The 71,705-nt window shown below is 43.5% G+C and overlaps 1 protein-coding gene across 3 annotated transcripts; it reads left to right on the forward strand.

Annotated features, from left to right (window-relative positions):
* The first annotated feature begins 18,767 nt into the window (after positions 1-18,767).
* Positions 18,768-59,695, forward strand: ELOVL5 (ELOVL fatty acid elongase 5). 3 transcript variants are annotated; one of them, XM_080616671.1, is made up of 8 exons: positions 18,768-18,839; positions 41,199-41,264; positions 43,156-43,343; positions 51,753-51,830; positions 52,444-52,615; positions 54,125-54,249; positions 56,189-56,323; positions 57,787-59,695. In XM_080616671.1, exons 2-8 carry the CDS (start codon positions 41,207-41,209, stop codon positions 57,916-57,918), a joined length of 888 nt encoding a protein of 295 aa, XP_080472797.1. In that variant the 5' UTR covers positions 18,768-18,839; positions 41,199-41,206; the 3' UTR covers positions 57,919-59,695. The 3 variants fall into 3 exon arrangements, with proteins under 3 accessions (XP_080472797.1, XP_080472798.1, XP_080472799.1); XM_080616672.1 differs by lacking the exon at positions 18,768-18,839 and adding an exon at positions 35,398-35,485; XM_080616673.1 differs by lacking the exon at positions 18,768-18,839 and adding an exon at positions 41,366-41,474 and having other exon boundaries at positions 41,219-41,264.
* Positions 59,696-71,705: the final 12,010 nt, after the last annotated feature.

The raw sequence follows: 71,705 nt of genomic DNA on the forward strand, positions 1-71,705 counted from the left end.
TGAAGACAGGCTGAGAAAGTTGGGGCTGTTCAGCCTGGAGAAGAGAAGGCTGCGTGGAGACCTCAGAGCAGCCTTCCAGTATCTGAAGGGGGCCTACAAGGATGCTGGGGAGGGACTCTTCATTAGGGACTGCAGTGACAGGACAAGGGGTAACGGGTTCAAACTTAAACAGGGGAAGTTTAGATTGGATATAAGGAAGAAATTCTTTACTGAGAGGGTGGTGAGGCACTGGAATGGGTTGCCCACGGAGGCTGTGAGTGCTCCATCCTTGGCAGTGTTCAAGGCCAGGCTGGATGAGGCCTTGGGTGGCATGGTTTAGTGTGGGGTGTCCCTGCCCATGGCAGGGGGGTTGGAACTAGATGATCTCAAGGTCCTTTCCAACCCTAACTATTCTATGATTCTATGTTTCCGGGGCCTTTCCCTGTGTCAGGTTACATTGGTAGTCACATCAGCAACTTGGTTTTAGCTGACGCAGAGCAGAGCATACGTATCTCCTTCTATGCCCACTTTGCGATGAGTGATACCCTCATATCCTTCCTCCTACTGATGCTTGCTTCCAACTTCCAGCTTGATGCCCTTTTCCTAGACCATTTGCAGTACTTGGAGAAGCCCTCCTGGTCTTCTAAGTATAAACCCATGTCTCTTCCTTCTCACAGATTTCCAGTGCAAGGCATGTTTCCAATACTACTGACTTCATGGTTCACTCCTCAACTTCTCCCGGTCATATGGCATTTGTCTAAAAATGATTGCACCTCGAAGCAGAGATGTGTTACCTGTGAAGACTGCACAGGCAGTACAAACCATTGCCTGATGTAACACATGTCCAGAGCACTTTATATCAAAATGAGGCAGGCATTCTGGTTCTCTCACCTGTGTTGCTGTAGATGTGGAGTTACAGCACTGAGGTTACTTCAGCGTTACACCAACAATAAGTGACAGGTTAAAGTCATCCAGCAGGACGGTTTTGCAATTGGAATGGGTAAACAGATTATCTTTTGTTGTTCTTATCCATTCACTGGTAATGTTATATAATCTACATCAGCACTCAGGGTTTGTTTAACTGTATGAAGACAATATCCTTAAAGTCCTTTGCAAATACACTGAGTATATAGAAAAAAAATCTGATTAACAGTATCATAAGAGGAAGGCAGACTAGGAGCACAGTACACTTGCTTGCTGCCCAGTCCTTTCCACTGCAGCAGATATTACCATCAAACAGCTAGAGAGAGAAAGTTGATTCTGAGGAGCATTTCCCCCCTTTGAATGTTGCATTTGAATTGCACATTTTACAGGAACAGCAAAATAGCGAAAGCTTAATTTTGACAAAAGATTCATCCTTTATGAAATCTAGAGGGAATGGTAGGTGACTGCTGCATTTAGAACTTTGCTTAATTGTCCCTTTTCCAGGAGGTATGAAAGAATGGCATATAATTTCAAATTACTGCAACAGAAGACCATGGTTATTTGCACTGACATGTGTACTCACATACATCTTTCTGGCAATATAAAAGAACCTGCATGGTACCCACATTTTAAAGCCTTTTCCCACTGCCAGAGGACACAAAAGCATAATTAGGTTGCAAGTGGTTTCTCTTAAATTATTCTCATCTTTTGCTAGTTACGATTAGTGAATATTTTAAGATTTTATGGCGTATCATAGAATCGTACCTCAAGTTGGAAGGGATTCATAAGGATCATTGAGTCCAACTCCTCACTCCTCTCAGGGCTACCTAAAGCTAAATCATATGACTAGGAGCATTGTCCAGGCAATTAATTTGTGCTGTTTTCATAGCAAAGCCAAAATCATCTCTTGCTGGAAGCTGCATTTCTTGTGGATTGTGGAAGAACAATTAAGAAATCAAGCAAAGGCATGTGCATACATTAGACCTTATTCTTGTACTTTCAGTAAAAAGCCCTCCACAAGCCATGAAAATACATCTGTAGTTATCATGCTATGTTTGGTTTCTGCAGTTGCTGCCTGGTGAGAAACACTGCACTAGCATATCTTTGGTGGCACTGTCAAAACTCACAGGATCAGCTTAGGAATATTTCAGTGTTAATAAGCATTGTGCTTGTCGAACAGGCTTATTCAGTGACCTCGGAGCAAACACTGAACTCAACAGCTGGGAAGGGACAGAGGGAAGAATGGCTTTCAGGATAAGTACAAGCACACCCTGGCCATGCATGGGAGGGGCCTGGCTGCTCGCTGGGGTTGAGGAATGGTTTGCTGACAAAGATGGCAAGTGCTGATGCCGTCCTCCCCCAGCAAGGCATTAAAACTGTTTCTCCTTGCCACCAATGCCACTGTTTTCAAACATGAATTGAAAACAAAGGACATTTGTCCTTATGGGTTTAAAAACATACAGTTTGCTTTATATATAGCAGGAATAAATCTATTTCATTTTTTCTTGTTTGTCAGACATGGTTCTCTTTGGGTTTATGGCCATTCATGTTCAAACACCAATTGTTTTCCCTTATGTTTCCAGAGGTGCTTTTTTATTCTTTTTACAGCAGTTTTTCCTCTCTAACTGGACGACAGCAGAAGTAAATCAGCTTCCACGTGTTTAGATACAAAGGAACAATGAAACATTCAGCCAAGCTTGCCTCGACAGATCTTTTTTTATACTTTCAGGGCAATTTACAACAGGAAAACTGCCCAAGAGCTTAGAGGATTTGGGAGGGGGAGCTCCAAGCAGCAACTGTGACTCCCTAGGGAGATTAGGGGCCAGATCCTCCCCTCCCATAAGTTTCTCTGAGTTGTGCAACTGCCGAAACAGAGCTGGGAGAAGAATTGGATCCATTTTCTTGCTGAGGGTAAATTGTGGCAATTAATGAGTTGCTGTTTGCCAACTGAAGAGCCGTAACTGGGTGCTTGGCAGCTGGCTCCAGGTCTCTCAGCAGCGTAAGCAAAATCCAGGTGTGTAGCCACTCTGCTTACAGTCCTGGAAAGAGGTGGAAGAACAAGGTGGCACGAGTATGGACAGATGCAGGGATTTTGGGAGTGAGTGCAGCTGAGACAGGCAACCCACTGCTCCCCTGGCTTGCTCCTGCTGGCCTGCCCTGTTCGTAGCATAGTGAGTCCTGCCTTGTCTTCTCAGCCTGTGGCAGCTCTGGCAGAAGACTTGTTCTTTAAATCCCTGTGTAACAGGTCACCCTGTGAGCTGACAGCAAACAGGTAATGGAGGCCAGCTGTCACCAGGGAAGCTGTCAAGGTGTTGATGTCCGATTGCCTACACATATGCTTCCTTAGATACTAGGTGGCACTTACATGGGGTTCCCCTTCCGACTGGAAGCACACAGCCCCTAGTAAGGCTGAGGCCATATTTTGGACCTTGAGAGCAATTTCCAGTTGTGTGATTTGAAACCACTGCAAAATTATTAACCCCCTTGCTCTAAGACATGAAAGCAATGGCAGGGGCGGAGGGAGGAGGTCATCACCTGCACCTTGTCAGCCAGGAGCTGCAGTCGAGACATGGCCCAAACATGTCCCCCTAGCACTCACAGCACCTAGGACCTGCAGAAAGGTACCAGATTCGGCTCACACTACCGAAGGTGATTTCAGCAGGCAGTGTGCAGTCCCATGGGCTGGAAAACAGCCAAGGCGCCGACTAGCACCCTTAGGAAAAAGTCACCAAGGATGAGTAATTATGAGGGATATTTGATTAGCTGCTGCTGGGCTCCAAGTGCAGGGTGCTGTGTTTCCTGCCACACTCAGTGTCTTTCCCACTATTTGCCCTTTGCACCATGGCCAGCTGGAGGGCTGAGCAGAAACAGTGACAGTCACCAGCGTTTTTTCCTTCTGGTCTTTCGCCTTTCTTTGGGAGGAGGAGGATTCTGGTGCATGGTAAAACTGAGGAGGCCATTTGCCTTCAGCTGGTTGGGCTGCTGGCACTAGCAAATGTTTCCAACAAAGCTGAGCTTACAGCTTCTATTGCTGTTTTAAAATAAGATATTTATGGTTCTGGGCTTTGCTACTCATATTGTGAAAAGAGAATGTTAAAATATATTTGATACAAATGGCTGTATTCCTTACAGTTTTACAGTTTAGTTAGCCTGTTCAAAATGTCACCTTCTTTTCCAGGCAGCATATCCCTGTGACCATCTCTTCAAACATTATCTGATTTCTTCCTGCTCCTCAGTTTTGCCCTTAAGATAGCTTTGCTTTGTTTTCTTTCCAGTGTTCTGCATCATCTCCATCAGCTTTTAGTTTTACTTTCTGAGTTTCTTTTCTGATTCTTTTTCTCAGCTAACAAAAATAAAAAGCCAAAACGTAAATATTTGTGATTTTAGTGATACGATGTAATGTAAAAAGGAAGGAGCCACAGGAAGGAAGTACATATTTTTAGAAGAAAAAGAGGGCATACCTGCAGAGAGAGGCCAGAAATGCTGATAATGATGTAAAATCGCATATGCAGTGAGAGAATGCTTTTATGATCTGGATTTATCTGAGGGATGAATCGTGGCCTGGTGGAGGAACTTTGGTCTTGACCGCAGGGATCAGTCTGTTCTTAATTTAAGATGACAACATGACTACACAAATGTAGTGAAGAAAGAGACTTCTGTGATCCTCTGGTGAACGAGGCCCAGGCACACCCACGCTGGGCTGCAAGGTTGAACTCAACAGCCACGGCTGGAAGAGCACAGACTGAAACTTGGAAGAGACATTAGTCGGTGGGAGCAGAAATCCCAAGTAGAGGTTCATGCTGCTAACACAAAACTACCCTGCAAACAGTTGAGATAAACATTAGGTACTAGACAAGGACAGAGCCAGTTTGGGTCCCAAACTTCTGTTTAGCTCCTGTCCGTTCAGGCCCAGCCCACTACCCTTCCCAACAGGTAAGAGCAAGTCTCTGTAATGATGCAGGCTGCGATGTTGTGCCACGTGTGGCATCAGGACAGTCACATCCAGCACTGGCTGCTAGACTGAAAATAATTAAATTTAACTTTTCATAAAAACCTGGACCATTTAAATACAAGAAGAGGCTTGCAGCTCTCTCACCAACCAAAGCCTCTGCTAAATACTGTGCTCAGCAGAAGCAGCAGCTCTGAATAATGCCAATTTATTTCCTTCCTTAAGGTCCATGGCTTGCAGCAGAAGTCTCGTAAGACGCCTCCTTCCCAGTCCTCATTTTAATTTACAAAAACATGCTCAGCACTTCACCCTTCCCGTTCACTCTGTGAACCACATGCTGCCCTCCCACCTCTGCCATGTTCGCCAGAGAGATGCCTGCTGAGGCCTCTACTTGCCCCAAGGCAGGGCTGGGCATGGTTGCTAAGGCTCAAGCAATGTAAAGGGCAGGGCACAAGTAATTAGTCCCTACAGATCTGCTGTAACCTCCATTCGGGATGTTATCAACAGCTCAAACTGCCCCTGGGCACGTCCCTGAGCACCTCCCCAGGCGCTCCCAGGAGAGGAGAGAGCTCTAACCAAGCCAAGCCCAGCTTGTGCTGGGATTTAACCAAACCCTCTTGGCCTCCTGGCAAAAAAACATGCCTTGAAGTACCTCGAGGAGTGGCCCTCAACAGCACATCCTGAGGCAGGAGGCCAAGAGGCAGCGCTGACGAAAGCCATGGAAAACAAAACACAAGCTTCCCGGCAAGGGCTGTGCCAAAGGCCTGCACCTGAGACACCATGGCCACGCTCCGAGCAGGCAGACACCACGATGGGAGCGCCATTCCTGGTGTCAGGATTCAGCCAGTGAGCACTGACCTGCACAGGCAGGGCAGCCCTGCTCCCCACCCATCATTTCTGGTGTCTGTAGTTACACTGCTCTGCTTATGGTTTTTGCAGAATGCAGAAGTGTTGCCCATCAGATAAAACTGAACTGAATGCAGAATTCGGTTTGTTCCCTTCACAAGAGATGGTTTTTTTCAGATGAAGTGGCATTTAAACGGGGAACATGATAAATACAGGGGGTTTACAGCTTTTACCCTAAGTGATGTAATTAGTCATGCTCCAAGAACGGTTTGCCAGATGAAATCCAATATTTAGTTGTTGTCTAAATCAATGTGAGGCTCATGCCTTCTGCTATTAAAATCAATGGCAATTTAAGTTCAAAAAGAAGCTGGGCCCTGGTTCTGTGAGAATGTAAACCAGATCTTACCCTCTTGGCCCTGCTTTTTCTTTTAAAAAGGAACCATTAAACCTACACCATCTTAAGTTTCCGTCTCTTGTAAATACATGTTTCTAAAGAGGTTTAAAAAATATTTCACTCTTTTTACTGTTTCCTTGATATCCTATTCCCCATAAAGCTGGGTGTTTCAGCAACTGTATCTGAATTTCTCAAAGTGCAAAGGACCAGACAACTTCTGTGTAGGGGCTGGTTTTTCACAGCTGTGTGACTTTGGGGGCTCTTACACTGCATATCCTAACAAGCCTCAGGGACATTCTTGAGACACTGGGAAGCAGACCCCTCCCTCCCACTACCTGTGGACATGCTGCAGTTTGCGGGGGCCAGTCACAGCACTAGTTTGCTCTAAGGCTTCACTAACAAATAGAAAGAACGATTGACCTGAGAGAGGGCTGGTCAATACATGCTATTGCAGAGCTGCTTTCTTCCAGTTCTAGTTGTATGAGATCTGTAGGCATGGTTTTCATCTTCCTTGCAAATTCACCCAAAGAAAGAAGGCCTAATACAGGGAAATAAGCCTTTAGAGAAAAAAAAAAATACAAAAGAATAAAATCAGAAAATGTAGTAAGGGTCTATTTTTGAGAGATTGCAAGCAATTAAAGCAAAAATAGTAAGTCCATATTTTCAAAAGTCTGCTTAAAATAAGAGGTGGAAATGAGAGGGCTAATCCTGGGTACCTTCTAGAAAAGAAGACCACCAGCAGAAGCAAATTGCAGTAAGCACACACCTGTACTGGCAGTGATAACTGACACTAGTTCCATGATCCCTTAATCCAGTGCAAGCACTCATTCAAGCAGGAAGTGATGGTCCTGCCTTCCCCCTGCTCCCATTCCCATCCCCTTCCTTGCACCCACACCAATGCTCATGCAGTCTGACAGAACCTAGTACTCACTGAACAGGTTGTTTCTGATATCCCATACAAGCAGGGTTTAATGTTTTAATACTAAATTACTTATTTGAAGATATTTGACATCACACAGGACTTTGATTTAGCAGACCTATACAGCAATATACTGAAACACAACGTAAGCATTATAAGCAATTCATAGAATCATAGAATAGTTAGGGTTGGAAAGGACCTTAAGATCATCTAGTTCCAACCCCCCTGCCATGGGCAGGGACACCCCACACTAAACCATGTCACCCAAGGCCTCATCCAACCTGACCTTGAACACCGCCAAGGATGGAGCATTCACAACCTCCGTGGGCAACCCATTCCAGTGCCTCACCACCCTCACAGTAAAGAATTTCTTCCTTATAGCCAATCTAAACTTCCCCTGTTTAAGTCTGAACCCGTTACCCCTTGTCCTGTCACTGCAGTCCCTAATGAAGAGTCCCTCCCCAGCATCCTTGTAGGCCCCCTTCAGATACTGGAAGGCTGCTCTGAGGTCTCCATGCAGCCTTCTCTTCTCCAGGCTGAACAGCCCCAACTTTCTCAGCCTGTCTCCATAGGGGAGGTGCTCCACTCCCCTGATCATCCTCGTGGCCCTCCTCGGCACTTGTTCCAACAGTTCCATGACCTTTTGATGTTGAGGACACCAGAACTGCACACAATACTCCAAGTGAGGTCTCAGGAGAGCAGAGTAGAGGGGCAGGATCACCTCCTTCGACCTGCTGGTCACGCTCCTTTTGATGCAGCCCAGGATACGGTTGGCTTTCTGGGCTGCGAGCGCACACTGAAGCCAGCTCATGTTCATTTTTTCATCGACCAACACCCCCAAGTCCTTCTTGCAATACACAGTTGAATCACAATACAAACATGCATTGCATTATCATTCCCTGTATGTGCTGGGGAAACAGTTGGACTTGATGATCTTAAAGGTCTTTTCCAACCTAGCTGATTCTATGATGCTATGATATGTTCACTGTCACAATTCTGGACATTTCCAGTCACCAGGAAGAAATAGGTTCATTGAAGCCAGCTGAAGGCCATTGTCCCCTTCCCAGTTAATTTTACTGGTTCTTCAATTTTTATATTCCATGTTGGGCTGGGACATATATACACTTCCCCCATGCTGGTCTGGCCTGCTACGGAAGATCATTTCTCCTGATAATTTTAGGGCATGCCAATTACACAACCAGTTAATGCACTCAACTGATACAGTAGTCTATCTGCAACAAAGGTCACCTTCTGGTCCCCTTGGTGTTGAAATTAGTTTAGCTTCCTTTATGACAGTTGTTGCCACTTCCTGTGTTCTTTGATGAGCTTCATGACCACACCACCCTCACCTACCTCCTCTGAGCCTTTTTCCACAACGGGGGTTTGTTGACTGGTCACACAACCATATGGACCACACCTATTCATTTAAGTAAGCATGCCAGGAAATGTGGCCAGGCACTGGAACTCAGGCATCCATGTTTGAAGGAGAAAAGTAATGCCTTCTGGCCATCTCCCAGCCAAGTTCCCAAGTTCTGGGGTATGATCCAGTGGTTAGCACAAGGAGGCATAACTCTCAACCAAGAGGCTATGTGTGGACATCCTGCTGAAGGTGGTCACTGTAGGAGTATGGCAGTGTGGCCACAGGCATCCTCAGTGCCAGAGAACAGCCTGGGACAAGTTTGATTCCCTCATGCTGGTGTAGCCTTCTGCAAATCTTCCTTGCTTGTGCTGGGTTAGATTCCAGCCACAGTTCAAACCCAAGATCAGGTGCATGGCAACAAAGGACACTTGGAACAAGTAGTTGCAGAAAGTCAAGGGTGAAGTAGTGGACCAGGCCTTTGACAGCAGTCAGACTAAGCTGACCATGCCACTATAGCCTGAAAAAAGGTGTCACAGGCACAATGTGGGCAATAAGCGCAAGGCTTTCCAAAGAACACCCCATCTTCTCCATGAGAAAGGGCTCAGTGGAAAGCAAAAGAGAGATCAGACAGACCAAAATATTGCAAGGAGCAAATCCACAGCTATAAATCTATAGTCCCTCATTAATCTTTCAGATACCAGGACATCCATCTTAGTTGCTAGTTTTCAAGGGAAAGGGACTCATCTACTGATCTATGATCTGGTCAGTGCATTCTGGGGTTTACCAGGAATGAAAATTGTACACATACAGTCCATCAGGTGAAAACTCAGTTTAAATAGCTAAGCTTCATTTTCCCAGAAGCTTCTACCCCCTGCTCAAGCTAAAACAGGATCTCGACAACAGATGAAGGTCTTCACTGTGTCCTACACAAACAGGTTGCTGGCACAGTTCTGTATGTGAGCTATTAGGTGATCATGAATTGGGGATGCATATTTTATAAAGCTAATCTTATGCAAATATTTCATTTAGGGAGCATAAGCTTCCCCTGCTAATCCATGACAAAATACATGCTATGCATTGTAGAGTACAATGGTGCAGTAAGGAGCACTGATTAAGGTACATATTAAATAGATGAACTAGTCCGTGGTGCTAAAATACACAGAGCAGAGTTCAAAGCTCTTCAGTGCCTGTGTGGCCTGGCCCGTCACTCCTGAGGACAATCATCCTTTAAAGTCTGGGCACTGGGAATGCTAAGCCTTCTCATCAAAGCAATGCTTCAGATGAAATCAGTTTTTGAGTTGTCTGGCAGAGGATAGGGTTGAGGAAAGGGCAGGGGAAAGGCAAATGCTACATCTTGAAATAAAATGTAAGATCCAAGCATAACACAGCTATCTGTTGGAAGCACAAGGGCAGTTAATAATCCTGCCCCCAAGTCACAGCACTCAGGAACTCCTCACGATAGGGCAGGACCTCACTGCAGCAGGCATAGTGCACACACAGCTGAGGAAGAGATGTGCCTTACTATTCAGGCACTTCCAGGGGCAACATGCATAACTGCTTCAACGTCAGAAACCAGACAGCTATTATTAACTGAAACCCACTTTCCCACTTTCCTTTAAAGAAGACAACTCTCCACTATCAAAAGAGGGAGTTAGGCTCAGTAAGTCTGCAGTTCTGATCTTAATGGGCTTCACGTTGTTGCCATTATTAGACAAGCCTTAACCATGTGGGTGGAAGCAGAAAGCCTGCCAAGAGCTAGGAGACAAATAAGAAACTATGTGAAGAATGGGGATTTCTGATGAGAGCTTCTGATGATGAATCCCCTGCTACTGTGATCGTGAGAACAGGGCCAGAAGTCTCAGCTCTGAGCTGCCTTTCCTCTGCCGTCAGTGCTCTCACTGCAGCGTTGGAGCAAAAATGCGACGGTTATAAAAAGCGACATGATCAATGATCCATACAAGGGACATTACAAAGTAACTACCTTGTCAAAATGATATAAGGAGGAGCGATTATAGCAAAAAGCAAATAGGCCTTGGTGATGCTTTTTTTTCCTGATAAAAGTAGGTTGAAGAATCCAAGACACATCAAAGCTGGCAGTTTACTGAATTTGGCAGTGGTTCAAAGCTAGAACCTCTTGTTCATGCTGCATAGAGCTCGCACATGCTATCTACAAGAGGTAAGGGATGAGGAGCACAGATGCCTCGCACAGAATAAAGGAGTGAACTGATAATTCTTCCCGAGTTCCAGAGGATGCTCTATGCAGCCCCCAACACACAAAATAAACAGCAGAAAGTGCTGTACTGAAATACAAATAACAAATAACTGAAATACTGAAATAACAAATCCCTGACACTCAAGGCTGACAGGAGGTATAAAGGAATCATTTAAAAAAATACACTCCATTGAGCCCCTGATATAAAATAAAAAGACAAGGGGAGTTGTTTACAAAGACTATCCATGCACTTAAATCCACACAAAAAGCTGTATTCAAGTGAAAGGTGAGGAGGGGGTGAGGATACCGCCTATGCTGGAGCTAAAGCTTCAAAGCAGTTTTTCTCAGCGACGACTGCATCCGGAATTTAGCACGTTTCAGCAGTAAGTAGGAGCTCAGACAATTTTTAACTTGTCTAATTATAGCATGTTGGTAGCAATACTATAATTATGAGACTCTCATATATATGCTTAGAAGAGCTTCTGCTGCCAAGGAGAGGTGTTAGCAACAGTAAGTGTCCCCTGTATACACCGAGCTAATTTAGCTCTTGTTAAAATATATGTACGGGCTCAGATGCCTGAGTGGTCCCTTCAGCTGAACAAGTCCCCCTGCAGAAGCAGTAGCTAAAAGCATTCAGTCCCCAGTAAAAGCAATGCATGCTAGCTTTGATCTGCAGATTTAGGCTGATGTACTTCATTTCTTATTTCCAACAGGAAGCAAGAGCACAAACAACTTTGCGGTTGAAGTGATGTGGTAACTCATTAAACAGCAGTAACTTGGCATTTCTGAGTTCCGGCTGTTTTGTCCTGACACAGGGAAGCCATCCCAGAGATGAAAGGGTCCTGAGACATCCCACAGCAGCCATTCCCACACAAAGGCCAGAGGCAGCAGTGAACAAGCCACAGCAACTTTCAATTTTAGGAAAACTCAGTGCATAAAATTACTCCAACAATAAACTAAAACCAGCTACTATTCCAACCTTACTAAATCTCCACCTTTTAAATAAGAAAAACACAATTACAAGAATACAGAACTCTTCAAAATTTATTAGATAAAAACTTGGTATTTAAAGTTATCAAGTAATAACAGTACAGCTATTAGACATTGATGGAGCCAAACCAGAAAACGAGATTGGTTCAGAAACAGACTCTTTTATCACAGAAAACACTGAAAAGATGAACCTTACATGCAACAGACAAAACTGCAACAGGACGCAAAAGGAGGAAGTTGCCTCATTTAAAATTGAGTTATGTGAAAGAAAGCCAAGGACTGGGTCTCATAACTTCAGTATTTTCACAAAAGTGGTTGCTCAAAGGTGTAGATGCACTAACCTGCTACTCAGGAAAGCAGTCAACACAACCCACATCACATCATCAGCACATTGCAGCTAAGCAAATGGATATTGATGTGAGAGGCTAGTACATGGTTTCTGATAATTGTGTAATCATGCCATCCTCCTACAGCGTTTCAAATAAACCAATAGATGCAAGAAACCCTAATAATTGTTAGTGAGGCTGTTCAAGCACTAAAGTGAGAATTCGTGACTGGAAACAAAGGTTGCAGCAGACAAATTGACAGGTTTTAACAGACTACAGCTTGGAAATGTTGTAAGTGCAAAAAACATATTGTAAGCAGGAAGTTGGAATTAAGGATAGAGACCAAATTCTGCATCAGAGGTACAGGAGAAATGGTAGATGTAATCAAAATAAGTATCAGGCTTAAAGAAAAACTGTAAAACTAAAAGACAGGACTGCAAATGCAAATGCATTTGTTCATAAAAGAAGAGTCTTTGGATAAATGTCACCTCAGCAGCATGAAAAAAAACCTCACTTTTGGAAGCAAACCCAAGTATATTAAAATACTGCTTTCATATTGAAGTCATAAGCAGCCATTTGCTGTTTTAAATTGGTATTATTGGTATTTCTTTGATTAAAAGACTTCCGAGGGAGGCAGTGGGCTCAAGAAGAAATTAGGGAGACTGACCAGGGCATTGCTTTTGATAAAGTCCTTTTTCAAAAGCGTACATCAGGCTTGTTTCTTCGCACAACAGCAGTACTGTGCTCCCAGAGACAGCAGCCTCTGCCCAAAGTAAGAACTCTTCTTCTTTCCCAGGACCTCACCATGACCTCCTGTGGACTTTTACACAAGGTCTTGGTTGGCAGTTGCACTCTCAACCTATACACTTGGGACATGGTGACCGATGTGGCTGAGGATGTTCATTTTAGGTGCTAACCTTGCACAGCAGGAATAGTTCAGTATCTTTGGCTATGCTCACGAAAATCTCACTGTGCCTAGGGATGCAGGAATTGATTTGATCATCTTTAAGACCTTTGCTTATTTACAATGAGGCCTCTCTGAAGAGCTACCAGAATTGTACCCGATCTTTCCTTGGAGCTCCTTGGATCATTATCAAAATGACTCCAGGGTGGTGCCACATTTCTATACACTTCTCTCATCTCCTAATTATTTGAGGTCCACTCTGCATGCATGCAGTGGGAAAGATCCCCTGCCCTGAATTTACAGTGTAAGTGGTCAAAACAAAGAGTTAGGGAGGAAGAGACGAATATCCACCATTATTTATCTCAGTCTGCCTGTATCCACTATTGTTCACAGCTGGGAAAAAATGCATTCCTAAGAGAATAAAAGCCAAACCACCCCTCCTTCCCAGGGAAAACCAAACTACTTTTCACCTAACAAAAAGCAAGCTTATTCTTAAATATCCCCTACACAAAAACTAACCTGGATTAGTGACTCTTCCTCTCAAGAAGGCTACAGAGACTACAGGGCAAAGGCAGGGTCTGCCTACACAGGTGAGAGCTGGAGCCATCCTAAGAAGTGGGAATGGATATCTGAACACTTCATATCAGGCAAAAAGTTTACTCTCACCTTAGATCTTAGGCTGAGCAAGCAACAGTCAGCACATTGGGAAGAAGATAGGCAGGGGAGGGCTCAGTGTTGTGTGCTGAGGCTTTAGTATCCTGCAGCCAGGAAGGGAGGCTTCAGGAGATCACAGACAGTGACCCTACAATAAAACAGACTGTTAAAATCATATGCAATAGTTTTCACTCAGGACAAATGTCCAGGTACAATGATTTTATCAAAACACAGAAAAAATCTTCTGTGAACACTGAAGACTGAAAAAGGAAAGGAGCTATAGCAGGATTTGAGTTCTCTGTAGGGGAACAGCCTCCTCAAAAACATGACTGCAGTAATGAGTTAACAACTATCCCAGCTATCAGGTAAGAGATAGTGCCATGAATTTCAACAACAAGGCAATCTGAATGGATTAAATACTTGAAAAATTCCAATGCGGAATGACAACTGTTCAGAGTAATGTACAAGTTTTCAGATAAAATTTCAAAAAGTACTTTCTCTTATCTCCTCTTTTGCATTGAGACAACACGATTTACTATTTGCTTTAAGCAGTGAGACAAGGTTTTCTCTCAACAACAGGATTCACAAACAGTTTACACGGGCTGCAATTAAAGGAAAAGGCACATGGAGCAAGGCACATGAAGAAGGATTACAAATGCTGCCCTTAACCGCTCCTCCAAAGCAGAACATCTAACACTCTTAACGGAAATACAGTGTTGTACTCCTACTCATTATACTGAGTAACGTGACAGGTCCAAATCCCAGTCCCACTAGTTCTGAGATAAAGCAGAAAACTGGTGACAGACTAATGTTTATGATGTTGTTCTGGAAGAATGAACAGTGTTTTGAAGGATTAGATGTTGTAATCCATACAGTAAGTCAACAAAAAGGCCCCATAACAGGAACAAGCAAGGAGTAAGCATCCAATTACTAATGCAACATAATGCAGTTTATACTTTATTCACCCCTCTGTGATTACCATTAGCTCTTATAAAATCACTCTGCAACAGCAGAAGCTGCTTGCTACATGAAGTGACATTACACTTTACTCCTTGAAGAGCTTCTACTCTTAACTGCAGATGTGCCCAGAGCGTGAGAGGAATATCCAAAAGCAAGCAGGGAACAGTGAGCAAGGCCAGCCTCTGGGAACATTCTGGAGTGGCAGCAGAGCCAGTGGAAGAGAGGAGTACCAGGGAGATCCTTGCATCCTGCTCCCTCCCTTGCACACTGCAATCATCAGCAAAAGCCCCAAACGGGCTAAGGTGGGTCATACCTTAGCAGTGACTGGGATTGCCCCAGAGAGGTATTCTTTAAGTACAGGGCTGTAAACAAGACACTCCTAATTGCCTCTTCTAAGGTAGACCTGACAAAGAGGAGACAGAGCGAGAAAGACACATGGGCACCACCCACATGTGTTAGCTGAATATCTTCCTCTGGGTTAAGTGACCACTTTCTTCATGCCCAGTTTGAAACTACCCGCTCCTTTAATACTTGCTCATCAGAAACACCTTTGAATTCTCCATGTGTCTCCTATTAGCAGCCCCAGCAATCATACCTCAGAACAGCCAGGTAGTGTGTTCACACCAGTTTTATGCTGGAATCTCAGAGTTGCAGCTTCATCCAGCCATGTGCTTCTGAGACCCGCCAAAATTGTGAAGAAAACCTCAGCTGGAAGCTTTTTCTATGAAGATCAAGTTCTTCAAAGTTAAAGTTGTACAAACAGCATGAAGCATTCGTGGTTTGCACAACAGAAGAAAACACCGTATTCCGAAGAGACAGATGCTGAAACTTCAAGCCTGATACTTTAGTCCAGTGTTCGATTTAAAGAGAACAGTAATCGCATCCTACTTATCTCTCTGATAAAGAACGTGGAGCTGCTGCAGTCAGCCTGGAGGGAAGCCAAGGCAAACCCAAGCAGAACTGAAAAGTCCCGTTAAGATGACTGAGTGGCAAATGAGGGCTATTTATTCTAATCAATTTGTTAATTTACTTCAGGAAAAACTGGACTAATTTATTTCTAATCAAAACAAGGACCTATTCATTACTGTGTCTATAATGAGCCACTACTAAATAGGCATAGCTAGGATTTCTAATAGATGCCTGAAAAAGAAGACAGACTCGGTAACTTACCCCCTCAAAAGAAGACCATTCAGAAGAAGACTCGTTTCCATGCAACACACACTTCTACCAGTTTATCCAGGATAATTTCAAACAGCGCATTGATGGACATTCTACTCTGAACTCTTTTGCCTCCCCAGTGGTGTAGCCCTCACTGACTCTTCACTCTATTTTCAGTAGTTCCAGCTGTTCTCCTCCTATCTGTACTCTCAGACACTAGCATCTATTTAACCTCTTTCTTTTGCTTTATTTTGTTTGCTTGCTTTAATGAGGATAATGGTATCTACTGAGGCCTCTTGCCACCTCTGCTGCTGCTATCTGGCCTGGGTCACTTAGGACTCCACTTTCCACAGTGCTCAGATTCTGCCTCTTCTCTCTCTTAATGCAGGATTACAATAGTTATGAGACACGGGTAAAAATCAAATGCAAGGTATTTAAAATTTACCTTAAATCTGCCCTAGCAGTCTTTCTGTCTAAATCCCTAATTCTGTTTAATTGGCTCTTCTCTGAACTCCAGCCTCATCGATCCCGCTCTGATAACGAGGTCTCTGAAGCCCATCCTGAGCAAATACACCAGCAGCAATTTCAACATGGTTTGATGGAGAGATTAATGGCAATGTCTTCACTCCTGGCAAACTTGCAGGTGCTCCAAGGGGGCAGGTACAATGCTGGGGCTCAGTACACATGCACCCCAGAATGATACTGGCCAGCCCCTACCCCTCATCAAACACCAAACCTTTAGTGCCAGAACATTTGGCATTATTTGCTTAGTTCTCCCAAATGGTTAATTCTGAAATTACAGTTCCCTCAGCGTGACCTTGCTCTTGTTCTGTGACTGATAGCAGCATGAGCACTTCGGAGAGGCCATGAGAGGGAGGAACCAGCAACTCAAAAGGCGGGCAGGAAGTCTTATGCTGGAGCTGGACTGGCAAAGCCCAAGTCCCCCCTCCCCCCCCCCCCCCCCCCAGCTTCATCCTTTCCACATCAGCAGCTGTTTCCCCCTTCTTCAGTGCCAGCTGCTCAACACTCTGCACATACAGAGCCTTATTAAAGCCCACCACCAAGCAAGAAGATCAAGTGGAGGGAGCCAAAATGGGTGCGTGCCAACCCCTGGCAGGCTTGGGACACAGCATGGGTACCAGGCAGTAGCACCTCCCTCTCCTACTCTGGATGCTGCTCACTTCCCTGCTACCACCTGCCTCTCCACATACACTCCCTATACTCCACTCCATCCCTTTTTGCATCTAAAGTTGCAAATGGTTCTTATTTTTATTTTTAAACCACCAGATTGAGTCTTAGTTATTTAAGCATCTTCCAGATTTAGAAAGCTGTTTTGGCTGTGAAAGTAACACTCAGTGCAATCATATCTCATCAATAAACCATGGAAACAAATGTGTACACCCATTGGAAAGCAACTTTATTTAAAGCACATTGAAATGTCACGTTCAGATTTACAGATGTGAAAAGCCTAACACTGGTCACGTTTCAGTGAGCTCACGACATTTTAGCTCAAGTGAGAAAAAACAGGACTTGTGCCTTGCTCCGTTAATTTTGCTAAGAGCAAGGTTGCCTGATTCCCCTCAAACAAGAGGGGATGCCTTGGAAATATCCAAAACACAAACTTGGGCAAAGGGCCTTCAGAAAGGAGAGTTGTGCTGGCTTTCAGGGTTTTTTTATTCAAAGTGTTAAAGCACACAGGCACGGACAGCTGTGAGTGCTCATGCCTTAGTGAAAACTGCTACAAAGCCTCAAATCACATGCTCAAAAGTCATACAGGTCTTGGTCCTTCAAAGAGAAAGGTAAATGGCTCAGGCTTTAAAATGAAAACACCCATAATCAAACCAAAAAGCATTCCTATTAACATCTTACTCCAATAAAGAAATAAGATTAAACAAAAAACTATGGAATAGCCTTGATGTCTGCTTTGGAGACAGATTTTTTTTCTTGTCCCAGGAAGAGCTTATGTGAGATTGTTTCTGACCCCACTGTGCAAACATGCTGTGGTATCGCGTAGCCCATGTATGGCCCAGCATCACCTCTGGGGACTGTTTGCACACTGAGCCTCAATCAGGTGAGGCAAGGTTGCAGCACTGGTTCAGGTAAACGGCCATGGACATGACACCAGCATGTTCCTACCAGGAGAAGCCACTGGATGCTGATTTGGCATGGTTAGCCTTGATGGCTTCACCTTCTATAGCCACAGAGGAGTCTCTGAGATACTCTTTTAACGTGAACTTTCCAAAATTGCTTCCTACAGAGTGAAGACACTTGATCTTAAACAAACCCCATGCAAATTGCTGCTTGACTTCTCTCCTTTGCAAAGCAAAGCTGTTCTTTATTTATGTAACATTTTCATTTAATTAGCAAAGAGATGGAACAAACTCTTAGAGGAAAAAAAAAATTAAAAGGTCACCTTCCATCATGACAGAGTATGTGAGAGGGGGAAAGAAACAAACTGCTTTCTCCCCACTGGCCATACCAACACCAAAAAAGCACCCTCACTATTGCTTTGTTAGGACCTCGCAGAGGTAATGAAGGGGCTGGAGTGTTTAGAGGGGACTTTTCCTCCTTTGTTCAGCATCTGGGCCACCATTTTGCCAGCATCTGGAAAGGTGTCGAAGAGAATGCCTTGAGATTCCTTCCTCGGACATCCGACACTGTGGGGACGGGCTCAGCATATGCATCTAAATTACACAACAAAACCAGGCAGTTTATTCTATAACCGAGCTAAAATTCTACATATTTACTGCAACCAGAACTTACATTCAAAACGCTATGATGTCGTGAAGCCTATTACTCAAAACACAGGGGAAAACACACCAACCACGTTTGCCTGTGACCCTTAATTTAGTCCCTCATTAAGATAGTCTTTAATTACACGATCCCATATTGTTTTTCACCGGAGCCTCCAGCTTCCATTGCCTGTGCAGGGATGGGCACCCCCTACACAACCAGGAGCCGCTCAGCCGTCCCTCCACGCGTGGATGCCGGCCTCCTCCTTCGGGACGCGACTGGGACCCCACGCCCGGAACCCCTCGCTGCCCTATCCCCTTTCCCCGATTGGCCCTGAGCGGCCGTGACGTCACAGCGCCCCCTCCGCCGCCGCCCGTAAGCCCCCCGCACCACTCTTACGTCACGGTCAGCCCACGGCCAGCTCGGGGGCGGAGCCCCCTCCCGTCCCCCGCCCCGCCCCGGCGGCGCCGCAGCGTGACAGAGCCGGCCGGCGCCCTCCCGTCTCCCTCAGCGCCGCCGCTGCAGCCGCAGGTAGGGTCGCGGTCCCCGGGTGGGACGGAGGGTAAAGCTGGAGGAGATGGAGGCGGGAAGGTACCGGTTGGGGGCCGCGGGGCGCGCAGTAAGCGCAGTAGCGGTGCTCCGTCCCCCGTTCGGCCGGTCTGGGGGAGGGAGGGAGGGAGAGCCGGAGCGGGGGGGAGGACCGGGGATTTCTTCGGTAGCGTCTTTCCCCGGTGCAGTTAGTTAAGAGCATGATGCAATCCCGCATTGCCATGGCTACTGCATCCCTGCGCGGCCGCGGCTCCTTCCGCCGTGGTGGGGAACGGAGTCGGGAGGAGTAATACGAGCTGGAAGGGGGATAACCCTTCCTCCGCCCCCCAGCTGCGTTTGACGGCGAGGAAACGGCCGTACTCTGCCTCTCCGGAGGGGGCTGAGTGCTGCTACGGCTCCAGACAACACAGCCCTGACCCCGTTTATCCCCCAGCGTATGTGGACCCCGGGAATGGGGCTGGGAGGCAGCGGGAGGGCCCGGGGCGAAGGTGGCGGTGGCTGCTGCTGCTCCTCCGTCTCCCCCGGCTCGGCTCCCCCTGCTCTTTGCTCACCGCCCCTGCCAGCGTTACCGGGTTGGAAATGGAGCCGCTGGAAGGGTTAATTTCCGGGTTGGTCTGTGGGACAGGGTGGACGCCACGTTAAACTAGTGCCTTGATAGGCAGCGCATCAAAAAGGTGCCCTGCCGTTTTAAAATCTAAATGTCTAAACGGTACAAGCATTTGAAAAGAAGTAGAAAAGGAAGGGCATGTGGTAGAAATGTGTCACTATGTCAGATGTGTGTGCATGCTCTTTGTTAAAAACTTTATGACTTTGCTTTTATCTCTTCCATCTCCTGGAAACCGTTGGGCATCCGCAGCATTAGAAGCTGACAATGCTATGCAGAGTATCGTCTTGGGCAGTTTGTTTTCTCCTTCCCTGCCTACGCTGACTGCTTTTCTGCCCTCATCCCTCCCCTCCCGCTTCCCAGGGATGCAGCAGCTAAGGATCCGACTCTGGAGAGAGCTTTCCGGCACCGATCCGTGCTGTGAACCTGCAGACAAAAAGGCAGTTTGCCAGACCTGAGGAGGAATAGTTAACACCTTGGCTTGCTCAGAAAGAAGGGCTCCTGGCAGACAGCAAGCGGCATTTCTCCCTCTAGCAGCTGGCTGTGCTGCCTGCTCAGTGTCCCAGCCATGGTTGAACGGCAGTGCCCCGAACTGCTGATTTGTATTCTCACAGTGCTCTGTGTGATCTCGGGTGATCTGGGATTCAGTACCACGGCGAAAAATGGGAGCAAAGCGCTCAGCCGGCTGCTAGCAATGGCCAGGGAAAACAAGGCAGGGGCATAGCTGCAGTTAGGATGCTTCCTTCCTGTCAGGAAGTCTCTGAAACCGCTCTGTGTAAATGGAAACACACCCTGCAGCTGAAACCAGAGGAGAGCAAGCGTGCAGGCATCTCTCGTGGTGGCACAGCCTTTAGCTGGAGTTTTGGGCCAGGTTGCTCTGCCAGGATCTGGCACAGCCACAGGCCCACCATAAACGGTTGCCTGAAGGTTATCGCTGCTGGCCCCGGCTGGGTGGAGGGTTTTGCAGCTGCGAAGTTTTATAGATGTGGGCTAACAGCGTCACTTTTTCTTTGCTGTTAGAAACCTTGATAGCTAGAGGTAAAGACACTGTCCTCACTGCTGCTAACAGAAGTTGAAGCTGCGTCAGGGAGAGTAAGCCCATGTGCTCATGATCGTCTGATGCTGTTTAGCAACAAAACCTGGAGTTGCTTTTGGAAACATTCAAGTATTTCAAGTGCAGTAGACTTAGTCTGTTTTCAGAGCAGTGAGTAGCCAAGGCATTTACTCTGGCTGGGGGGGAGCTGCACTTGCATGCACAGAGTGAGGCTTTCCCTTGTAAACTTGTGGTGCCTGGAGATGGCTGGGAGCAGCTGAGTGGAGATCCCTTTCCAGCTTTACGTGAACTAAGGAGCAGATGAAAAGGACTACTGTGCTGAGTTTGCTGAGGTTAAGAGTGGGTTTACCCTCGTGCCAGCTGACATGGGTCAAGGATGCTAAAAGACATGCCAGAATTTTGCTGGATTTTGCTGAATTTCTTACAAGTACACGTTACATATGTAATGCCCGGTCGAAGCCCCTAGGGACTTCTTTGTGCTTTTTATCCGTAAGTAGCTATGTGAATTTATCGTTACTGTCCTGTATTTTAGCATTCAAATGCAACCAGAGAGAGCAGCAATGCAATTAGCAGGAAATGTAGCTTTGTCTTGCAAGCTGGGAAAGGGTCTGACTTCAGTCCGTTTGCCTCGCTGTGCTTTCTAAAAAGCAACTGCTCTTTGTGTGGTTTAGTAACCTTTTCATACCAGCAGCTGATCAAATGGAGTGGCTTTGACTAAAACTCATGCGTATTTGGTATATAAATATAGCATCATTAAGTATACTGAGTCTATTTAAGACTTTTTACGAGGGCATGTAGGGGTAGGACAAGGAGGAATGGCTTAAAACTGACAGAGGGGAGATTTAGATTAGATATTAAGAAGAAGTTCTTTACTACCCTGTTTACTAGGGGATGGTGAGGCGCTGGAACAGGTTGCCCAGAGAAGCTGTGGCTGCCGCATCCCTGGCAGTGTTCAAGGCCAGGTTGGATGGGGCTTGGAGCAACCTGGTCTAGTGGAAGATGTCCCTGCCCATGGCAGGGAGGTTGGAACTAGAAGATCTTTAAGGTGCCTTCCAACCTAAACCATTTCATGATTCTATGTACTGTCTAACCAGTCTGTGGGTATACTTATTGCAGTATTTTTAGTAAGTTGATGTTGTCTTTACTTTCTCAGCAAGAATTCCGTCTTGTTGCATTCCTTGCTTTTAGTGCACTCGGAGTTAAAATAAAATATTTTGAATTCTAAAGTCTAATCTCCTCTTTCCCTGCTGACCTTTATTTTGTGTTGTTTACAGGAGGAATTAACTTAAGAGATGATAAGATTAATGATCAAAACAAAAACCTTGATTGGAAATAAGGCCCCAAATCCATTAGGTCTCTCTGGGCAGCACCTGTAATTGCTCATTCTTTTGTGACTTGCTGGGAGCAGATTTTTGAAATATGTTTGAGGATTCATGTTTTTGGAATGATGGTGGAGCTAGCAATGTTACAGGATTTCAGGCTGATGGAGCACTCGAGTCTGGCAGCCACAAGTGGAAAGGCTGGCAGCGAGAGCAATCCAGAGCTGCCCCTTGGGAAGCATATTCCCAATGGGAATGTAAGTGACATTCAGTTGGTAATTGGTTAAATACTCTCAAGTACCGAGCTGACCTTGTTCCTTTACCTCCCTTATTTTGGGGCAGCAAACATTGCAACATCAAAAGCTTCTGTTCCTGCTGAGGTCAGGAAAAAAAACCACCCGTACAGAGAGCAAGGTGGTGGTGCTTACAAGGTTACAGTGCTCATCTGTGCCTGCCTTCTAGTGGTCTCTGTAGTCCTTGCTCCATGGCGCAGACAAACCAAGTCTCCCAGTTAACACCATCTGAGACAAATACTGGGGAGAGAAACAGAAATTCTATGTGGTCTCACTTTAAAACAGCATCATGTCTCTGTGTCTTGTTGCCTCTCTGTCCCTCTTGGAGCTAGCACTAAAAGAATGTCACCTTCAGCATTCATCCTTGCTGCTGCCTGCTGCTGCCCAACAGGCAGGGCAGGAGGGGTGTGGTGGAGCAGAGCAACAGTTGGGTGCGAGGGTGGGCTCAGTGGCGTTTTGGGTGTCATCTTGCCACCAGCACAGGAGGTGGCTTAGGTAGTGCTCTGCTCACTGCCTGACCAGGGGTTCCTGCTGTTACAGCAAGAAGCCAGAGCTCCCATGCACAGTCATTTCCTGGGATGGGTTGTGCCATAGAGATTCCTTCAGCCTTGGAAGGAATTTGGGAGCAAATGTGCTCTTGGAGGCATGTTTGTTGTTTATTTTATTCCAGACATGAAGGGAAGGGTTTGTTCTCTGACTTCAGAGGCAGGGATGGGATGCTCTTTAACTGCTGAGGAGCAGAGCCACAGATACCTCTACCTATTATTTTTTGGCTTGCTTTTACTCCCATGAGTGGCACACTGCCTTGAGATGGGTCACAAGCAAACTCTGTTGCCTGTTCAAAGCTATTAAAGCTCCACTTAGATTTGGCAGCAACTCATATAGGTTGTATATATACATCCTCATATAGGATGTATAGCTGATGCTGCTGTTTGCTGTAACTTCCCCTGCATAAAACTGAACAACTTGCTCATTTTGTCCTCTTAATCTTTCATAACCTCCTTTCACTGCCATGTCTGAATTTAGTTGTGTAGGGTGAGATCTGTAAAACTGTTTAAACATAGGAATACTTCGGGGGCTATTAGCCTCAGCTCGTCACAGTAATGCTTTGTGTTTTTGCAACATACGAAATTATGTTCTTCCAGGATGCAACATATGCTTTTGAAAGCTGTCTGACTATAGCAGACTTAGGAAATTGATGCTTACTGCATGCTAGTCAGAGCACACTTCTCTGTGTGCATCCAGACATTTACAAAAGTGACAGTAATCCTTGTAATCTGTGGCATATGCAGTATCGTTGCTAATTTGTTTTGTGATTCTTAAAAGATACTAAAAATGCAGAAGATTCCTCAAATATGAAGGGTTTATGCGTACTAGCATTGGAAAAACTTTTTCCCTTGTATGGAAGATCACACACAAGGACAAATGAAAAGGATAATCAGTGAATTACATAGAAGTTACTGTGTTTAAAAACTTATCTGTAGTTCTAATTGCTTTGCTCTGGCCTTTCCTAAGGCTGTTTAAATTTGGTGTTGCAGCAATACGGTTAAGAGGACATTGGTTAGGCTGACATCCATGGAGTTCCTGAGTGCTGATTGATGGAAGTGTTTTTTATCTGGGTTCCTGAGGGCACCATAGCCTGTTCCCTGCATCTGGCAGGACCGCAGTTACATTTCTGTTTGATAAAGGTACTGCAAACAACCATCTGGATTGATTTTTTTGATTGACAAATAAATGTTGCTTCTAATCCTGCTATGGAAGCAACTGAGTCGCTGTGGACTCTATGCAGTGGCTTTCCCTAGACCCATTTAATGAAATTAATCTCCTAAAATTTATTGCCTTGGTTTCTGTATTTATGTTTTGGCATTTAGGACGCATCATCTAACAGGGTAAATAAGAGCACAAGAGTAAACTTGTCTGAAGTATGTGGTCGGTAAATGCTTTCCTGGTGTGTTCAATGCGTTGGAGAATTATTCAGTTTCCTTGATGAAATGGTTGACTCATGTGAAACACAAAGCATCAAGCATTTAGAAAGCACAATGGCAGTCTAATAAATTCCCTTACCAGGTGTAGAGATTTTACAGATGCATGCTGCTAAGTGTAATTGTTACTTCTCCAAGAACAAATGAATCATGCTGCTTATGCTGAACATGGTGCTGTGAATTAAGAGTTGGTCTCAGCATCCCTTTTCATCTGGGTATTTTGCATGTCCTTATTAAAGCATTACCAGCGGTAGAAGTTGTGCTTCATTAATGATAGCTTTGTTGATGACCAACAGTATACTGAGCAGGTAGAAATACAAACACTTTCCATGAACGTGTATTTATGCTAAAGTTGTTTATCTCAATGTCAAAGCTTCATACTGAACATTTGCCTGCCAAGTGAGGTGCTTTGGGCGATGACTGAATAAACTGAGTTGCATGAACACAACTTGCTTGTGCTGATGTATAACAAATGTGGAATAAACCTTTTTTCCTGCATTCTCACGTTCTGCCCTGCTCTTTGAGCCTCTACCCTTGAGACACTGGGTCAGCATTTTGAATACTGACTGTTCCTCTTCTGTTATCCCTTGGAAGCGCTCCTCTCCCTCTGTGACCCTTAGAAAACCTTTTTCTTCTTGCTGTCTGTCTCTGCTGTGACTCCAGGGTTGTTGCTTTCTTCCTACACTCAAGCTTAGGCTGTCTGCTATAAAACTTAGGCTTGGTTTCAAAAAGGCTGTGGTTTTGATTTCAGGTAGCACTCCAGCTTTTAAGGTGTATGCATGCTGATGGATGTTTCTGTTGGTGTTACGGTTCTTAAGGATGTTAGATGAAAATGAACACATTAATAATTTGCCAAATAATGTGGTTTAGCCTACTAAACCAAATACACCTCAAAGCATCCTATGGTTTTAGGCCATATGTTTAGCTAATTAAGGGCATAAGCACTTCTTTCTTTTCCTTTTTTATTTTTTGCCCCTTCCATTTATGCTGTTACAAACTTGCTGGGAAACATTTCAGATTAAGGCAGCATTTCTGCTGTGCACTTTTTGGCTCAGGAGTCCCTAGCAAGTGCTAATTGCAGGAAAACACCTTCTTCTCTTAGATGCCATATGGTTGTGGGCTTGGAGCAGACCGCAGCTTAGTGGAGGAGCTCCTCTGCCCCTGCTGAGGTGAAAACACAGTATCTGTATTCAGGTAGAGGTCTCAAAGATCTAATCAGGCCTTGAAGCTCTTAGAAGTAAGCAAAAGAAATTTACTTGTATATTTGCCTCTACTTTATCAATTGCCAACGCAGGGATCCGAACATAAAGGTCTAGTTCTTGAGCTGGTCCTGTGTCCTCAGGTTTAGTTTCATTTGTAATGATGTAGACTTGGGAAACTACAGACCAATCTTTATAGGCTTCCCCTTGGATGTGATATTTCTATGCGCATAATTTAATCAGAAAGCTTCTGTTAACCTTTTCCTGAGGGATTGGATTATCTCCTGCTCCTGGGTGGCACTTAAAAATGCTGATGTTTTGCATCGTTATTTTTAGAATTATCTCCTAGTCAAACAGTAGGGAGAACCTTTGACTTAAATAACAATAATTAAACCTTTAACCTGTTAGGAGGTTGACATTCTCCAATGCTTACCATTGCCCTGCCCTTTGGAAAAAGAAACTCAAGAATCCTTTTTGCTTGCTGAAGTTCAGTTAGCATGCTAGTTTGGGTGCATGGCATGTGTGCTTACCAAAAAGCATCTACATGTTGCAGTTCATTCACGTGGCTGCTCACATGCTTTTGAGCAGGACCTCACGTCGTAGCTGCAGGAAAATGATGGTAGAGGCACAGGAATCGGGATTTAGCTTTGAAGGACACCGTGATAGTTGTGCTTGCATTTTTATGTGTATGCTTATGTGGGTTGCAGGATAGCAGATGTTAGGATGAATGTCCATTTACAGTTTGGTGGCTCATTTCTCTTCTGCAGTACGGTCATGGAGAGGGTGCTCTTAGCTGGTCACAGACCCTGTGAACTGGTGCAAGCTCTCAGGTCTTTGTCCTAAGTTAGGGTCATGCTCGCATCATGTATTTGTCCCTCAGTTCACTTTGTCACTCAGTTCCATTTTCGCGTATTGGTAAGCTTTGCACTAGTCTTGTGAACTTACTCCATGCATAAAGCCTCATTAATGGGGAAAATATCTTCGCTTGCAGCATAGTTCATAACTTTCTTTTTTCACTGGCATGTGATACAGTGACAGAAAATAAGCTGCTAGTCCAGCAGGCCTGGTTTTGTGTGGGTTTTTCTCTGCCTCCTTAGCAGATCTAAGCAGAAAAGCCTTTGAGAAAGATTTGGGCAGGTTTTTTAATATGTTATTGAATTCTGACTTATGTGCCGCTCTGAAAGCACAGCTTACACAGTGGTTACCTCTGCAGCCTCTCATTTGCTCCAGCTACAGCAGAGGTGGCTGTGCTTGCCTGGCCCCAGCCACCAGACTAAGCTGTGGACTGGGAAATGACCTCTGCAAGAGATTAAAACACAGTGTAAGAGCTAGAGGAAGACACAAGTGTGAGGGAGCAATATAGGGTGGCAGACCTGTGTTACATAGTGATGGAGAGAGACAGCACTAAGCACATCAGTAAGGAGTTACTGCATTTGGCAAGCCTGGTCTGCTTGATTAAAATGGGGATTAAAACTAATAATAGTACAGGTAGTCATAGAAGGGCCATTGTGTTTTAATGTAGATTGTTACCCTACTAATGCATGGGCTGCTGCTGCTGCCGCCTCTACGTGCTTATAGGTAAAAATTGTGCACAGACATAAGCTATTTTTAAAGCTAATGATGGTGTTGGACCGCTTGTCATGAGAATTTAAATGGTTGTAGCTCTGTGTCCCAGTTTCAGCTGGGATAATGTTAGTTTGCTTCCCATTAGCTGGTACAGTGCTGCCTTTTTGATTTAGTGTGAGAATAATGCTGGTAACACACTGATGTTTTAGCTGTTGCTGAGCAGTGTTTACCCTGATAAAGGACTTTTCAGTCTCTCATGCTCTGCTGGTGAGGAGAGGCACAAGAAGCCAGATGGGAGGACAGCCAGGACAGTTGATCCAAACTATCCAGAGGGTACAGTGGGGATAAAAGGGAGACAAGGGAATATGTGGGTGCCTTCTGGAAGGAAATGGGAGACCCGGCTACCAGGGACATGGAGAAGGCTGAGGTACTCAGTTACTTTTTTGCCTCAGTCTTCACTGTCAAGAGCTCCAGCATCGCTGCCCCAGTTGCAGAAGGCAAAGGCAGTGACTGAGAGAATGAGGAACTGCCTACTGCAGGGGAAGATCAGGTTCGAGACCATCAAGTGTACGAGTCTGTGAGACCTGATAAGATGCATCCACAGGTCCTGAGGGAACTGATGGATGTAGCTGCCAAGCCATTATCTATCATGTTTGAGAAGTTGTGGCAGTCTGGTGAAGTTCCTGCTGACTGCACAAGGGGAAATATAACCCCCATTTTTAAAAGGGTGGGTAAAAAAGGAAGACCTGGGGAGCAACAGACCAGTCAGTGTCACCTCGTTGCCTGGCAAGATCATAGAACACACCCTTCTGGAAACTGTACTAGGACACATGAATCCCTGTGGCAGGGGGCTTGAAATAAGATGATCTTTAAGGTCCCTTCCAACCCAAACCATTCTGTGATAGTATGATATTCCATACCATAGAATGTCATGCCCTGTATATAAACTGGTGGCAGTTGGCTGGGAGAGGCTGATCATTGCTGGAGACGGGCTGGGCATCAGTCAGCAGGTGGTGAGCAATTGTGTTGTGCATCACTTGTCTCTCTTAGGTTTTATTCCTCTGACTTTCTTTTTGTTAGTTTTCTTCGTTATTATTATACTTTACTTTGTTTCCATTATTAAACTGTTATTATCTCAATCAATGCACTTTGTCTTTTTCTGATTCTCCTCCCCATCCCACTGGAGGTTGTGGCAGCCAGCAAGCAGTTGTGTGATACTTAGTTGCTGGCTGGATTTAAACCTCAACGCTCTCCTCTGGTCTTGCAGCCTTCATCAGATTCCCAACTAATTCTCCAGAGGACATACTCTGTCCTCCGCTTTTACTTGACAGATTCCTGGAACCTCTTGACTTTCTTACCCTTTCTTCTGCCCTTTCTAAACCATCGTCATCTCCCTTTGAAGCAAGCAAAAGCAGGCTGCAAATCTGCCCATGCCTTCCAGAACAAAAATAACATCCTTTGGTACTTCTTTATATTGATTTCTTGTTCTATCACCACTGCTAAGTGGTTGCATTAAGGTACAGGAAGGGACTGCTAATGCTGTTTTCAGGCATTTTTCTCTCATTTTTTTTAATCTGTCTAATCGGTTCATTCCTTCTGAATTCGTTAGAGCTCGTTTAGATAAGATATTCAAATCTAAAGTCTAGCTGAGCAATTGCAGAGCTATAATGAATTTCCAGTTATGCAGACTTGAATACTTATTGGTTTCACAAAACAGGAGGTTCAAACAATGCACCAACACAAGTGTCAGTTGCATGTGGTACAGTTCCGTTTTCTAAGCATTTGCAGGGATTGACTTTGTGTCTTAAAATATACATTTACAAAGCTGTTAAAACACAGATTTGAGTCCTGAGGGATGCACTTGTTGAGAACATGGAGATGTTGTCAGGTTTTAATAATCTTTTACAGTGTATGAAGATGATCATCTTGGAGTGAAGGTTTCGCATCCTTTAGTGCTGTGTTGCCTTTGAAGGAGAGATGGATAGCCTTGGGAGGAGATGACTGTCTTTGAACCTACAGTGACAGAGGCTCTTAGTTGCCAGTTGCAGGCGTGAAGGAGCTTAGCAATGAAGTTAAGGGGTTTCCTACTGTCCTCCCCACTCTGTTTTTCCTTGCAGCTCCTTTTCTGATTTCCGTAAGTCTCTCTGTATCTATTTTAAAGGCTTTGTCTTTCAAAAGCTTATCCACCCAATGCCTTGGGAGGTTGTTTTGCAGAACAGAGGAGCAGGGCTGGGGTTTGGGCCAAATCGATGAAGGAGCCCTAATAAGTCGTTGGCTCTGACACCTCCCTCCTTATAACAGCATCACTCTGCTGAGACCTCTAGCAAATCCCCACCTAAGCTGTCGTGAATGTTAACCAAATCTGTCTTTTTGTGTGTGGTTTGTGGCGTTTTGTTTTGTTTTTCCTTCCTCTTTTCCTCCACCAAGTACCAGTTCCTGTGTGAGGCTGTGAACTTGAGCGTTTGGCTTCCCTGGCCCAGAATAACAGGTCTATTTAAATGAAGAGCTGCTTCACTGCTGTTTGTTTTAGAGATGACACATCTGTGTGGGGAACTTGTATTACAGGGAGATGAAAACTGTGAAAAATAACCTCCAACCGCAGTAATTGTCTTTTGATATTTGAAACATTGTTTCATGAAAGAAGTTTCTTGCACAAAAGCATGTTTTGCTCTTAGCATGCAGTAAAAATAGAGCTGTGGTGGTGGCGAGATTCCAGAGGGGGAAACTTTCACAGAGTTGCTAAACATGAATAAGCAATTTCATTGCCTGAAGTATCATTCTGCATCCTACACATTCTGTACAAAATATATATGGAATAGGAGCACTAAGAATGTAAAAGTTTGGGTTTACCTGCTGAGCAACTTTTAATATGTTGCCATCCGTGTAATAGATGTGCACAGAGTTTTACAACAGAGGCTGAAGAGCTTGTCTTTTGTCCAGGGCTCAAAAAGTTGCTTTACATGGATGGCATATGAAACACAACTTCTTTCCTGTCTTTCATTCTTGGCAGAATATGAGAGCTTATAAAACACACTGTAAGTTAGGTTTTCACTTTGCTGCAAGCAGCATAGTAAGGGAGAAAGTTTTGTTTCCCATGTAGAAATCACTTTCTAATTATCCAGCAATGTGTTTCTCTCATAGGATGAATTTAATTATAAGCTTTGGCCATCAAGTAAAAAATGTTTGTTGTTATCAGGAAAATCAAACTTCCCATTGAAATTTAGTCTTAGGCTACTACACTCAAGGTGTGACTCAAATCACAGGTTGTTGGTAATCATTTCTTACAGTATAACGTGCTCTAAGGCTGAGAACTAAAAGGGATACTTCCCTTCTGTCTTCAAAGTTCTCAGCTGACCAGCATGTAGTAAATGTTCTGTCATATTCACTGTCTCTTTAGCTTTTTATTCTTTTTATTTTAATCTTTTCTGTGTATTTATTTTTATTAGCACTGCTTCTATTGGAATATTTTGCTGTATTTAGATTGAATAAAACGTTTAAGTTGCCTTTTTTTTTTCCTCTTTTTTTCCCCAGAAATCTGTCATTGGTCTGTCAGTGGTTAGCATTCTCCCCCTTCTCCTTGAGTCTTCTCACATCTGGCCTGCCTTGAGACCATCATTAGTCCTGCAGTTTTCAAGACAGAAACATAGTAAAGTGTCTTAAAATTGGTCTCCATATTTTGAACAATAAGGGAGGGAAGGAAGGCTGTTGTTTGCTTTTTATAGTGCAGTAATATGTCTGTAAGTTAGCTCTGCGTGACATATCCTGTATGGCCTTTTGTTATTTCACATTTTCTTTTTTCTGTAGTTTTCACTAGAACTGTTTATATGTAAAATGATGTGTGTGCAGTGCCTTTTATTTTGGCCTTCTCTTAATAGCCTTTTAGAATTCAGCTTTAAAAATTCTGCGTCTTTTTGTGTACCTGTTTTATTTGCCTTTCTTTTTGCTATGGTTCCATTTTCTTGCTGGGTGCAGTGTGATAGCTTTTCTCATCTGCAGTCAGGTAAGACCTTACTGTCACACATGTGCCTGCCTCATGCTGATGCTTCTTCTGCAGTAAATCAGGTGGTGGAACAGCCATGTCTGAAAGCTGATCTTCTTACTAGGTTGATTTTTTTGGGGGGCTACCTCAGTTTTTCCCTGCTTCACTCCACTTTGAGGGTAAGAAAGGAATGAAAGCACCCCTTGCAGCAGTGCTTGTTCTTGGTTGCTCCTGGTAACCCCACATGCCTTAGGTAAAGGTTTTATAGCTATGGACCTGGCTGAATGGAGCAGTCAAGCAAGGATGAGGTGATGTGATGGTTACTGGTGGGCATGAGCCAGCACCATAGCAGGCATGAGCAGAAAAAATGCCTGTGTGGAGGGAGCTTATCTTTACGAACTCATAAGTTTCTGCAGACATTGTTTGAGAGAGACTTTGCGCAAGTGGTGAGGCAGAGGAGTCGAATTTGGTACCCACTTCTCTAGGGGACAGCTGCCCTGCAGAGGATGGGATAGCTGCAGGGTCAGGAAGGATACTTACTGCCTGCTGCTTATATGGGTGTTAGTTTGTCCCTATATTTAAAGCAGATACAGGAAATTACAATACCGACCCTGCTTTGCTCTAGTGTTTTTGAAAGCGTGAAGCGAATGCAGTAAACCTTTTGCACCTTAGCGCTAGAGCTGGAAGTTTAGTCTAGTGTGTTCTTCGTTGGAATGGGTTTTAATGGCAGTGAGGTTTCCACTGCACCAGGAGTTTGTTGCATCTTACTAATAGAAGAAAGTGGTTAAATTCTGGAGGAAACTGACTTATTTTGCTGGAGTTCCCTGCCTGACTTCTGCAGGTACCTGAATTTTTTATAATATGATCTTGTCGCAAACAGCTTGGCAGTTGCCGGACGTGTGGACAGTGTGGCTTTTTTATCCTTCAGTAGTCTATAGACTCATTCATAGAGTAGTGGTAAGATCGCACTAAAGCTTTACCATTACAGTATTTCCTTTTAATTGGCTGGTTGGTCTTTCTCCCCTTAAAACAATAAAATGTAAGAAACTGCAGTACTTGCTGCATGGAGCAGGGGCTTCTGATGAAGTAATAGTTAGGAAAGTGCTACCAACATTAAACTAAGAAAATGTACAGGTAGAAATGTACAGGTCTGTCATCTTTTACAGGGGCCCTTGTCACAGCAGTGATTCTGTTCCCTGAAACTTGCTGGTTCTTGTCAGGGGTTGGTATGGCACAGGTCTAGTGCAGGCAAGGATGTTCAGCACCTTGGGACCCACCAGGCTTTTCAGCCCTGAGCTTCTGTAACAGAACTGCCATCAGCTGCCTGCACAGTTCTGGGAACACTTAATTTACAGACGTGCTAAGTGTTCCCTGCAAGCAGGGAAAGGGGAGGAATGATCTGACTGATGAATCTGTTAGAAATCTCCAGTCTCGTCAACTTCTGCCTCTATACAAGACATGTCGTTTTCACTCAATATTCCTTGTCAGTTCTGGGCAGGAAGAAAACAATGTCAACATCTTGCCTTGCATAGTGTCAACACCTTTATTATTTGGAGAGGAATTTAGATGTTCAAAGGCAGTTGCTTTTCTGAATGATGAGGCTATGATTTTTGTGCTGTTTTAAAGGCAAGGAGTTTGACAGGGTTTTGTCCTAAGCAGAACGATGCCATGACGTAACAGTTGTACCTGGAGTCACTTCTTTTTTATTTCTTTTCTCTTAATTCTCAGAATGGTAAGAAAAGGAACATTTTTGGTACTATCTTGTATTTGAAGCTAGACTGACTTTGTTTTGTTAGTACTGTTCACTATGTGTGGTTGTACAATTTGGCATCATGTTTAGCATCTTAAAATGAAGGCACCAAGTACTGATGCAGCTGCAGCTATACAGGATTAACTCATGTCTCATGGGAGTAGAGCAGGAATATAGAAAGGTTTTAAGATTGACTTCTCATAGTGAGCTGGTTGGATGACAAAACAGCAAGGAAAGATGTGCCATGCATTTGCAATGTCAGGATGCATCTTTTCTTCCTTTAGGGTAAAAGTGTAGAAGTTAACTTTTATTGAGGAATGTAACTAATTCCATGTATTACATGTGGGGGTTTTTTTGTGCATTAGGGGCCACCAGGGAATTTGGCTTCTCCCATAGCACTCCAGGTACTACCCCATGCTCACTGGAAATGAAAGTAAGCACTCAAATAAATACTTAACATACTTGCTTAAGGGTGATTTGTTTGTGTGCTTTTTCAGTGTGATCTAGTGTCCCAAACACAAGTGGTCCCCCAAAAGGTGTCATTTACCCATCTGAACACAGAGGTTGTAGTTACGCATCTTAGCAGGACATCTTAATTCAGGTTTTATGTGTACTGTTATCCCTGTACTAGTCAGCTTGCATGACGTAGCATTGCCTTCGTGACTGTCACCCTCAGCTTTTACGATCTTCCCCTAATTTCTCAGCTTTTTATTGGATCGCTGTATCTAGTCAGCATGTGAGCCCCAGACAACCTTTTTATAGCTAAACCTGATTTACTGGGTGGCTGCGCTCAGCCATTTCTTGCTTCCACGTGTGCAAGAGAATTGCAGATGCTTTTATGGATCAAATGGCAAGCTAGTAAATGCAAAGAAGATAACCAAGAATTATAGATCTGCCCTATACTTTAAGTTTTATTCTTGAGATGTCCCCTGGCTTCAGACCTCAGCAGAAGGAAGGGGCGGGCTGGTGCCAGATCCTGTCTCGGTGCTCAGACTCAGTGCCGTGGCTGCGGGTGTTGAAGGAAATCAGGTTTCAGGTGCGGGGACAGCCCCATTTGTAACTCTTCTGGTTTTTCATACTTCGTGTTTTTTAAATTTTAATTATGAGATGGCAGCATGTTAAAAAAAAAAAAAAAAAAAGGTAAATTGGGGCAGCTTACTGTCTTGAAGCTGCAGAGCACTCTTGAACTCTGCTGCTAGTAACAATCATGCAAGACTGGGCTTCTCTGTCCTTTGGACCTGTTGGCTGTGGTGTCATGAGCTGTGTTGTTAGAAAATGCAACACAGAGATCATAAGAGTCCCTTTATTAAAGGAGAGGAGAGCAGTTTTTCAGACTTCCTTGAAGGTGGCACTTGAATGAGAGAAGGGAGACCCAGAATGAAAGCTGAAGTCCTTATGGTCCTCTGGACTTAGCTTTTGACTCCTTCATCTTCTCTCCCTTTAGCTTCCCAGGCTTCCCCTGGCTAACTTGCCATTGTGAGCTGCAGCTAGCAGTGCTTTCCCAACGGCAATGCCAGCACAGCTTTTGAAAAAAGAGGGAGCTTCAGATTAATAAGCATCTGTTTATAGCTTTTAATAAACATTCACATACTGCCTGGGGAGGAGGGCTTTGGAGCATACTATACAGCAAATACTGTGCTTTGGCTTTCCTTCCAAAAAGGTCAACCAGTAGCTCTTGTGCCATGTTTGTATTCTCCCTGTTCCCACCTGGTTTGCTACGGATCCTCTCTTCTGTTTCTGTTCCATTTTAAATAAATAAATAAACTAACAAACCAATTCTTTAACACCCTAGCCTGGAGTTGTCTGTGCAGTGTGCTTGCACATTTATAGTTGTGTGCTGTTACCACACGGCTGTTGAATAAACCTGCGTGCTTTGCCTTTCCTTCCTCCCAGTTTTATTCTGTAAATACTTCTGCAGTCTGCACTTTGTTACTCTAACAGCAGCGTGCTATAAGCTGCCAGTGGCTAGGAAGTTTCCAGTATCACAGTGCTGAGGCATGGGCACGGGGTACCCCCTCCAACATTTTATTCTGGGAAAATGCATGCTGTTGCAAAAAGCATTTTACTGTAGTGCTGAGGGATGCCAGATCTGCTGCTGCTAAGGGGAGCTCTGCAGCATGAGAGATCTTTATTTGTAGCTGGACGCATCCCTCTGGGATGGAGAGGTCGTGATGTACCATTTTCCTCCTGATTTTTAGTACATTTGTGTGGTTGCTTTCAACTTGTTCTTAGTGCTTGGCTGTATCCTTCAGTGCTTTCCCTCTGGCTGAAGTTATCCTGTGGTACAGCAGGAGCTGTTGACAGTGAGGGGGATGAAATGCATGTGAATGTCCTAATCCTAGAACTCTCAGATCCTAATTTAAGCTAGTTCAGATCTGCTGAAAATATTAATAAAACTGCAGGGATCTGTGATTTGTCTTAACTCACCTGTCTGTAGATGATTAGATTCTGGTTTAATGAGGTATTGGGTATTGAACACATTTAGTTATTACATTTTGCAGTATCCTTTCTTGTATTTGTTTCTCTTCTGTAAAATGCTTTAATTGCCGCAACTGGGTTTATGCATGAAGGTAATCATTACTGCAGGATTTGGAGGGAGTGGAATGACAGGAAAAGTAATGGCATGAAATCATACCCCTGGTTAACTGGCCAAAGTCTTCCTCTACCCCCTTCACTTTTGCATGCTTTGAAATACCATTGAGGTTAAACTGTTTGAGACTGGCTTCTCTCCTTTGTCCTGCATTTTTTACACTTCCCAGTGTTTTTTACTAATCATTTCTTTCTAAACTGCCTTGTGCTGGCACTGCTGGTGAGCATGAAAGCTCAGCACTGTGGGTCCCCATGAATCAGCAGCAGGCTGGCGGATTTGCCACTGATGCACGGTGAGTCCAAAATCTGCATTGCTTTGCTAGAGATACACTTGCAAAATAAAGACTCAAAATAGTTTCCTGCATTTTAACAAAACTGAAGTGCAAAATCGTGCTTCAGCTGCTTCCCATAAAATAAATGTACCTGCGCTTTCAGATCAATATGGGCTGTGGTTTATTCTAAACTTGTTTTATTGCTAATGCTGAGCATGCTTGGGACCTAAGAAGGTGTTCCAAAAAGGGCAGTTAAGGCTTTAAGAATAGAAAGGAGAAACTGGGCAGCTTTGGAAAGTGGACAGAAAATGGTTGACAGCTTTGATTATCGGTGCTGCCTTCCAGTTCTTGAGCAGCTGAGTGTTTTCAATTCCAGAACTTTTACGAAAGCCAACGCCAGCATGATCCTTGTGGTTTTGGAGAAGGGATAGTTTGTACTTTTGGAGGAGGGAAAAGAGGAGTCACCTCTGCAGTGGCAGGGACTGGGAAACATCGCTTCGATGAGAAAACACAGTTCAAGATTTCCAGAATCAAATGCCTAAAATTAGGCTGCAAAGTCCTAATTTGAAAGCAGAGAAAGTGGCTGTTTTCCAAGAAGGCTCAGCAGCCAGGCCTGGCAGTGCATTCGTGTCAGAAGATAGCAAGATTATTTAGATGTCTATTTTGGGGATTTTTTTGGAACTCAAGTTCAGGCACTTATATGTGAAAACTGGGGTCTGTTGTTTCGGGGAGTTCTTGAGCAGTGGGGTGAGAGCTGGAGGATCCTGCTGAAAGCAAGCAGGCTCACAGTGCTTTGAGCTTTCAGCCCAAAATGTTATATTGCTGCTGTCTGGTTTGCTTAAAAAGGGTGGCATGGGACAGGGAGCAAACCTTTGTGGTTTTGTGCTTTATCTTTGTATCTGAAAGTATCTGCAACTGAGGTTACTCCAAAAAGAAACTCAAGAAACAACATTAAAATGTGACTAAGAATTTTTAAATCACTTTTTGGCATAAACTTCCAGAATATGTTTTCTGTGGAAAGCGTAGGACAGAATTTCCTTTGCAGGGCAGGAGCTGCTAAAATACTTCAGTATCTAGCAGCTCTTTCCTCAGAGTAGTGCTTCCTGTTAGAAGAGCAGGTTGTCACTGCTAGTAACCTGTAGGAAAAAACTTTATAAATAATTTCGACCAAAAAAAAAAAAAAAAGAAAAATATTGCAAGAAAAGCACATTTCTGTGTAGCCTTTGGCCTGTATTCTTGATTGCCACATGAAGGAGCACCAGGGTCATCCATGTGTGGACTGAGTGGCAGGGCAGAGCTCATCTCTTCAGCCCAGACACAGGAGTGGCTGCTGGAGCATAGTGCATGTCCCAGCTCATAGTGCCAGAAGTGGACCAGGGATGCAGAATGTTCTGTGGATGCCCAAAATGACCCTGTGTGTCGAAATTCAGAGGATTTTTGGAAAAGTAATATTTTAATGATGTGGCTCAATCTTATTGGGGCAAGGTGTAAATTTAGCCTTCGTTATGTTTATGTTGCAGAATTGGAAGTCCACTCACTTTGTTTTGTTTAAAACATCAGATATGCCTTTTTTCTGGATGAAATATTTGGACTTGAAAGAGTAAAGCATCTTTCAGGTTCTAAGCCTGAGTGCTTTCAGACTCAGATCCAGCTCGCCCTGGTGTTCAGGAGTCTTACTGCACTGGTAAAATGTGGTAGCAGAAAGGATGATTTCTTTCCTGTCCACTGTAGAAAGGCAGGATTGAGTGCACCCTCAGCCGGTGACACGAGGCTGAGTGAAGGGTTGATACACCTGAGGGGTGGGATGGCATCCACAGGGACCTGGACAAGCTCAAGAAGTGGACCATGCAAACCTCATGATTAACAAGGCCAAGTGCAAGGTCCTGCACCTGAGTTGGAGCAATCCCCAGTATCAATACAGCCCTGCAGAGAAAAACTTTGGGGTGTTGGTGGATGAGGAGCTGGACATGACCTAGCAATGGGCATTCACAGCCCAGAAAGCCAACCGTATCCTGGGTTGCATCAAAAGGAGTGTGGCCAGCAGGCCAAGGGAGGTGATTTTGCCCCCTCCTCCACTCTGGTGAGATCCCAACAGAGTCTGTGTTCAGCTCTAGATTCCTCAGTGCAGGAAAGGCATGGACCTGTTGGAGCAGGTCCAGAGGAGGGCTATAAAAATGATCAGAGGGCTGGAGCACCTCTCCTGTGAAGGCAGGCTGAGAGAGTTGGGATTGTTCAGCCTGGAGAAGGGAAGGCTCTCTTAATTAGGGGGACCTTATTGCAGCCTTCCAGTACCTAAAGGGGCCTGATAAGGAATATGGGAACAGACTTTTTAGTAGGCCATATTGACAGCTGATGGCTTTAAACTAAAAGAGGGTAGATTTAGACTAAATAGAAGGAAAACATTTTTTACAGTGAGGATGGTGAGGCAATGGAACCAGGTTGCCCAAAGAGGTGGTAGATGTCCCATCACTGGAAACATTCACAGTCAGGTTGGACAGGGCTCTGGGCAACGTCGTCTATTTTAAGATGTCTATTAATTGCAGGGGGGATTGGACTAGATGACCAGTTAAAGGTCCCTTCCAGTCCAAACTACTGTATGAATAATGTGCCTCTCTGTGAGATGGCTTCTAGGTGTAGGAACATTGCTAGTGGTCTGCGTGTGTATGTGGTCAGTTGCAGAATTTGCTTACTTTCAGTATTAGGAAACATGCAGATTACAGTGTTTCAAATGGCCGCTCGTTTAATTTTTCTGGGAGTCGATGTTCCTCTGAATTGGGAAACTATTCTAATTAAAAAAGAACCCTTGTAATTCCTGCCATTGAAGCAGTGTTTAATGTTGTGCGGCTGTTGGCAGGAGACTTGATGCATTTTCACATGACCCCCTCTGGAACAAAAGCATATTGTTTCCCTCTGTTTTTCTGTTACACAAATGAGTTCCTTTTGAAACAATTTCTTTTTCTGCAGATTCTGGAAATCGACACCAGGAGTAGTTCCTCCTTTGCTGAGCCTTTTACAGTCTGCTGTCTGATAATGCTGGCACAAAAAGCTGTCTTGGGGTCACAGCATGAAAAAGAAGAGACCTCTGCAGAAAGCCTCCTCCTCTTGGGGAATAAGATTTTCTTCCAATTTTATGGGAGGGTTGAACACACAGTTTCATTTCTTGTTGTCTTTGCTATAGCTATGCTGGGTTTGTTTCTGCTTTTTTAGTTGTTTCACTTACATATCTGCATTTTCAGTGTCCAGCAAACAGCAGTATAAAGCGAGTCGGTTCTGAATCGAGCTTTTTCTTACAATATTTTTGTATAAGAAACCTTTGTTTTTCTGAAACAAACTCTCCCCTCTGAAGTATTCCTCTGCAAAATGGGGAGCTGAAGTCTGGCACAGATGCTGGGTGATTGTATGGTGCAGTGCTGTGTAACTAAGTCAATCAGTACGGGATCAAAGGAGCGACAGACAAATTGAGTGTGGGGATTTCAGGCAACCAAATGAATTATCTGCTGGGGAGTGCTTTTCCTGGCAATGTTTAATAGCTGTCAGATTTAAAAAAGGAGGAGGAGGGGAAACAAGCTTGCTTTGGATATCTTCCTTTCTTCTCCTTTAAAATTATATACTCATTTCTCAGTCTTACTGATGTTCGTGCTTCTGGTAGCACAGCATAAGCTCCTCAGTTAAATTTCCTTATTCCTACAACAGTGGTGCGCCAGGGCTATGGCCATTCATGCAATGCTTGCAGTCTGTGTGTCATAACTGGTGAGGTGACGTAATCCCAAAAATGCACCTTCTTGTCAAGTGTGTGCTTATTTGGGCTGGGCTTCTTCAGTCGGAAAATAAAAGTGGTATGAATCAGGACTGAAGAAGTCTTTTAGCACTCGTGGTTATTTTAATCAAGCTATTTTGTTTGTGCCTGGTAACCAGATTCCAGGGAGGTTTCTGTGCTAGTTTGTAGTCCAAAGCAGTACAAAGACTGTATGCACACAGAGGGGAAAGTCCTCTTCAGTGTGTGTCCCTAAGAGCCCCCATGGGAAACCATGGGTGTGTTGGGGGTGCAGCCAGAAATCCTTGGTGAGCAAGTCTGGAGCCCTGCAATAGAAGGGATGTGGATTACATAGAAGACACAGCCAAGCCTGTTGTATTTTCTTGGTCCCACAGGAAGTCAAAGCCTCTATGGGAGCCAGGCAGCTTGCAGTCCTGCTTTGGACCAGGATATTGTTTGCATCCTGCTTGGCTTTTCTCACTGGCCTCAAAGGAAGTGGAGGTGTCAGTTCCAGCTGACTAAAACCAGAGGACCTACTCTTCATCTTAATCACAGAATCATAGAATAGTTAGGGTTGGAAAGGACCTTAAGATCATCTAGTTCCAACCCCCCTGCCATGGGCAGGGACACCTCACACTAAACCATGTCACCCAAGGCTCTGTCCAACCTGGCCTTGAACACCGCCAGGGATGGAGCATTCACAACCTCCCTGGGCAACCCATTCCAGTGCCTCACCACCCTTTCAGTAAATAACTTCCTCCTTATATCCAGTCTAAATTGGATCTTTAAAATTAAATAAAATAAATCTAAATCTTACTTGCGTAAATCAGAAATCTCCTAGAGGCAGGGTTTTCACACGTGAAGAGAGATGTCGCTGGCTAGAACTGAAAAAAAAAAGACATGAAATTTTCTGTTGTTAGCAACTACGTGTAAACTCATGTCATTGTTTCGGTTTGTGCTGTGGATATGTCGATAGCTTATGTGTTACTTAGGTTTTTTTCCCTGTAACTAAACATTGCTGTTAATATTAGTACTTTTGGGGGGAAGGGATTTGGAGGGGTTTGGGTTTTGGTTTGTTTTGGGGGTGTTTGTTGTTGTTATTTTCTTAATCAAGAAGAAAATTACTTCCTTTTCTCTTGAACAGCCTTATGGACAACTGTCCCTGCTTATGGAAAGTGTGGCTACTTCTTTCCTGCTTTAACCTTAGGGAGGTACAGCAACTTATGTACCACAGTATATGTACCAGGTGCTACCAGTAATTACTGACCGTGTGAGGCACTGACAGATGACATTTTAATCACTCTACTGTACTGATGTCAGATAAGTCTTATCTGGTAATGTCTTATCCGTAAGCAGTTTCTGGAACTAGATGGAGATGCTCATGCCACAAACTGCCATGTTTTCTCCCCTGCCTCTGCAGCCCTCTCTGTCATTCAATAACTGTTGAGCTCTTGGTTTTATGGCTGTTAACCAAGAGCTGTGATCATTCACCTCTCTGCAAAAGTGACAGCAGAACCAGTTTTCACTTTTTTCCCTTCTCTCCTCCTCCTCCTCACCAGCTATATCTTTGTTGAAAGATAGTATTTATTTGAAAATGTCAGTGTTGCTGGCTTTCTCAAGGTCCAGCTGTCTTCCTCCTCCTCTTTCTCACTGCAGAAGGATCTCTTGCAAGATGCCATCCTGTATTTGCACTTACAAGATACAGAGTTAAAGAGAACTTCAGGTTAATCTGAACTTGTTATTTTAAGCTTCTACGTATCTAGATCCATGACTAACTACTTAAGTGTGAAATGCTGCTCTTTCACTAGGGGTTCTTTGAGATTAGAATCAGCTTTATGTACTTCATATGTGCTGGTGATGTCCAGTATGTCTGCTGCAGTTTTTGCAGATTAGTATTTTCTTTGCTAACCCTAGCAGATGGTATTCAGATGATTATTTTTGTGAGCTGAAAAGCTAACTTTCTTCTTTTCATTTCAATAGGTTGAAAAATGGAACTTGTAGACAAAACAATCAATAGCTACCTTGATGTTTGGCTTGGACCCAGAGGTAAGATTTGACAAAAATTAAATATATAAATAAAACCAATATTAAAGTGCAGATAGTAGAATGTAAGAAACAGCTTCCTTCTAACATCCTGATGTTGACAGGTGACTGCTTCTTTTAATATCTGCAAAGCAACAAAATGTATGATTCCGTATAAAGAATGTATGATTCTGCTCAGTCCCTCTGATCTTTTGACCTGAAGAACTGTTTCAGGTATGACAATCATAAATAAGTGCTGCTATTCTTACTGTCAGTTAAGTTCCTGTTATTAGTCTTAGTGAATGACTTATCTCACTGAGATCTTTGCCACCTTTTTTTTTTTTAATTTGGATTTTAATAATAGCTTTATTAAAAAAAAAATCTTTTTAATTTGCATTCAATGCAATAAAAATACTCTTGCCCTCAGAAATAGAGTTGCTAAGGAATTTTTCACTGAAAAAATACGTTTTTTTTAAAGCATTGCTTCTTTGAAACCAGGTGGGTTTTTTTTTAAGAAACAATGGTTTTGGTGGGTTTTTCACTGGGAAGAAGTCTGCAGGTGGAGAACAGCAGTCCTGGTCAGTGTGAGAAACAGAAAGGCAGTGGGACCAGACAGGCAGTGGGCTTCCAGCTAGAGTAGGGGTTCCACCGTGTCCTGAACAGGGGGGATTAAATGTCAGCATCCCACACAGAGTGTGCATAGCAATGCTGCTCAGTGGCATGGGTTTTCTTCCTCTGATGGCTGCAGTAGCATCTTTTCTACCTCTTTTTTTGTCCCAGTGAAACTCTGGTGGTAGTGTCACTTCCTCGCACGACATAGTCCACAGGAGGTGGAACAAGCCTCTGATCCTTCAAAATATGTTTTCTGTTTGCTTTTAGTAGCTCAGTGCCCTTGTTCGTTCCCGCTTCTTCATACTAAGGCAGTTTAAATGAGTCTGGATGTTCTGATATTACTTACTGCATGTGCTGGAATATGGTCTATATTTGCTATGTCTTAAAAATAATGAACCATAAAGGTGGCAAATCCAAACAATTCCCCAGCTTTCTTAACTACTTCCCAACCTACATTTAAGGCCTCATTTCTTATATTCAGGATCCACATATGACTCCTTTAAAATTAAGTCAGGGCTGTGAATGCCAGCAATATTTGAATTGTTCAATTATGATTTGGTAAACTTGGTTTCAGTCCTTTGGGCCGACTTTAGTGAGTCATGAGGAGTGAAATACTGTGCTGTTGCTCGGTGTGGACAACACAGTTGTGGTTGAAGAGGATCATGCACTTGTCCCTGATGTTCCCCTGAAACCCTCTCGTTTGGGGTGGTTTATGTGCTTTTCCTGAGCAGTCGACACACTGCCAAACAGACTAGTTTGTCAGACCAGACTGACTGCTCTGTTTCATTGATCATACAAGGACTTCAAAACTTAATCCTTTTGAGTAGCACATACGTAAGTCTAATTGTATTAGTATTGATTAGGAAATAATTATCAGGATCATCCACTGATAAACACAAAGGTATCTGCTGCACAGTCAGCTTTGCTGGCTCTGTGAGGAAAATGAGGTGTATACTGTTGGGAGAAGTTGATTTGAGAGAATAAGGGGGAGAGGATCATTGAAGCTTTTCTTTACAATTTAAGCCTATCTGTGGTATTCAAGATGGATGACAATTATGAATGGTAATAAATATTTAAAAGGAATAGCAGTAATAATTTAAGAATATTTTTGCTTTAAGAAGAGAATTCTTTCTGCTTTAACAACTGTATAACTAAAATCTTGTTTGTGACAGTTTGCTGTCGTTAGCAATGTGGCCCTTAAAAGGCTTTCCTTCTAGAAGCATTTTGGATACAGCTTCTTCTCGGTGCATTGAACTCTTCCCCTTACAAAATCTAAGTGTTCATATGATTTTGTTTGTTTCAGACCCCAGAGTAAAAGGATGGCTTCTTCTGGAGAACTATACACCTACCTTCATCTTCTCAGTCTTGTACTTACTAATCGTATGGCTAGGACCAAAGTACATGCGGAATAAGCAACCCTTCTCGTGCAGGGGTATTCTAGTGGTCTACAACCTTGGACTTACGCTGCTGTCTCTATATATGTTTTATGAGGTAGGAAAAAATGGGCTGGGTCAGGGTTATTTGGAAGTATCTGTTTTATTTATATTTGTTTATGTTGAAAATTAACGTCTGAGGACAGTCTTTCTAAACCTGAGGAAACATCTGCAGAAGTGTTGCAACTGTTCTTCAATGGCACTTCTAAGGGGAGAAAGCCATAGTTTTAATACTACCCCTAAGGATGGTATGAAACCTTGGCTTAAATATCGGTGCTGACCTTGATTAGCAGTGTTTTAAATGCACTTCTCTCGCTCAGTGTACAAGTAAAGGCATCGCTGATCTCTCAGCTTGAACCTGGCTACTCCTTCAATAACTCCTCCTTGCCTAGAAGTCGTGCTCAATATGATTGTGCTGGTGGATTATGCAAAGTACTTCATAGCAAAAGTACAGCTTGATTTGAAGTGCAAAACATGTTTTATTTAAATGTGTTTAATTATGCACGCGCTCCTCACATCTGTTTCTGTAGGCTTGCAATAGCTTCTTTTGTGTCCTCTTAGTTTTGCTGAAACAATTGCATCAACGCCATTGTGATTCATCTCTTTTTCTTGAAAGTTAAAGTCTGAACATGCAAATATATTTCGAACTGAATTGGACTTCTGTGGACTTATTTTCTTTCTTAACAAAACAAAGATTTAGACAGTATGAAGTTTTGCACTTCTCATAGAGCACTTTAGTTGATTTTGCTCAGAATTGTATGGTTTTTATTAAAGTGAAAATGAAGAACTATGGCAATGAAAATAAGAATGTGGTCAGAAAGGGACTGAGTATGTGACGTTAATGTACAGAATACTCTGGCTTGCTTTTAACCAAAAATGTCTCTCCTTTCTGTAAGGGGAGATTTCACTTTCAACATGTAATTACAAGCTAGAGTTAAAGCTGTGAGTGTTTCATTATTTTTTGGCATTTGCTTAGAAGCATAAGCAAGCTGTAATTCTCCTTTATGTTTGTAGTTAATGATGTAGTGTTTTACAAGGTGACTGCTTAGATTACAAGTGATTTAAGTTTAAATTTAATTCTCTTGTGAATTGTTTAGTCAAAAATTACTGAGTTGGTTTATTAAGAACTTTGATATTCAATTCTTGGGAGGACAGGAGTTTTGGATTCAGTAGGTACTTGGAAGAATTGTGTTCTTGATGTGCTTACGAATTGTGTTCTTGATGTGCTTACGAATTGTGTTCTTGATGTGCTTACATTTCTAACTGCCCTGTCAGTATGTTATAATCTAGAAAAATTTGTGTGTAGATCTGTTTAATTTGTTTAAAAGTAGTGTTGCTGAGGACTTCATGCACAACATGTGCACTATTTTATGGAGATATTATTTACAATTATATAATCTGTTGGTTTAACCTCCAATTATGTTATTGAGGGTTTACAAGTGCAGTCTTCAGTTGTACTAAGTGTGGCTAAAACTCTCAGGTTGCCAGTCTTCTTCCCTTGAATACCTGGTATAATACTCATCGTTTCCAAATGAAAATTACTGTAACATTCTGCCATGTTACAAAACCTGCTGATAAATTTAAGCAATAGAAAAGATCTGAACTGTTGATCTTATAAATGCCTTTTTATTGCTAACAATCAACTGGTTACCAAGAAGGGTATTGTATGCTGAAGAAGTCCTCATACTTGTAACCTGCTGAATAGCTTTTATTTTGTGAAGGAATGAGACTAAAATACAATGAACATTAAGGCTTCTCCTTCCTATAGAGTAAAACACATTACATCAAAGGGAATATCCCTCTTAATGTAATGTTATCTATGTGGAAGTGTTGATCAGTATTGTAAATAAACCGTCTCTCTTATAATGGGAATACACAAAGCCACAGCATTATGAAGGTTATTAAGCCCATGGTATTTGCAACAAAATGTGTTTGACAGCACATACAAGCTAGACATGAGGGCGAGCAATGCTCTGCAGCAAGGAACTGACCCATAAAAATGGTGCCAAGCAGAGAGCTGTGCTGACATAACACCGTGCTGCTTGATGTTTGCAGCGAGAGAGCTGGAGGGCCAGGTGATAGGGGAAAAATTTGGGTTCCTGCATCTCCAGGTATGTTCTCTAGCTGTAGTGTCTCCACAGTTACCTGTGTCTGTGCAGAGAGGTTATACCCGCACTCCGATCACGTAAGTCGTGGAATTTGGCTTTGAAGGGGTAGCCATGCATCAGCAGCACTTTATAGTACGTGTACTCACTCTTAAGATAAAATGGTGAAGAGCAGCATTCAAAAAATAGATTTAACTCGCTGTTCTCTTCCTCGTTGTCACTTTGAGTTTCAGCTGGATTAAACTCTTTTCGATCCTACACTGAGGAAAAGTCATTAAACATCACCACTTACGAACTTGGTTAGTAGCCTATCTGAAAATAAGCTGTTTTAATGGCTTGTATACGTTAAACCTGAAAACCTGCTTTGGAGTTTTTCCTGAGTTACAGCTGTGGTGGTTCTGGTCATGATTCATAGCATCACAGCTCAGTTTAAGTATTTTATGACCAAAACAAAATGTTAAAGTGAGGCGTCCTCCAAACTAGAATGAGAAGAATGACCTGCTTGGTTTTCTGGCCTTTACATCTGAATGTTTGTGAGCAATTATGGAGGGGGAGGGAGGGAGGAAATTTGCATTGTAGGATTTGTATAATTCTAGTTATTGTATATTTGCACCATTTGATTTACTAATATAACATACTATTTTAAAATCACTAGAAATCATATGTCTCATGTGGAATTCCTAAGATAGTTTCGGTCGGTACTTGCTGTAAATTATTTGTTTGTGCATTTACTAACTGGGCTGTGTTCTGGTGCTAGCAGAACAGAGTAGTGGACTGTGCTTGTTCCAGACAATATAAAAGGAAAGGCAGGCCTTGGAGAGCAGGAGAGGTTCCTCCAGGCAGACCTGTCACTCCCATGCTTCAGGAAGAGAGGATGCTCATCATCATGTGTCAAATAACAACATTTTGTTCTGTATAAATCTACAGTGCTTGGACTTTGCAGGGAAATAACACTCCTGTCTGTAGCAAGGACTGCAAGGGGTGGCCTCCTGCATGGTGAGAATCATAGAATCATAGAATAGTTAGGGTTGGAAAGGACCTTGAGATCATCTAGTTCCAACCCCCCTGCCATGGGGTGTCCAACCCCGCACTAAACCATGTCACCCAAGGCCTCATCCAGCCTGGCCTTGAACACCACCAGGGATGGAGCATTCACAACCTCCTTGGGCAACCCATTCCAGTGCCTCACCACCCTCTCAGTAAAGAATTTCTTCCTTATATCCAATCTAAACTTCCCCTGTTTAAGTTTGAACCCGTTACCCCTTGTCCTGTCACTACAGTCCCTAATGAATAGTCCCTCCCCAGCATCCTTGTAGGCCCCCTTCAGATACTGGAAGGCTGCTCTGAGGTCTCCATGCAGCCTTCTCTTCTCCAGGCTGAACAGCCCCAACTTTCTCAGCCTGTCTTCGTACGGGAGGTGCTCCAGTCCCCTGATCATCCTCGTGGCCCTCCTCTGGACTTGTCTCAAAAGTTCCATGTCCTTTTTATGTTGAGGACACCAGAACTGCACACAATACTCCAAGTGAGGTCTCAGGAGAGCAGAGTAGAGGGGCAGGATCACCTCCTTCGACCTGCTGGTCACGCTCCTCTTGATGCAGCCCAGGATACAGTTGGCTTTCTGGGCTGCGAGCGCACACTGAGAAAATGAACATGAGCCAGCTTCATCGACCAACACCCCCAAGTCCTTCTCTGCAGGGCTGCTCTGAATCTCTTCTCTGCCCAACCTGTAGCCGTGCCTGGGATTGCTCCGACCCAGGTGTAGGACCTTGAGCTTGCCATGGTTAAACTTCATAAGGTTGACATCAGCCCACCTCACAAGCTTGTCGAGGTCCCTCTGGATGGCATCCCTTCCCTCCGGCGTATCAACCGAACCACACAGCTTGGTGTCATCGGCAAACTTGCTGAGGGTGCACTCAATCCCACTGTCCATGTCACCAACAAAGATGCTGAACAAGACCGGTCCCAACACCGATCCCTGAGGGACACCACTCGTTACTGGTTGCCAGCCAGACATCGAGCCATTGACCACAACTCTTTGCGTGCAGCCATCCAGCCAGTTCCTTATCCACCCATCAAATTGATGTCTCTCCAATTTAGAGACAAGGATGTTGTGTGGGACAGTGTCAAAGGCTTTGCACAAGTCCAGATAGATGATGTCAACTGCTCTGCCCCTGTCCATCAGTTCCATAGCCCCATCATAGAAGGCCACCAAATTGGTCAGGCAGGATTTCCCCTTAGTGAAGCCATGCTGGCTGCCACCAAGCACCTCCTTGTTTTTCATGTGCCTTAGCATGCCTTCCAGGAGAATCTGCTCCAAGAGTTTGCCAGGCACAGAGGTGAGACTGACTGGTCTGTAATTCCCCGGGTCATCCATTTTCCCCTTCTTGAAAATGGGGGTTATATTTCCCTTTTTCCAGTCATCAGGAACTTCACCTGACTGCCATGATTTTTCAAATATGATGGCCAGTGGCTTAGCAAACTATTATAGGATGCAGGTTAATCTCCCGCTGGCTGTCACAGCTGTATCGGAAAGAGCTGCAGGAGCAGTTGCAGCAGCAGAGGCAGCAGTGCTTCCGCCTATGTCACTGCTCTGCACCAGCATCACGAGTCAAGTTGTCTTGTAGCGAGTAGGGCGCATGCCTCTCTACCTGAGTCTCAGCTGGGTAATTTGGCAAAGCAGGGAGATGCCACGTACCCAGTTTTATGGAATGCAGAACTATTTTATTTTGAGGATATTTTTTATTTATACTTTAGCCAGTTGATGTGGACCGTGTGCACTTAACGTTCGAGAGAGCTGCTCAGTGATGAAGGCTCGCTTTGTGTGATCTCTTTACTATCCTTTTCCTTCATCTGAAAAATTAATTCCCTCCTGAATCTGCCTGAGGAAAGTCTAAGGTTTTCCTAATGAGGGAAGTGGTGTTCATGCTGTAGGAAAAGCATCCTAAGGGGTGTACCCTGCTTAGGAAGGAAGGGAGTCGGTGAAGAGCTGCCGTGGCATGAGAGCCACAGGTGACAGCTCACTGCCAAGGCTGTTCTTTCCTCTCCCCTTTCTTTCTCTACAGGTCCCAAAGCCTTTATCTCTCTCCTGAGATGACTGTGTTCATGTAAAGATAAAGTTTCTTATCTCTGCAGGCATTTGCCTTCTTTGATCAGAGATGTGAAGTTCTGTTTCTTTTCATTCTAATCTAGCCCTGTTTTGAAGCTTGTAAACTCATCACAGCGTGATGCTGTGCTGTGTCCCTTATCTGCCCCTCTCCAGTGTGTCTCAGGCTTTGGTTTTATCACAAGAAAACAAAATTCTCCCCAGTAACACCTCTCCCACAGCCCAGTGAGACTGGTGTTAGCGTGCTGGTTTATTTTGGTGCCGGAGCTGATAAGAACCGCACATGCCACAGCATTTTAAAGCATTTGGCAACAGAATTACAAAATGAGAGCAATATAAAAGACAAACTAAATGCAGGGGAAGGCAGTACAAGGTGTTTGACCACAAAAGCGACTTTGAGCTGCAGGGCTTTCCCCAGAGCCAAGGAACTTAACAATGACTTTGAGCACCATTTTAATTGACTTACAAAGGAGCTGTCTCTTTTTGGGTAGTTTGAAAATCACATACTCTGATGGGAGTGATTACAGTCAGCCTTTTCTGGACAGGTTAACTTCTCAAGAGAAGATATGCCTGTGGTTGTGCATCAGCAATGCCGTTAAGCAAGCCTGGGCTCCTGCCAAGCTGGAGATGAAGGATTCCTAGGGACAGTGGGGAGGGAAAGGTTGTCTCAAGCTTGGGGTGGCCAAGGAGTTGCTGAGCCTGTTGCTGGACAAGTTGAGACCTGCTATACAGAAGCTGTAAGGAGAAGTAAGAAACTCTGGTTGTCCTGGGGCAGACCACATTAAGCATGAACAATGACTTACTTAAATGCACAAACTTGCAATTTATGACACCTCCATCTGTTGCTTTCTGGGTGCACATAAGCAGCTCCCTGGTGCTGTATGACCAGCCTTGTGCATAACAGAGCCATTTGGGAACTGTTCGTGGCCAACTGCTTTGTTTTCTGAAGCCTTCCAGCATGTGCTGAAGTATTGTGGGTGCAAGAAATAGTGGTGTCAGGGAAAGGAGCAGCTGGGTCACTCTGGAAAAGGATTATCGATGTGTTGCATGTTACACCAAGCAAGGTTGTAGGCAGCAGCAGCAGTTCATGGATAGCAGTAGCAGCTTTTCACCATTTAGTTCCTTCTAGAAAGGGAGGGATTAAATTATTTTTGTAACTATACAATTTATATGATGTTAAAAGATGTTACCATTTCCTACAAAGGTTGCTTTGCTTCTATCATTTAAACCCCTATGGCTGTGATAATATTACAGCTTGTAGCATATTATTATATGTGCTTCTGGAAACAAAGGAGTATTTGGGTTTAGCTGAAGCTACCTATTGCTGCACTGATATCTTTGCCCTTCAGAGAGGTAGGATCCATCCAGACCTTTGCTGTCGACCTTTGGTTGTGTTATGCTTTATGTAGTGAATCTACATTGCTTTCAGGGAAAGCTCTTTGTGTTTCACTACTCTAGCCGTTACTTGGGAAAGGTTTATGGACTGCAGTGTTAGTGATGGATGCTATTTGGATTAATTGCGATATAAACGTTCTATCCTAACTCTTCCTTGAGCTAAGAGAACTGTATGAAAACATCTGGAAGCTCTTAACAACACGATCACAGCACAATGTGGTCTTCTGTCTGTGGTACAGGGGGGCACTCGCAGAGCTGTGCAGGCTTTACCTCAGTGCCCTGAGAGCAGCTTGGTGCAGGGCTTGCTCCAGGATGTAGCTGGTCCACTAGTAGGGTACTGCTTTCAAACCAGTGTGCTTTGCACAGCCCTGCCTGCTCTACAGCCAGGAGACAAGTACCCCCCCATGGCTGCATGCCCTTTCTGCTTGGATAGAGAAATTGCTTGAGTCAGCCACTGATATATGCTGCTGCCCTGCCCTCACTGTGGCAGGGTGATATTGACTTATTTCTAATGCATGAGGTAATTCCAGGTGTATATGTTATGATATAACTAGATGTCTTTTTTTTTTTTCCCCTTCCTAAATAGTGGCAATAATTCTATCTTAGAAGGTCAAAAAATAGTGACCTAAGCTGACTGGGTATTTTAAAAGCTAATTCAGGGAGAAAACGAAGCATGAAAGAAATAACATCAGGAAAAGGTAGATCATTGAAGTGATCATCTTTATTGTACCTTTTAGAATTAGCTTCTCATTCACAGTTTTGAGCAGCGTTTAATCGTGCCAGTTATTGTAGTCCTTTAATCAAGCGATCATTTAAATGACTTATGGTACAAAGAGTTTTCCACTGTAGCCTTGCGAAGCTTTTATTTTTATTCTGCACAAGCTTAGATAAGGCCAAAAATGGACAACTTGCTTGTGCAGGATATCTGTCTCTGCCTTTAGAATACTTTTCACTTGGGAATCATCTAAATTTGTTACTGCTCTCCTCATGCTATTCCCACAAGGAAAAACATCTTTATACACAACATCCAGTGATCCTTCTGTTGTGATATTGAGGTTGGGAGTCCTTGCATCTCCTCCCAACCCACCTCAACCTGTCCATATGTCTCCCACCTGTGAAAGGGTGGGATGCAGACGTCCAGCTTCCCTCCTGGTTCTGTGGGGGTTTCAGCCAGCCCCTCGGCTCCCCATCATCCTCTCATGACTAATAGCTGGTCTGAGGTGTTATTTGTTATGCCAGAAAGTCAGGCAGGCAATGGCATATCCTGCAAAGGAAGTCACTTGTACTGGGAAGGATGTAATGTACTCGGGATGAGTGAATTATTTAAGATCTGGAAGAATCGCAGTATGGTGATACATCACTTTTTAGCTGTTACAGGTAGCAAAGCTGAAGATTTGCTCTGTTACATGGCTGAAAAAAATTGTAGTCAGATCTCTGCATATAAAACTTCCTTAAAAATGTAACTTTTTATTTCCAAAAATTGAATAATCAGAATAAAAACATATTTAGTTTACCCTGGCCATTCACTTTCTCCAACAATGAGGTCATCAGCCAAGAAGAAAAGATATTTCTTGAGAATCTGTCTGGAATATGACTGTGCAAAACACACACTATGTGGGATAAGTGGAAATAAGATGCTACCTCCTGTTTTTATTCTGGTATACCCCAACTGGAAGAATTTGTTAATTCACCCTCCCCTATGATTCGATCACTGCTTGGAGCTTGAATTCAATGTAATGCCACACTCAAGTGCCCATGAATCCCTTGACAATCAGATGTCTTGGCAGAGATGCTGTGGAGGTTTACATGTGCTGCAGGGTGCAGCCTTCTCCCCAGATAACACTTTGTTCTTTGATCTTCACAGCTGGTGACAGGAGTATGGGAAGGAGGATACAATTTCTTCTGTCAGGATACTCACAGTGGAGGGGAAGCTGATATGAAGGTAATGTAATTGAGACTTACAGTTAATAACGTTTCAAATTGTCCACTTGTGCTTAAGTGGAGAGGAGAACGGTATTGATTATGTGGATTCTGTTGAAACTGTATGGTTTTTTTCCTCCTTTTACAATACAAAGGACAATGCATTGTCAAACATAATAGTTAATCTACAATATATTCATGGTTGGTATTTTGGTGAGTAATTTTCAAGTGTTCCCAGGTCAAAAAACAAGGACTGTATTCAACCACTGTGCGTTGTGACTCCCCTTCTCTTTCTGAGATGTGATGATTTCTTCCGGTCACTGTTCAGACCTGCCCTTTAGAGAACAGTGTGAGATCCACTCTGGTTAACTATTGACTTGTTTCTTCAAGGACACCCCAGATGCTCAGCAACAGCCTCATAAAACAGTCTGTCATCCTGTTTTCAGCTGTGGCTATGGCCTTGTACCCAGATCTCCTACAGAGAGAGCTGAGGCAGAAGCATTATGGAAGATCTCAGCAGTGCCTTCAGTCCAAGTAGTGCCAGACAGAATCTGGATTTTAATGACTTGGATAACAAAAGGGTTGAAAGCCCCCACAATGTGCAGTGCTTCTAAAACTTCTTTTCTCCTTTCTAGATCATACGTGTCCTCTGGTGGTACTATTTCTCCAAACTCATTGAGTTCATGGATACCTTCTTTTTCATTTTGCGGAAAAATAATCATCAGATCACTGTTCTGCACGTCTACCACCATGCAACGATGCTGAACATTTGGTGGTTTGTTATGAACTGGGTGCCTTGTGGTCACTGTAAGTACTGGGTTATAGTGGGGAACATCTGCAACAGGGGCCTTGTTGGATTTCTTTTGGTTAAACCAAACACCTCTGGTACCTCCAGCTGCAGGATTTGTTCTGTCCCATATTAAGCTGCTTTGCTGAATTGCAACTATTGCAGGCAGTTGCAAGAATTAAGTTGCCTGCAGAGCCTCTAGAAAAGGCATGCCTGTGTAGTCTGCAGGATTTGTATGGCAGTGTGACATTGATCAGCTGCAGCAGACCAGGACTGAAACCTGTTAACCTTGCTTCTCTTTTTTCTGGTAGTCACAGACTCTCTAATGAAACAATACTCTTTTCCAAGTCAGAACCAGAAACCTGTTTCAGCTGCAAGATGGCTAATGGTGACTCTTGCCCTTGTATCTGTCAAGTTCACTTGAGATACTACTTTCTTGATTTAATCTCATTATACCACTAGCCATAACAAATGATTTCAATAAAATCTTGTCTCCTGAGCACTAATGAATATGACCAAATGCATCTTAAGTGGAAGATTTCTATGTCTCTCTTGTCTAAATCCTGCTACCCTCTGGGCAGTCTTGCTTTGATTTCATTGCTTTTAGCTAGCATTTAGTTTCCTAACTGCATTTAGTGTAGCTTAGTTGTGGTTGAGATGTGCAGCTTATAGATACTGGCTTTGTTGAACCCATTAGGATTACCAAGGGAAACCTTTTCAAGTCCAGTGGATGCGAACTATGGACAGTGCAGACCAAGAGGCTGGGTTGCTCAAGAGTCTGCTTTCTGAGCCAGACAACATAGAAACTCATATTTGTTTCGTGTTGTCAGCAGTGAGTAATGCTGAACTTACAGAAAGTGTGCTTCTGGAACCGCATTCTCCTCCAGGGCGGTCAAACCCTGTTTACACAACAGTCAAAAGTGCAGATACTTAAAGTCCATCTTGTGCTTGTGTGGTCTTGAAAATACTTCTGTGCCATTTCTAGTGATGGGTTTTAATCCTTCCTTTCCAAGCTTTATGTTTTGCTTTGTCATCACAGTTCTATGCAGTATGGTGTTAAGCTAAAAGTTCCTTTAATGGATACTATAATATATATATATAATATATAATACTATAATGGTACTATAAAGAAGGACAAATAAAATGGCTAACTTGCAGTTTCTGAACCTATCTGTTGCTTTGGTTATAAATGACAAAATGGGCTCCTGCCTGGAATGAAGTGAAATAAGCCTAAAAGTCGATGAGTGAAGGTATTGATTGTTGGGCCTGTTCAGTTCTCTTGAGAAGCCATCATGTAGATGTGAAAAAGAATAATTTGAGGAAACAAAACCAGAAGGCTGGTATAAAGCACACAGCTGCAAAAGCAGCTCAGCCGCTGTCTTGGGTGAGCAGAACTAAAACTGGTGTTCCTTTTAAAATAAATAATGTTTTAAATAGTAACATTTTGAACTGGTTATTTTTGTAGCTTCCATAAAACAGCCTATTCCTCATAAAGCCATGCACTTTCTTTTTCCTTTTTCGTTCTTTAGCTTACTTTGGTGCCACACTGAATAGCTTTATCCATGTCCTCATGTACTCCTACTATGGATTGTCTGCTGTTCCAGCAATGCGTCCTTATCTGTGGTGGAAGAAGTACATCACTCAGGGGCAGCTGGTGAGTGATTCTCTCTTCAGCGGGTCTTTGTATTCATGATGAAATCCTCTTGTCTTTACTGAGTTAGAAAATTCTGGCAGGGTGTAGAAGAAGGAAGAACGAAGGCCTTCTACATCTTTAAGTGCCTTTGAAATCCAGCTTTCTGCACCTCTGTTTGCTCTGTTTTCAGGACAATGGGGAGCTGGGACTGAGGGTATACACGAGTCAGTGCTGAGATCAGTGGGACCTTTCTCCAGCTCCCTATGTTGTATGGCTAGATGTATTTGGGAGTCACAGTGCTGGGTCTGTGGGACTCGCTAGCCAAGAAGGCGGGAAAAGCTTTTCTTCCAAGCCTGCTTGAGCTTGCGGTGCTCTTCTCTGCTTGGTTGCTCAGGCTGATGTTGAGATGACAGACCAGAAGCTGAGTGCAACACAGTCCACAGCTAACAAGACCCTTCATTCTAGTCCTGCAGGACAATGGCTTTTCTGCCTCACTTTTGCATGCAGTTGCAAATGGTTTATTAAAAACTGTTCAATATTTCTGGTCTGTGCACTTTAAATGGGCAGATTTTTTTCTCTTGTAATTCTGTGTTGGGCTCCGTGTATCCATATGTGTTGTTTCTTGTGTGTACAGTGATGAAGCCCAAATGCTGTGTACTAGAGGTGAAAAGAGCAGTGAAATTAAGCAATATGGCACATGTGGTAGTGATCCTGCATGAGACCCAGGTTTCAATGTGTGTAACATGTCAGCACACCACAAGAAAACATGCACGGGTGTTCTCTGTTCCCCATTTTGTAGGGTGGGGAGACTGAAGCCTAAAGATAGACATTTTTGTTAAACACAACACCCCCACCTACCCCTTAGCACCCTGTCAGAGCTGTGAATGGGTTTAACAACATTTGCTGCCAGCAGTTCAGAGTGTTGATTCTCAAGTTTTATTTATTTATACTTTTTTAGCACTCTTCCTTCCCAAAGGATGGCAGAGTGTTGCAGGAGTGGGGATCATTGCCCTGGGGGGGAGCTTGCTTTGTGGTTTGGTTTTTTGTTTGGGGTTTTTGTTGTGTCCTTTTCCTTCCAGATTTAGGTGCTGTTCTTCATCCTGATTGTTTGGGTGCTACAGAGTCCAAGTGTCTGGGTGCTTCAGTTGCTCTCCCTGGCTATTGTCACAGTTGCTGTCACTTCCCTGCCTGCTCTGCATGCACAGCTGTTAAGGCAGCAAAATAGCAGAGCAGAACACAGCATACTTTCCCTTTTAAAATAAACATTCCCTAATCTGGTAGCCTTCATGTAGGGATGATTTTTGCCTAATGCTCTCAACAGCACTTAAGACCAAACTCTGTTTTTGCAGAAGAGATAATTGAAGATTGTTAAACCACCCCTCTCCTCCTGCCTCCCCAGCTTCCATGCAGCCTTCACTCCAAAGATCCTTCCACCGGAACCATATACCAGGCAGTTCTGGTCCATGAAAGAGGATCTGTGTGTAGACCCAGTGACCCCAAATCTTTTGCAACTGAAGTAGTGAGATGCAGATCTACTCTGTTAGGATGGGAGAGTCAAACCCCAGTGAGGTCTCACTAGGAAGAAGGTGGCCTTTGCTACCTTTATATTTATAAATTTAAATTTATATTTATTTAATAAATAAAAAAATTATAAATTTAAATTTAAATTGATTTAAAAAATTAAATTTATAAATCAATTCTGCAGGAGTTACTCTAATGCTCTAAAATGGAACAATAATAATCAAATAAAACCACTTAAACAATAGAATACCACAACCAGCATGTCTGCTAACTGAGATTTATACTGTTAGTAAGACAGAGAAGGTAAACTTGTCAGACACACAGTAATACATATTTTAGAGTCGTTTTGGAAATAACTAACAAGATGTGGGTCACTCATGGCATTTTTCCTCCTTGTATTAATGTGCTCCATTTCTCGTTTTTGTTTTTTTCTCCCCAGACTCAGTTTGTCCTGACAATCTTCCAGACCAGCTGTGGTGTTGTTTGGCCATGTGCATTTCCTCAGGGGTGGCTGTATTTCCAGATTTCTTATATGATTTCTTTGATTATCCTCTTCACAAATTTCTATATCCAGGTAAAAGTAATATTCATTGACTGTTTGTAGTATTCTGCTGGCTCTATCTCATTGGAAAGCTGCTTACAGGAAGATGTGCTTGAAATAGCCTTTTGCTATCTTCCAGTAACATGCGTACATTCTTAAGGTACTCTACTTGGTCTGCCCTCCAATTTTGAATCTTCTGATGTTTTGTATGTGTAATTCAGAACAATCAGTAATGTCGTTAAGCAGAGTGGCACAAAAAAGTATTTTACTAAAGCAGTTTTAACTGCAGATAAGGGAGAGGGAAGAGCTTTATGTAGGAAGCAGCTTTCCAGTCTGAAATAAAACAGCAGCCTGTAAACCTGTCAGAGACCCAAAGGAATTGTTCATTACTGCTCTTACAAGGGAAAATGCTTGTTTTATATCCAGAGAAACTTCCCAAACTCCCAACATGCGTAATTCTGGTCTTGGATCGCCTCTACAGACATTTGTATGTATTTCTTTATGGGAAATCAGGGGGTTGAGTTGTTTGTGCAAAATTGATTTCATGTCCGAACAGATCCAGACTTGGATTTGGGGTTCTGAGCAGTTCATATTCATGCTCTCTGCAAAGATGTACCCATCTTCAGAAAACCAAGCCAACACAACCTCCTGCCCCCAAACAGGCAAACCCTGTTACATATTTTAAATGTCTCTTGAGAGATTTGAGCATTTTGGGTCTGGTAAAAGTGACTCATGGGGGGGAAACAGCAGGCTTCCCTATCTGATCTTCTTGTACTTCTTCAGTCAGTCCTGTGGTTCGTATCACTTGCTGCGTGTGAACTTGCTAATTAAACGTAATAGTATGTTCCAAATATGATTTAACTTTCTTCATCTGTTTTACTCACACTTTAACATTTGACCATTTAACTTTCTTTCACGCACACATTTCAGGAAACATGCTCTTGTCAGGCAGCTGAGCCCCTTTGGCTGAGATTAGTTAATGTATGTTCTTTCCACTGTATTTTTTGTTGGTGTCCTGAGCCCCCCTGATCCTCTTAGCTTTTGCTTCCCATGTTGTCAGTGCAAATTCCTTTCACATTTCTGCCTCTGAATTTCCCTCACTGTTCTTGTTTATCCACTTCCTGTTCTGGCTTTGTTTGAGGTAGGCACCTGCAGCACATCAAATCTCCTTCCTCACTTGTTTTGAGTATTCTTATGCCATAGTCTGCTCGTAAAATCATTTCCCTTGTTTCTGATTTACTCTTAACATAACACTACCAATGCTGCCATCTTCCTGCCAAGCCTTTTTGTTTTCAAGTGAGCTAATTCTCTTGCTGTGATGAATGAAAGGCATAGTATAGCCTCATACACAAAAAATGGTAGAGCTTGTTAGACTCTACCTCCAGCACAAGGTCTTCAATAATGATGGATGAAAGTTTACTTTTGTGTTTCTAGAGTGACTGTGAGGAAAAAGTTATTTATTTAAGCAAAACCATGTGTCTTTCCGTATATTCTAGACTTACAACAAGAAGGCATCCTCGAGGAGGAAAGAGTATCAGAACGGCTCTACAGCTGCTGTGAACGGGTACACAAACAGCTTTTCTTCCCTTGAGAACAATGTGAAACAAAGGAAACAAAGGAAGGATTGAAGACCAAACTGAAAAACCATTTTGATAACCCCAACAACAAAATCATCTGATTGTAAGCACAATAAGAGTTGTGCACTAATACTCTAACAGCTACTGTAACTATTCCTGCCTAGAATAGTGTTGATTTATGTAGGACTTAACCAGTGCAAACACCCTAGAAACTGTATGCAGAACATAAAAGTAGGTTAAAGTTTAAAAGTAATTCTGGGCTGTCACTGACCCCGCTGTAGACTGTGGAAGGGAGTATTATCATAGTATTCAACACTGCTGTTGCCTTACTAGTCAATATGATAGGTGCTGAATTATAATTCACAATTTGAAAACACTGTAATCTAAAACTCCATTTTTTTTACTGTAGATCATGCATGTGATTGTAGAAGTAATTTGTACGATGCTGGTTTCTGTAGATAAACACACATGCCTTAAATTAAAAAGCAGGGCCCAAAGCTTATCACTGATTTAAAAATTAGGGTATGTTTCAACTTTTCAGTTGACTGACTTTTTAGTAAAAAGTCATTTAGAAGAATCCATTGATCATTTTACTGTTCTGTGTGTGATACATGACGTTAAGTATCTCCTGCGCAATACAGTGAAATTGGAAATGGCTCATTGAGTTTCGTATATTTGGCTTTAACTGACTAAACAGTCACCAACCAGATGGAAAAGTTATTCTACCTTTTTATTAGATCTTATTTTTTTATTTCAAGTAATGTCACTAGTGTAAAATTAATTGGCGCTCACACAGTCCAGTAAGACTTCAATATTGTCTCTAAGGTTTAGAGTGTACACAGGGTGGACCCATCTTCTCTTTTCTCTTTTTTTCTTCCTTTTTTTCCTTTGAGAATTCTTAAATGCTAAATGAAGAGTGGTTTTTAATATGGAAGCTGGCAGAGTTTCAAGTGTTACTACCATAGCCATATCCACATTTTAGGAGCTACTGTTTGAGACTGTGACATATCCAGAAGTGTATTTAAAAACGAAGACAGAAAGATGCTTTTCTGATGGAATTGTTTGTATTTAAGTTGGTGTTTGTACTGTTCTTCATGTAGCATATGCTCATTTATAAAATGTGCCTAACACAAATATGGTGGGTTTTTTTCCCAAACAAGCAAAATTAAACAGTCTGGGTTTTAAATGTTAATGAAATGTGCTGGAATGTCTGTTTCTGTAATGTGAGTTGTGTATATCACTGGTAATGTTTTGGCTTGTTATCTGAGGATTTGGTTTGAGTGCTTGTTAAAGTTACTCCTTGTAAAATCTTGTCTTGCACATATGAGGAGTCAGTTGCAATGCCAATATCTGTTGCTGGTATTCTGGTATCTGCCGTGGTGGAGTTCTGCTTATGAATATTTTATTCATTAAGCTCTGAAACATTGAATTGTGCAAGACGTACTGCTGGTCATTGCTCAAGTTTAACTACTTGGTTTTTGATATTTATATAAATGCCAGTTCTAACATGTTTAATTTTCTTTTTTTTTAATCTTTTTTAAAAATTTTGCACATCTCTTAGGGAATTACTAAGTTCTCCTACTAGCCTTGTGGGGTTTCATTCCTTGTTTTGAAGGACACAGTGTCTGTTATGTTTACATTATCAAAGCCTGTGCGTGTGTCTTCATTTCTAGGTACTGGTTTGCAGAGTCTTTACATAGCTCAGTACAGCAGCTATAATGTTCAAAATAGCCTGTCTAAATGTGCTAGAAATAAACCCTTGGCTCATCTGAATATACCTACGTTGTTAATGTTTGAAATGGTTTAATCATTAAAACACTTTTGATGATCTCTGCCTGAATTCTGGTGGGTTTGTACAGATTTAATGCGTCGCCCCATCCTGTGTCAGAGAAATTCAGTGTACCAGAGACTTGGTAATAAATTCCTTACAGGAAGCTTTGGCTGTTACTAAATGCTGTTCCCTTGCCTGCCTGCAGAAATACTTATCCATGTGATGGATTAAACCTCTCACTGTGATTACTGTCTCACTGAATGCAGAGCAGCACAAATAGCTCCGAAATGATGAGTGCCAGAAGCAAAGCTTAATGTGGCACACAGGAAGTTTCTACCTCAGATGTCCTGTCTGTAAAATGGGAATAATACCTCCTTCCAGAATGGGAGCATTTTTGCAATTTCCTTGTATCTCCCCTTAAGTAGTCGTTTCTGAGCCCTCTCCAATTTGAGTGTTAAATCAGCGCATTGTACTGTATAAAACTGTGAAGATCCCAAGTGCTGTGTCATGCACATACCAGCCACCCCTGGGGCTGGGGTCACTTCGGCACTGGAAAAGCAGAGAACAATTCCAGAAATCCAGGAGATCTCTGTGACAGTCTGTTTTACTTATTGCAAAGCAGGTATTAAGTAAGTGCTGGAGCTTCTGATAGGACTTCTGCCACCAAAACTGGGGCAACAAACCCCACAAAGCCCCAAACCTGTTCTGGAGGTTACCTCTACCTTTGATATGTGGTGGCTGTCTTGAGGTGTAAGTCCATAGAGATGTGTGTGTGTGTTTTGTGTGAGACTGGAATATATGTTGTTAAATGTATGCATTCAGAAAAGCACTTGAAGCAGTGCAGGAGGTGGTTAAAATATGGCTAGAGATCTTGCATGTTGGTACAGAAGATTAATTTATATTGTCACTGTCACCTTCTTGCCAAGAATTACTGAGCCAGCAAAGGTGGTTAGTTGTCATCATCAGGATGTTGCAAGAACTGGTTTAAAAAGCAAACTTGAATTCCATTTTCAGCTTTCAATCCACTTAAATAGATGGATATACAAGACAAGATCTATATGTTTCTCAATTTTGGTAGAGCATATTTGGAGGAGCAGGGGAAGCTATAGTCCCATGGGGCTTCCATGACATGACAGTAGCAGAAACATATTTTAAGTCAGAAATGCAAAAATAAGTCTCAAACAGAAAAGGGGAAAATGAGTAACAAAGGTCCAGTATAAAAAAATAAACTGTGTTTTGTTTTAAGTCAGGTTGGGATGTGGAGAAGGAGGAAAAAGAACTGTATGGCTTGTGTTTCAAGGATATATAATGTAGATACTATAGGACTGTGGTGGGTTGACCCTGACTGGATGCCAGGTTCCCACCAAAGCTGCTCTATCACTGCTCTCCTCAGCTGGGCAGGGGAGAGGACATACACCAAAAGGTTTGTGGGTCAAGACTAGGGCAGGGAGAGATCACCCATCAGTTACCATCATGGCCAAAACAGACTCGACTTGGATATAATTAATTTAATTTATTACCAGTCAGGTAATCAGCTCCCACCAGGAGCCTGCTCCACCGCTGGTTTCCCACAGGGTCACAGCCTCCTTCAGGCATCCCCCTGCTCTGGTGTGGGGCCCTCCCTGGGTTACAGGTGGAATCTGCTCTACCATGGACCTCCATGGGCTGCAGGGCACAGCCTGTCTCAGCATGGTCTGCACCACGGGCTGCAGGGGAGCCTCTGCTCTGGCACTTGGAGCAGCTCCTCCACCTCTTCTTCACTGGCCTTGGTGTCTGCAGAGCTGTTTCTGACACATACTCTTGCTCCTCTCTCCAGCTGCAGTTTCTCCTGTGCGGTAACTTTTCCTCCTTCTTAAACATGTTATCCAGAGATGCAGCCACCATCCCCGATGGGCTCAGCCTTGGCTGTGGCCACAGCAGAGCAGATATCCCCACGGCAGCCATGGTGGAGCAAGTGGACATGCCCTGAAGGAACTGCAGCTTGTGGAAAGCCCATGCTGGAGCAAGTTTATCCTGAGGGACTGCAGCCCATGGGAAGGACACACACACTGGAGCATGAGGAGGAAGGAGCAGCAGAGGAGATGCTATGGACTGACCACAACCCTCCACCACCACTTGGAGAAGGGAGGAAGTAGAGGGGTCAGGAATGTGGGAGTGAAGCTGAGCTTTGGAAGAAAGGGATGGGAGGGTAAGTTGTTTTAGTTTTTATCTTTGTTTCTCACCATTCAACTCAATTGTTAATAAATTAACTTCTTTTCCCCAAGTCTGGTTCACCCATGAAGACTATTGGTGAGTGCCCTCCCTGTCTTTATCTCAACCCACAAGCTCTTTTATCTTACTTCCCTGGCACTCCTGTTGGGGAGAGGGTGAGAGCAGCTTGGTGGGCAGCCAGCAGATATCTGAGGTCACTCCAACCCACTTGAGAGGTCTTTCTTATGACAAATTCAGCAGTTTTGGCAGAAGGGAGCTTCCTCGATTGTAAGGAAGATCTGGCAGAGGCCGTGAGGTGCCATGGCACCAGAAAGCGTAGCCTAGAGGAAATCGACCATCATGGTGCAGCCGGAGCGCCATAGTCTGGGCAAACATGCTCCCTGGGCTGAAGCAATTGTTTTGGTTGGGGAGTTTTTCACCTTGTTTCTTGCAAGTCTAATTCGTGTTAAAGCAACACCTTTCCCAGGAATCTGGCCCGTAATTCTTGGAAAGCTTTTAAAGACAGAGGAGGAACCCTCTGTTTGCTGAGGGAAGGTAACGCAGTGGCACCATGTGTGAAAGAAGCCTGTGGTCAGCAGAAAGGTCCTGAATTTCCTGGTCAGGGGAACTGGCTCACATCCTTCAGGGGCAGCTGAAAAGGGATGGTGCCCAGGTGTGTGACAGCACGCAATGCAAAATCATTCTGGCTGCATTTCATTTGGGAACAGGTAAAATGCCAAGGGAACTGAATCTGTTGGCATAAAAACGCCAACAATCCTCCAAGAGCTGTCTCTACCTGCGCATTTGCTGCTTCTGAGCTATATAACGGGGAGTGAACAACACCTACGGCACACTTGCTCTATTACTGCCTTAGACTTGTCTAAGTGGATATTCACAGCATTTCCTCTGGGATTAGCACCAGAGGTAGTGCTGTGTGGTGGTAAATTACCTGGTAAAAGTATTTAAAGTGAAACCAAGTGAAATTTCTTCCACACAGACGAAAGCAAGGTACCGAGCTATTTGTGTGGTTGATGAGACATATGGTGTCTCATCCCATTTAGCAAGGGGGAAGCACGTCTTCATGAACTGTTCTGTCTGCCACTAGAAGCCAAATGTTTACTAACTGCTACTAACTCAATGTTACCAGCTGTTGTAGGAAATCAGACTCTCAGCTCACATAGCAGAAACAGGAGCTTTTGAAAAGGAAGAAAGAAAAAGATCTGTCACCTATGCAGCTACCTAAGTACCTTGCTTCCTTTAAAATCAGTAGGAGCTCAGTGCTTCAAGGCCTTCCCAGGTCTAAGTTCCTAACACATTTCTGTACCTTCAGTAAAGATTACCTCTCTCACAGATCTTCTGTTAATCTATTGCTTTGCTTTGCTTCCCACAGCACTCGTAGCTGGGAGGGAGAGCGAGGGGGGCTCTTGGTGTGCTGAGCTATTAGGGACATGAGACATCTTTGATGCAAATGCACTTCTGCTCAGTAGAATAGTGATGAGTTTGCCAAAAAGACCAGGAAATACCTCCCATGCATACAGATGGCATAACTTACCGGCTAACTATCACCAGCTTTGTTTCATTTTAAAGCTGTTTGTACAGATTTTTACAAATCATCATGAAAAAGACCCTTCTGTCCTCAGAAGTTTAAATAAAGAGCTAAGAAGCTGTCTTTACATTTGACCCTGGTTTCTGCACTAAATAAGTGGGAGGAATTGCTGCATATTCCCACTATTACAAAGCTGTACAAGTGGATTTTGAAATGAGAGGGAACTCCTGAAACCAGATGAGCTGATTTGGTGATGGATGCTCTGCGTGGTTTATCAACATGTTTTCAGCATGCAGCATATAACAAAAGTTCCTTTGCAACAGAGGAAAATCAGAATAATTAATAGTTAAATAACTAACCTTTGGTCAGAAGGAGCTAGATACAATGTTCTCAGTAATCTCCAAAAGTGTGGGGCCAGCTGCCCAGAGCACTTAAAAAACTGATAGGGTGAGATTTTACTGTATGAAATATATTTAAAAAAGCCCCCAAAGCAATCAAATAAATAACACACAAACATCTCTCAACCAAAACGCATTCATCCCACCCTGTCAAAACAATGCCAAAACAAACAAAACCCCAAACCACAACTGTGTTAAATTTTGCCTTCTGGCCTCAGAAATGGACAGAGCAGCCCAAAGCAGCATCTGTAGGGGTGTTTTGTGTCTTATGCAGATTGTTTTAAGGAGGTTTAAGAACGACGTAATCAAGCACCGGGGTTTTAAACCAGGTCCTCCAAGGGTCAGGCCTGGTTAAGTCCAGGGCTGGTGTCAGCCTGGCTGAGCTGGCTGCGGAGAAGCAGGGTCGGCGGCTGTGAGACCCGGTAATAGCGGGAGCTCCGCGGGGATTCGAGCGGATGGGGGGGATAGCTGGGGGCCGCGGACCCGCTATAAACCGGTGCCCTCTCCTGGCGGCACCTGCGAAGTGACAGCTGGGGGCAGGCTGGTGACTGCCCGCATGGCGGGACCAGGAGGGTTGACACCAGTGACAAATACCGCAGCATTTAGTACAAGGGAGGATGGCATATAAACATTTACACTGTGACACAGGTTTCACAGCCAGAGGCTTTTCCCTTGGAACGGCACTGTAGTCTGTTCTTCAAAGACCACGCTTAACCTGTTTTTAGAAGAGGAGGACTGGACGAAAAGGTAAGTATTAGGCAAACAGAGCCCCTGTCCTATATTGGAAACATCTGCACAGTAGTTCCGGATAGTACAGATGATCAGAGAGTAATTAATTTTGCATAACAGAGAGGAGAATAAAATAGCATGTTGCCCTTTATTTCACCACTGCAAAGGCTTTGTAATCAAGAGCTTTTCCTAGTGTGAAAACAGGAGTCATAAAGGAAGAGGAGATTAAAAGCAAGGGTATCCTGCATAATGGCTTTTACGATGCCTCTGACCTTGACTATACAAATAACCTTGGGAGGTCTGGCTTTCAGAGAAAAGTAGGAGCTGTTTTGATTAAAATGACCAGAATGCAGATCTCTGTATTCTGGTGCCCAGGCCTATGTCAGAGCATTTTATAGAGAGATGTGAACGAATGCATTTAAGCAAAGAAGAGAAAATTAACAAACCCATTAAACTCATCCCAAATCTCTAATCAAATGTATTTTTTCATTAACGCTTAACCTGTAATGGCTATTAACATAATACATCACCAGCTGCCCAGCACATACAAACAGCTGGTTATTTAATAGCATTCAGTATTTATCGTGCTTTATACTAGATTAAGGTGGGTGAGCAAACCCCCAAATGTCTGGCCTTGGAAGAGAATCAGGAAGTGTGGTGCTAGGACAGCAGCTCCCCTGTATTACAGAATCAAGCATCCTCCCTGCTCTGATACCTTGGAGTTGTGCGGATCAGACAGACTCACCTGTGAGCAAACGTGATAATGTACAGAATTATGGGAGTACAGAAGGAGTGAGCTTCTAAACCCAAGTGGTGAGTCAGGGACAGAGGGATTTGTTTATGCTAATTAGACAATCAATGATAATCAAGGTCCTACACATGTCTCAAGATTACAGCTGGAGCACTGGAAAGACCACCGCTGGCCCCTTCTGTTGATCAAAGCAGGAGGCTATTTAGGAGAAAAATGAGGAAACATGGTTAGTGGAAAACATTCGGAGGATGCAGAAGACAAATGCACTGCGGGCAAGAAAGAAGGATGCCCTAGTCTCAGTTTTAAGAAGAAGGACAGGAAGAGGACTGGAGAATATGAACTGAGTTGCTCTCATTTTCAGCAAGGCAAAGGAGATTCTGTATAGATATGAATATAACACCAGATCAGTATTCTGATCCACTGCATTTACTGGCTGTCTCAGCTTTAGGTGCTTAATGAACACCCAAAACCGTCCCTGCTTTCTGCAGAGCAGCTGCAGCTCAGGGTTGATGCAAGGGTAAGTTTCCTTCAAGTAGCACTAAGATACGTGTTCTCTGTCTTTACTCCTTTCTTCCTTTGGCCTTATGTCAAATGGCTGCATTCACCATCTAGGCACAATTTTGCTTCCTGGGATGTTCATCTGGCTCAAACGATTACCAGTTCAGCTGGCAATCATGCTGCCTCTATTCCTTTTGTCTGTAGAAGCCTAACCTCATGGAAGACTTCAGCCTCATATCCTGATGGTGCTGTTTGCTGGTAGCACCTTCTGGAGTAGATTACCTGGTAATGTTTTGCTTACTGAAAACTCATCTTACAATTCTTGTCTCTAGTCTTGATGGCTCATGCTGCGTAGAATCATTTAAAGTATCCATAGAGGGAGAACAGCATCCCAACACTTAAGCTGAAACAAGTGCCACATCCCTTGGTGGTCGTGTTAACCCTTGACACCTTTCAGACAGAGCAGTTGGCTAGCTGTGGGCTGTGGGGAACACCTCTCTCCTGGCACCCAGCCTCTGTCCTGGGCAATGGGAGCTCAGCACCAGCTGAGACCCATCCTGGAGCAAAACTGAAATATAGTGGAGTCTGGGGGTAGTGGGAGAGGAAGGAAAATGGTTGCTGGTCCTCCTCTTCTCCTCAGTGCCACCAGCCTTCCCAGGCCTCTCCTCAGCACTGTGGTCTGCAGGGCCACTCTGTGGGAGTGAGGATGGCCAGTGACCTGAGAGAGCTTCCATTCTCTGCCCTCTGTGATACTACTGCACCAAAATACTGTCCCCGCAGATGCACTCATGTCAGAGGCCTGGCAAGCGCCAGGAAACGCTCCCCGGGGAGCACGATGTCCATTTCCTCTGAACACCAGGTACCACTGAGTCCTGAGACACCATTTCCTTGCTAATTATTTTAGCTGATATTTTTCAGTTATTTTGTTGAAATATAATATATAATATAATAGGGTTTTTTCCCTATGGAGAAAGTACATGCCTCCATTTCTGTCAAAGCGATCTATGGAGCAACACAACACAAAAATACTCTCTTATAAGCAGTGCTAAAACATAAATTGAAAGAGGACACAGAGCCTAAGGTGTCTGGGAGTCTGCTTGATGTTTGCTACAGTAGAGCAGCCACTTGTAAAGCAAGCCTTGTCCTGTCAGCTGCTGAAAAATCAGTGCAGCAACTTTCTCTCAGAATAATGATAACAAACATATTTGATGATTGGATCAGAAATGTGCTTTTCCTGCAGAACTATAATAACTTTGCTGGCTGTTGAGATTGCAGGTTCCTTCTGAGGGAAAGGTTATATGTTAATCATTCATGGTATAATGTGAAGAAACCAGGTCAGAAGGAGACTGAACACATTCTAAAAATAATGCAATCTGATGGGGAAGTGAAGATGTCTTCAAGATGCAGACTTAGAGGACACTCTGGCTTGACCCTTTTATCCTTTGAAACTGAAGATCCCAGATCAAATCCTACCTGGGCCTTTTAGCAGTGTAAGAACTGAATGAGTAAAGGCAGCATCCCATGTTTAACTTCTAATTGAGTGAGTCTGGATACCCTGCCCACTGATGGTTGGGGGGGGGGGGGGGTGACCTTTTTTCCTGACTCCACGGGGCTTTCAGGCAACTTGAGATACTTTGAAGTGGTTTGTCTGTACTTAAGATGGCTGAAGTCTTCCAGTTGTCCTCACTTTTTGAGGATGCTGGATGGGAAAGCACCTATGTTTCAGCCTTCCAGAGACCATCGAGATTCAGGGAGCTGCAGAGTAAAGGGAGGACACCTCATAGTGTTGTCAGAGTTGATAGAGAGGGGAAGAGTGGGTTCTTCTCGGAGGGGCACAACAAAAGTTTGAAAAGTACAATGAAAGGACAAAGGCAATGGAGATTCAAATTAAAAATAAGGAAAAAATTCTGATTGTGGCCAAAGACTGGCACAGGTTACCCGGAGAGGCTGTGGGATCTCCATCCTTGGAGATGTCCGAAGTTCAACTGGCAGGGCCTTGAGCAGCCTGCTGTAACTTTGAAGTTAGCCTTGCCTTGAGCTTTGATCTCCAGAGGGTCCCTCCAACCCAAATTATCCTGTGATTGTAGAAATGCAGAAAGCAAGAGAAGACACACATTTGATATCTTGTTTATAGGGGGATGCAACTGTGATAGCTTCCTTCCTCCAAAAAAGTGCAGGAGCTTGGACTCAGTCCAAGCCAAGCATGCCTGGGCAGGAGTTGCTGCAGTGGAAAGCCAGTTTTATAGCACATGAACTTCTTTGCACAGATGAACTCTAAGAGTGACTAGAAGAAGAAAGAAAATGTCACCTGAAAGCAAACAGTTTGAAGCCTGAACTTTTAAAAAAGAGCTTTGCAGTAACAGGACAATTGGAACGACCTTGTCCTCATTCTCCCACCACCACCCCAGGGCTGAAAAGCAAAGGCTGGCACCAAAAGATCCCTCCTTCTCTTTCCTCTGGAGTTCATACTTCATGGGCTTCCCTGCTCCAGGACCACCAATTCTTCTCCAGAGCTAGGCCTTCTCTTCCTAACTTCCTAAGTGTTTCGGCTGAGCACAGTCCAGGAGGGCTAAATTACAAATTTTCAAATTACCTTAAACTTAGCTTGTTTTTTACTAGCCTAAATAGGTGTTCCATGGTTTTGGGGGTTCTATCCTGGATCTTCCACCAGACACAGCATAGCTTCTACCTTTTCTCTGGAGTTCCAGAAAGATTCTATCAAGAAAATGTGATGGTCACAGCTCATGATTTTTTGTCTAAAGTGTTTTGTTTATGTCAGGCTCCACCACCCAGACTTCCACATTTCCTGCACAGTCATTGCTAAATTAACTTGGTTTTCTTCTGTCTTAATAGCAAGTAAACAAATAAATAGAATTCAATTTCTTGGACAAGCAAACTCATATTCATTTTGAGGTGGTATATGACCCATATTTGTTAATACCTGCTGTTAGAAAAATTCACCCTCACTTCTTAAATCCTTTACTTTTGTCCTGTCGCTTTTCAACTACCTCCATGTTTTACTAGAGATTCAGGTCGTACTTAGCCTGTTTGCTCCTTTGATTCTTTATTCTGCGCTCCGCTTCCTAATCAGTAAGGAAGCACTTCCCCATTCAAAGCCACTTTGCCTCCCAAGGACCATATCAAAGCTCACCTGTGCCGTAACACATAGAAGAAAAAAGTGACAATAGCCTGGTTTGTTGCCGGCACTACAGAACTACCTACCATGTTGGTATCAGAGGGCTGCTTACTTGTACCTAGCTTCTACAAGGATTCCACGAAGCAGGGAACTGAGCTTTAAAGAAAGGCAAGTTATAAAGATGAAATAGAAAACGAAGCTGGAAGAGAAATGTTTTGCACACTTGGGGGTAAGGAGAGAAAATGTTACTGAAGGCTTACAGGTCATGTGTCTGGAGTTTCTTTCACCAAGGGAACAGCGTGCTATCTCCTGTCAGGGGAAATAAGGGCATTTATCAAAGATACATTGGTCTTCTTTGTCAGTGTTCTGCTGGATCACAGCTTGGAGAGTCTGCTGCCCTCTGTGACAGAGTCATGGCTTATGGGACCTGCTATTCTTTTTGTTACTGATTACATGGTGTGCCAAACCATGCATGTCATCTTCTCTTAAACTGGCAAACCTTTAATGTCCTGTCAATGCCTGCTGTCTCCAAGCTTCAAGTGGTGCAGGAGACAGCTTTGTTGCTGCCCCAGGACACTTTGTCCTCCTGCTCTGTCAGGACCTCGCAGGAACACTGCTGATTCCTTCCTGTAATTGCCTACAGGTTGCAAAGCCAAAAAACTAGCAAGTGCAGAGAGTTTTTCTGTCCTCAGACTGTAAAATATATAGATCTCTATCAGTTTAATGCTGTTAGAGAAGCAAAAGAACATGAAAGAGGACGAAGAAAACAAAATGGACGGGGCAGCAGGCAAGTTGGGCGCAGTGCATTCTCACCCATGAGCACAGGAATTGAAGTGACTCACTGATACACCAACCCTGAGGCGCAGGGAGCCTCTCCAACATTTCCAGCTAAAGAGATCATTTATTGTACTGAAATGATTCAGTGACCTTAAGAAGCAGCCAGAGGCTCTCTCTGGAGGTTGCTGGAGAGGCAGAGTAATCTAATAGATGGGAAAGTGCACTGAATACATCTTTTCTTGGTCTTGTTAATGATCTCAGCACACACAGCTCATTTCAGCTCTCTGAAAATAGTCGGCAAGTTGTTTCTGAGATTTTCCAAGTCATTTTAGAGTTAGAACTCAGTAACCACTGAAAAGTATACAGCATAATTTAGTTGTGTAGTGTTCACTTTCCAATGTATTTTTGAGCTCTTTTACAACATAGGTGTCCATTTCTTAATTATCAAGGTCACTACAGGGCACTTTCCCCTAAGGAAAATTCCCCCCTAAGGCAAAACTGGAGAAACATTGAGCATTTGGGCACAAACTGCACACAGCTCGGGGCAGAAAGAAGCAATTCAGCCAATCAGTGGGTTATGGTGACTTTCAAAGTTTGTTACTCACAACTTTCAGAGTTCTGGTACATTTCTTAAATTTCATGTATCTGTGTTAAATACGAAGGCCCATCACATGGAACAGAAGCTGGTAACACCTAGAACAAGCAGATAATGTCTGACCCAGAAAAACTCGGCACCTCATAAATGTCCCTTTCAGACTTGTGCTTAGGAATAGCTGTTTCCGGTTCCCACATGTTTTAGAAGGAAATCTGCCCTTTGCTCAGCTCAGGTGACACAGCGATTCCTGAAGTTATGCTGGAGCATCTACAGCACTGTGGGGCCCTCTGTGCCATCTTTGTGGAAACTGCTGATTTCTCCAGATGCTGAATGTCAGGCCAAGTCTTCTGCTGTCTGTAGACTACAGCAAAGCTCTGGTTTGCATACTAACAAAGAGCCAGTAGCAAGGAAGAAAGGGAAGCAAGAATATTAAAACCGGCAGCTGACTGCCCCATAGCATTTTGACCAGAGGTACTTACCAGGTCTGTTTAGCCAAGGAAAAGTTCAAAGGTGGTTGGAAGTCATTTTACCTTGTGAACTTTCTCTATAGGTTGTCAAAGACAGTGACAGAAAATGTACCACAGCAATGTGTAAAGACATACTGCACATCCTGCACGAAGCCCTCTCTCATCTTGTCCTGTTGTACCTCCTTGTTGCATAACACAGTGGGTATGATCTTAACAGTAGATGTTTATCCCACATCCATCCACTTATTTGACTCTTTTCCCTAAGGAGATGTTTGCTGTGAACGAGATGACTGATTCGACTTTGGTTTTGTTCCTTTTGAAGGACTTGCTGAACAGGAGTGAAGGAGCAGCTTTCCTTGAATGAGTAACCAGTTAAACTTTGCATTCCAAGTAGTTAAATGTTTCTGAGTTTGTTCTGGGTTTTTGTTCACTGTTACATGACTAACAGATGTTGTAGGGATTGCTATAGTCATGGCTGAAAAGTCCCTTTGCACAAGCCCTTTATATACAAATAGGTGAGTTTTGTGGCTTGAAAAAAAAAAAAGGCTTTGGTGAGCTCAGCTGTTGCCTGACAACAGCAGCAGTCTCCACCTCTGGGACGGTTACGCACTGAAGGCTGATCCCAGTCACCACTTCCCACGTGTCTCTCAGAAAAGCTGCAGGACCAGGTCCTAATACCAGTAGACAGAATTGCCCCTTTTCTTGACGTTGCTTTTCTCTTTTTCTGCACAAAAACTTGTAGGGATTCATTTCAATGATATGCCTGCTTTAAGGGACCACAGATTTTAGAAATCTTGTGTGCTCCAAACATGTGCCATAGCAGCAACGTTAGAAGACCTCATCTTTATGCACAAGGCAATTTTATAAGAGCATCTCTTGCTTGTACCTATTTAAAATTTGGATATTTAAAGTAATTTACATTTTAAACAAAGAGGAGGATCAGGAAAATGAAGTGGGTGAACAGCAGCTAAGAATGGAAA

Source organism: Psittacula echo (assembly GCF_963264785.1).
Source record: "Psittacula echo genome assembly, chromosome: 4".
Lineage (NCBI taxonomy): Eukaryota > Metazoa > Chordata > Aves > Psittaciformes > Psittacidae > Psittacula > Psittacula echo.

What these genes read in the sequence shown, in the direction of transcription:
- ELOVL5 (XM_080616671.1), top strand. Translation starts at nt 41,207, where the DNA reads ATGGAACTTGTAGACAAAACAATCAATAGCTACCTTGATGTTTGGCTT. An exon ending in TGTTTGGCTTGGACCCAGAG is followed by an intron (nt 41,265 to 43,155) that starts GTAAGATTTGAC and finishes TGTTTGTTTCAG; the next exon opens with ACCCCAGAGTAAAAGGATGG. An exon ending in TCACAAATTTCTATATCCAG is followed by an intron (nt 56,324 to 57,786) that starts GTAAAAGTAATA and finishes CGTATATTCTAG; the next exon opens with ACTTACAACAAGAAGGCATC.